The sequence below is a fragment of the Neolamprologus brichardi genome, chromosome 23 (genome assembly GCF_056152115.1).
Source record: "Neolamprologus brichardi isolate AB-2024 chromosome 23, ASM5615211v1, whole genome shotgun sequence".
Lineage (NCBI taxonomy): Eukaryota > Metazoa > Chordata > Actinopteri > Cichliformes > Cichlidae > Neolamprologus > Neolamprologus brichardi.
Genome location: NC_142125.1, coordinates 31,318,418 through 31,390,277, shown reverse-complemented (window position 1 = coordinate 31,390,277; position 71,860 = coordinate 31,318,418). Strand labels below are relative to the sequence as shown.

The following is a 71,860-nucleotide window of genomic DNA, read 5'->3' as shown; positions in this document are numbered from 1 at the left end:
CTTTTGGGAGATCCTATGCTGCAGCCTGATATTGTGATGTAGGCTGACAAGGGATAAAATCTCCACAGGTTTAGCATTGAGGGTTTTTTTTTTCCTTTGCAAATTCTTCCTATCCTTATACAGCTCTGACTAGCCTGTGGTGGTGGCAGACGAGGTATATGTCACCAAGTGTTTGATGATGAGGTGTAGACGCTTGATGCGCTCAATCCGAGGTATGTGTTAGCGTATGTCTTTTCACACTCATGACACAACATATCCTCACCAGATTCTTAGTGACGTCTGTCTGCATTCAAAATATCACATTTTGAATGACTTGTCAGAGGCTGATTTATCCCCTAGCCTGTTATGCCAGTAAACCTCAATCACATGCTTTATGATTCAGGTCACATTTACAATATATATTTTTTAAATAATTTTCTTTTCTTTTTTTCTTTTTACCAAACTGTTGACCTATTGATATTTACTCTGATTACTTATTATGCTTTATTATTTATACTTTATGTATAATTTATTTTTATTTGTTGTTTTAAGTCTTTAACAGATCATTGATGCATTTGACATCTGATGAAAATCATGTATAGCTGCCTTGAAAAACTGCAACCTTATGGCCCCAGTATACATGTAACATTGGTTGCTTTGCTTGAGGAAAGTTACTACAGCTATGTAGCATTTACACCAGTGCTTAGGGTGTGGGTAACTGCAGCAGTATTCTCCTGAATGACAGGTGTCACTTCTCAGACAGCACCTTATCTCAAGTAATTCTTGCTTCTCCATTTTCAACTGGAAAAAAAAATTGACATAAGTGCCAATCTTCCCTCCCTGAGCCTGGTTCTGCCAGAGCTTTCTTCCTGTAAAAAGGGAGTTTTTCCTTCCCACTGTCACCAACTGCTTGTTTAGTAGTCTGGTTGTTGATTGATATCTAACCATAATAAGAGAGACACAGAGAGTTACACAAACAAGTATCTTTTATACAGAAATTTATTTTGTGTGTAAATGTCTGGTTTAAATCCTTCTCCTAAAAAGTGCTGTAAAGAAATAGTGTTATAGTAGAAGGAAAAAAGTAAAATTGCCCGAATTCTGAAAAAAAATCAAAGCTTTCACTGCACTCTTTAAGGCAGTGAGCAGTGTCCTGTGTTTTAGTGAGAAATAAGAGATATTTCAGAGGATCTTGGTAATCTTCATACTCCTTCGGGGGATTAGGGGCAGTCGAAGACAGACTTTATTGTGGGGGAGGGGGTGGGGATGGGTGGGGACTGGCTGTGTTTTGGTGTGTGTTTAGATTTTGTTCAAACAAGGGGAAAAAAATCAAAAGCAGGAAGTTTTTGTTAAAAAGGATTAAAATCGGTTAGATCTTTTTGTATAAGACGGACGAGCCAACATGAAACTGCTAAATTGTTTAGGGACTACACTTCAGATTTAGTCCTTTTTACTTCATTTTAGTATCCTTTTCAAGTGCAGTCTTCCTTTTATCCCTACTCTATGTACATGGACCGAGAGGAAAAGCTGACACCTGACGAATCTGCAAAGATTAAGATGTCAAAGTAAGGTTGAGGCTAAGACACTGTAATGACTAAATCTGCACATGCCAGGTAAGTGTGCTGATGTCCCTGGTGCTATTCTTGACATGGTTGTCTCTAAAAAAGGAAAAAAAAAAGAACCTTATGGAGAATTACATCTGAAAGGCAAACATTTTTATTTTTTTCATAAATGGAGATTTCTGTTGCAAATATAAATTTATATTGAACTGTTGATTACTCAATTCAAATATAAGTGGCCTCCAGCTCTTCAGGTAGTCTATCACCCAGTTTTTAGCAAAACCACACCTTCACACCCGGCTTGCCTGGACACCGCGTCTTTCTCCATCCCCTTGTCTCCACACCACCGTCCCTGAGACATTTTTTATTGCTGAAAATAGCTTTTGATATCTCTGACCAATGAAGATCACAGTGCAGCCCTTGCCCATCTCTTCTCTCCTCAAGCTCTCCCTCTAAATCTATGTTCTGTATCAGTTATCAAGCAGTGGTACCTGCAGATACTCTCCACAACTGGGTAATGTTTCGGAGGGGAGAGTGCACTTCTGAGACACCATTTAGTACTCAAAGAGAAAGTACTGTGTTGTAGTTTCTGTGTGTGCTGTGCTTGGTGGACGGTGAACCCGCTGTGCTGCAGATGGGGACAGGGATCATTTTGCTTGTAATTGGGACACAAAGATTAAATTAGTACAGAAGAGTGAAAATGGATCCTGCTTGACCTCTTGGTCCAGAGCCTGATGAGATGAGATTTCTGTGGTCTCAGTTCATCTGAGCAGCTTCACTCGATCATCCTGATAACATGCCCTTTACCTCTGCCCTCTGCCATTCCTCTTCTAGTTGTCTAACTTGTTCCTGGATTTGCAGATGTCCGCTGTCTGTAGGGTTTTTTTTAAACTCTTCTAACTTTTTCCTTCTGCTCTTCTGTAGCCTTCCATTCACCAAGAGGCAATTTGAGAAAGAATGACAGCTAAATGCAGCGTTAGCTGCTGTAGACATTTATATACAGGCTTATTCTGGCCTCATAAAAAAAATCTAAGGATTTTTTTCCATGGGTGGGACTGGGGAATTTATTTATACAGTTTAACACTTAGATTATCTTCTTCATTGGGGTTGTTTAGGTTTGTTTTGACAAGATTTTCATTATTTGATGAATTAATGAAAGAAAAATATTTTCCACAACCTCTATCTGATGTTATTCTGACTGAACTACAAATACAAATTTACATTAATATATTTGTATTAATAAATCCTAAACTTGGATAGACAGCTGGGTGATCTTCTATGTAGCTGGATTGTGCTATCATACCAGTCTGTGATAGCTAGTAACTGATACCATACGTCAGGGACAGGGTGGTGGATGGAAATAATGCGCACCGATTCATACACCTGCTATGTCATCCAAATAGAAAAAGTAAATGCACAAAGAGGAGTTTATTTACAACTTGTAGCATGAAAAGAAAGGAAGTAGATAATGCAATAATGAACTTACTTACTCAAATTACTTACTGACTAGTAACCACAAGTTACTATAAACACTAATAACTAGGGATGGGTATCGTTTAGGTTTGATCCGATACGGTACCAAACTGGTACTTTTGAAACGGTGCCGGTGCTTAAATGGTGCTCAAACCGGTGCTTAAAGAAGGGAGAACACAAAATTGGTCCAAAAACCTCTCATGTTCAGCTGTTTTTTTTGTAAAAAGATAACAATGTTAGCCTTTTCTGCAGCTATAGGGCATATATGGTATCACTCTTGGCTGGAAGCAGTGCTTAAACAATGGAAAAAACACAAACTTTGTCCAAAAACCTCTCATGTTTAACTGTTTTCCACTTTTTCTTTGGTCATTTTAGCCTTTTTGGCCAGAGTGAAGGGAGTACCTGCCATCAAACAAGAAGACAGCCGCATGCAACTACAACGGTGTTTGCTAGTTCACCTTACATGCATTAATGTAATAACGTGGTTAGCCTACTCAACGTAAATTATACACGAACAACATTAAACTACTCACGCAGAGAAGAACGGCTGCTGCTGCATCATCATCCGTCATCATTTCTGCTACACTGGCAGGGCTAGGGGCCAGGACTCTACTCTTCGGGTTTTTGGGGGATGTTGCTAACTCCGGGTCGATAACAGGCACCACACCCGCAGTAGAGGTGCACGGTGTGAGGTCTCGCAGCAAGCTATCAAATACGGCGCATCTTTCGGCTTTTAAAAAAAACGCTATGTGTCGCCAGGTGTTTCATCAGATTTGAGGTGTTACCTCCTTTGACAGTATCACAGTATCAGCTTAAAGCACTTGTTGCAGGCTGCTGAGTTTGCATATTTTGCTGTGAAGTACAGCCAGACTTTTGACCACTTTGCCTTGAGCATTTTTAATCTGTAGCTCTGCTCTAAAAGAACGTACGTACCTGGACCCGCCTACTATCCTCGGAAACGTAAAATGATTGGCTAGAATTCAAAGTGTATGACATCTCAGGAAAAAAAAAAAGCACCGAAATAAAGCACCGAAATGTGCGCTGCTTTTCGGTCTGGTTACTACCGTTTATGTCAGAACCAGTGCCATCATGGCACCAGATACCAGTACCCATCCCTACTAATAACTAGTTGTTTCTTCTCTATTTACTCAAATCATAATATTGTTGGCAAATCAGTCAATTTTAGCATTTAAAAATGACTTCTGGAAAGATGAAACTGAAATGTGGAGACAGCAGGAGCGTGTGACTAAGGATGGCGGTGGCTGAGGCAATTTGTAATTCCATGTTAGATCCCTTGGGGGCAAAGAAACACCTCTAAAATTGATCTGCTCCAACTGCGTAAGTTATCAAGTCCCGGGCTTCAGGAGCGAAATTGTCCTGCCCTGTGCTTGTTTTAAGAGTCACTTCTTCTCCCATCTTGGCTGATAGAAATACCTCAGAAAGCGATACTTCATTCACAGCGTGTATTGTAACAGTACGAAGCTGAGCCATAGCAAATACGAGGGTCTCAAATACAACATAATCCATTTTCAGGTTTTAAAAGAGAAAATAAACAAGATTGCTGTTGATCCACACAGCTTCTCTATTGGCTGGTTTTTCAGTGGCATAAAAAGCTTCCATCAAGGCTTTTATCATGAGTCTGATGGCGTCCTTGATGGTAGTGAGTGAATTAACAAGGCACATATCGATCTTTTGCTGTGAGTTTCCTCTGTAGCTTTTTGATGATGATTTAGAGAGTAAGAGAGAGACAATCAGGAAGAGAGATGGAAAGAGGGCGATCAATAGTGTTTGCAGGTTTGCTGTGTGGAGAAAGGTGACAGGCAGCAACGAGGACATTGACAAGGTGTCGGATTGATCGCCAGCAAAATACGACAAGCCGATTTAATTCTGCCTTCAGGACCAACATGCATGATCTCACACCCACTGTTGTGTGTTGGCAATGACTGAGCTATTATTTGACCGTAGCTTTGTTCAAACTTCTCTGAGGTTTGAATGAGCATCAGGCTTTGGCTCGATCGATCAAGAACCTGAAAACATTGAAAATGTTCGGGCCTGAAAGATTTGACACATGTGGAATTAACCAGGACTGAAGGCAGACGATATCTGATATAAATGGATGATAAAGAAGAGATCATGCTGGCTAGAACTAACATGCAAAAGCAATGAGCATCACAGGAAAAGGTTGGAAAGCTAGAGTTTCTCAGCTCTGTATTGCAGATTATAGAATGTCAATTACTTGGAAAAAATAATCATTGGCAAGACTATGTCAAGTTTAACTAATGTTAATGTTAAGTAATTGGTGCACCTAATGCTAAATGTTAGGGGGTATCTACAAACATAGAGCCTGTAATCTCAGGTATCAATCAAATAGCCACTAGAACAGTCATATAAAGAAGCTTTAAGGGGTGGCTGTAGCTCAGGTGGCAGAGCAGGTCAGCCACTAATCAGAAGGTCGGTGGTTCGATCCCAGGCTGCCTCCTGGCTGCATGCCAAATATCTTTGGGCAAGATACTAACCCCATGTTTACCTACTGGTGGTGGTCAGAGGGCCCGGTGGCGCCAGTGTCCGGCAGCCTCGCCTCTGTCAGTGCGCCCCAGGGCAGCTGTGGCTACAATAGCTGGTGGATGACTGAATGTAGTGTAAAGCGCTTTGGGGTCCTTAGGGACTGAGTAAAGCGCTATACAAGTACAGGCCATTTACTTTATTAAAAACGGGTTTATAGTTCAATTCAATACAGTTTTATTTATACAGCGCCAAATCACAACAACAAGGTGCTTTATATTGTAAGGTAGACCCACAATAATACATGCAGAGAAAAACCCAACAGTCATACGACCCCCTATGAGCAAGCACTTTGGCAAAAGTGGGGAGGAGGAAGCAATAGTACAGGGTGGGCCATTTATATGGATACACCGTAATAACATGGGAATGGTTGGTGATATTAAAGTCCTGTTTGTGGCACATTAGTATATGTGAGGGGGCAAACTCCTCAAGATGGGTGGTGACCATGGTGGCCATTTAGAAGTCGGCCATCTTGGATACAACTTTTGTTTTTTCAATAGGAAGAGGGCCATGTGACACATCAAACTTATTGGTAATGTCACAAAAAAAAACAATGGTGTGCTTGGTTTCAACGTAGCTTTATTCTGTCATGAGTTATTTACAAGTTTCTGACCACTTATAACATGTGTTCAATGTGCTGCCATTGTGTTGGATTGTCAATGCAACCCTCTTCTCCCACTCTTCACTGATAGCAACACCGCAGGAGAAATGCCAGCACAGGCATCCAATATCCATAGTTTCAGGTGCTGCACATCTCGTATCTTCACACCATAGACAATTGCCTTCAGATGACCCCAAAGATAAAAGTCTAAGGGGGTCAGATCAGGAGACCTTGGGGGCCATTCAACTGGCCCATGACAACCAATCCACTTTCCAGGAAGCTGTTCATCTAGGAATGCTCGGACCTGGCACCCATAATGTGGTGGTGCACCATCTTGCTGGAAAAACTCAGGGAACGTGCCAGCTTCAGTGCATAAAGAGGGAAACACATCATCATGTAGCAATTTCAAATATCCAGTGGCCTTGAGGTTTCCATTGATGAAGAATGGACCCACTATCGTTGTACCCCATATACCACACAAACCATCACTTTTGTTGTTCCAACAGTCTTGGAGGGATCCATCCAATGTGGGTTAGTGTCAGACCAATAGCAGTGGTTTTGTTTGTTAACTTCACCATTCACATAAAAGTTTGCCTCATCACTGAACAAAATCTTCTGCGTGAACTGAGGGTCCTGTTCCAATTTTTGTTTTGCCCATTCTGCAAATTCTGTGCGCCGATCTGGGTCATCCTTGTTGAGATGCTGCAGTAGCTGGAGTTTGTAAGGGTGCCATTTGTGAGTAGCTAATATCCGCCGAAGGGATGTTCGACTAATGCCACTCTCTAGTGACATGCGGCGAGTGCTACGCTGTGGGCTCTTGCTGAATGAAGCTAGGACAGCCACTGATGTTTCTTCATTAGTGACAGTTTTCTTGCGTCCACATTTTGGCAAATCCAACACTGAACCAGTTTCATGAAACTTAGCAAGCAGTTTGCTAACTGTAGCATGGGAGATGGGTGGTCTCGTAGGGTGTCTTGCATTGAAATGACCTGGTTACTGCGTTCACCAGATATCAACACAATTTCGATCCGCTCCTCACGTGTTAAACTCTTCGACATGTCAATGGCTGTGAACAAAGAGAAATCCATATAAATGGCCCACCCTGTATATGGTATCACAATGGTAAAATGACCACATTAATACTATCCTTAAATGACTGTGTGAATTGCCAGTCTTGGTAGCCAGGGATCGGCCCACCAGGAGCTCACAATGCACCCGACCCCTATGGTGCCTCCTGCAGGTGGGGGGCCCATGTCCCTTTTTCGGGCTGTGCCTGGCCGGGCCCCAGTAACCCTATCCCTGCCAGGATGAACTGTTCCCTTGATGGTCTTCTGATAGGGGTCTTCTGAATCGCTCTCTGTCTGGTCCCTCACCCACGACCAATTTACCATGGGAGACCCTACCAGGGGGCAAAAGCCCCCAGACAACATAGGCCCTGGGATTCCTGGGAGACACAAACCCCTTAGGTAGTGATTCGCGGAGGGGTTACTCCGCAATTCATTTCACATTTTCTTTTATGTGAAAAGAAAATGATCCCTTTACTCTGCAGGCCTCCGAACCGCTGCCATTGTTTTCGCCCTTTTCAGCTAATTATCCTGGTCCTCTGTCCTGTTCGCTCTCTGCCCTGTCACAACTAGTGGACAGAAAACGTTAGCTCATGAATGCAGGGAAACATTTATTCTAACAAATGAGTTAATATTCCCAAGTAGCCAAAACAAATTTACTTTACTTCAGCTTTCAACAAATGCTCTTTAACAAGACCTTCCGTTTTAGAGTGAAATGTTTCTACTGAAAGCACTTTAGCCACTTCAGATTCAAAAGAACACTTCCTATGGTTGAGGACATGGTTATTTTCTGCTTTCATAAACGCCATAAAATTCTCGATCAAAGTGAGAGTTTATGTTTGCTGCATGAGAAGACTCCAACCACACACCCAGTGAGGAATCATTCTTGACCTTCTTTGCGTGACCCCCGCCTCTGTCCCTGACACGAGTAAGCAGAGAGCTTTGACATTTACTGCTCTTTGTCAATAGGTCATGATGAAAGCACAGACACACAAAGGCTGCTTTGCATGGACATTTATTGATCTGACTGTCTTGTGGTTAGCTGTACAGATAGATGATAGGCGCAGGAGGAGGAAAAGGCTGAGCTGTTTTCCAGGAAGTACAACAAAGGCTGTTTTTGTGAGGCGCTCTTGTGTGCCCATCCATCTACTGCTGTCTGTTCAACTCGGTAAAGACGGCAGAGTAATTCACTTAGCTTGCACTGTGCATGGCTATTATCTCTGGATGGTGTGTCTGTCTGCGGGTGTTCTGCTGTGATATCATTACACCACTCACTTAAGTATATATCACAACTGATTGATATTGCTGTCTGGCAATAATTGCTAAATTGCTGACCTTTTTGGGCTGTTTGGCTGTGCAGTCTTTACTCTGTAGCACAAATGCTCTCTCAATTAATCACATTTAATTCAGTTTAGCATTGAAGTTTAAGCTATTACAGCTGTACAGATGCTCTTTTTACATCCGGTATACATTAGATCCAACAGTCCAGCGTTCTGCTAATACCACGTCCTGGGACTCATGTGGATGTTACATTTGCAAGAGATTTAGACGTCAGATTATTCCAATCAAAAGAATTCACTACCACCTTTCTGGCGAGATAAACTACAAGATGTCTCCATCTTGTAGTTGGAGACTGGTTCTGCCGGAGATTTCTTCCTGTTAAAAGGGAGTTTTTCTTTCCCACTGTCACCAAAGTGCTCGCTCATAAGGGGTCATATGATTGTTTCTCTGTATGTATTACTGTAGGGTCCAACTTAAAATATAAAGCACCTTGAGGCAACTGTTGTTGTGATTTGGCGCTGTATAAATAAAATTGAATTGAATTGAATCCAGAGGCCCTTTGTCCATACCTCGACGATTCAAAACTGTTTTCACAGCATTCGAGGAACCTAAACGATATTTGGCATCTGGTTTTAATGTTGTGTTGCATCACCCAAAGAAGTATTTAATGCTACAGTCAAACACTTCTGCTTTTCTTTCACTAGCAAAATGAGATGAAATTCATCTCCTTTTTATTAATTTCTTTCATAACATCACTGCAGTCAGCTCTCCTTTCATGATAGGTGTCCTTTTTTGATTTTCATTTTGTCCTTTGTAAAAATGTAATCAAAAGTATTTTTCTTAAAGGACGATGACTAAAAATTAAAAAAAATATTAAAGAGAAATTTACAAAAGCTCAGTAAAACAGGAATGAAATGTATAATGTCTTGAAAAATAGGTGAAACAAAGGCAAAATTAAGCAGAGAAGCTTAGAGCGAGAGGGCTTGAACAGTATAGAAAGCATAGAAGATATTAAGGGCTGTGTAAAATAACAACATAAATAAAAGAAATTTGAGCTGCTAATGATAGAACAGCCACATAAATGATTACACTTTGCTACCCTTCCTAGATGGCAGCAAAAATCCGAGTTCGTTAGGATAATTTTTGCCATTGCAGTATACACTCAGTACTGCAATGGTTTCGTGTCTGTACACTAGTTTCATGTCTGCACGGGGCTCTCTCCACGTACTCTAACTTCCCCCCCAGAGTCCAAAGACGCAACTCTTTTATTTATTAAAAGGGTTTATTAATATTTTTTTATTATTAAGAGTTTATTAATTCTAATTAATTGTCCTTAGGTATGAATCGTCTCTTCCTCTGTGATTTTTAGATCTCAGAAGTTGTCGGCTGTCACTCAGGGAAATTTTCAGTGTTTTGTTTTATAAAGAGGCTTCACAATAACTGTGAAGCATTTCAAGCCTGACTGATAAAAACTGTAACTCAAATTAAAGCACCATGTGAAATGTGTGCGTTCCGGCACTGCTTTTATTAGCACCAGCATACTAAACCCACCTTCAGCTAATCACGCAGTCGCACACTTGCACACTCATATACTACACTGTAGAAAGAAACACACAAACCATAAGGGATTATTACACCTGCAGGGTAACAGTTGGTTCAAGAAAGGTACATCAACAAGTCATAAGACCAGTAGATGAGGAAATTTTTGCGTTATGTGCTAAAACCATTCTTGCAAATAGGTTTAAAAGAGAATTTTCCAGTGCAGTATTGCTGGTAAGTGTCCTTGGAGCTGAAACCTCCCAGAAAGTAAAATTCAGCTGTGCGGAATGAAAGAAAGAAAATCTTCCGCTTTTTATTTTATTTAGGCCTTATGTCAGGCTTCTGCACGACATGGTAAGGTCATGGTGATCTGTGCACACAAGATGAACGTTTTCAATTTCTCCTTTATCTACGCTGTTTTCGTTTAGAAGAAGGAATAAAAAAACTTTTTGAAAATGGCTGAATTTCTCCTGCCGATGACTCCCTCAGTCACCTTGTTGTTATGCTGGTCATCACTGAAATCAATAGATAAGAGCAGAAAGCTGTGTTTGTTCGCTGAAAGGCTTCCATGCAGCTAGGTTACAGCAATTTTTGAAATGCTGTTAGAGGCAGATCAGAGACAGGAAAGGTGCTGGAGATGAAAAAACTCATTACTAGAGGCAGGAAGGAGCAAATTGGTGTGACAAAAACAAAAATAATTCCACATTTGCAGGATATTAAATGCTATGCGTGCTTGGTTTGTGTTTCTTTCAATGTCATTATTCTCTAACACCCTCAGACATACTCAGTGATGTTTTTCATTTAAACCCTAATCAGACTTTCAGTGCACTCCATATACTTCCAACGCTGTGGTATCTTTTTTCCGCTCATATTTCTTTTTTAACTGTGGCAGGATATGAGAAATTTGATGTTTAGTTTCATCCTCCTTCGCTGTGTTGAAAATGTGACTCGCTGACACGTTTCTTCAACCTTAGTATCTTTCTCTGAGTACCGCCTGTACTCAATACCACGTGCTGTTGTAACTCAGTTGAAGTTTGAGGTTTTAAAAGAGAATGATAAAAAATATATCTATGTAGTGGTTGAAAAAACATCATAAACTGTGAGCGGATCAGCTGAAATATGAATTTTTGCCTTTGTAAGTGAAATTATGTCAGTATGCAAATATTGAGTAGTATTGGCAGCAGGTGGTTAGTTTAACATGGCATCAAAACAACAAACAAAAAGCCTGATTTGTGGTATTAGGGGAAGTCATGTTTATGCTGGTAAACCTTCATTATTATTTTTCAGCTATGCTAATGTAAATATTGGCTTACTTTAACTCTTCTTTTTTTGTGCCAGTTAGGCTCTGCCCACACATACACGGTCATTTTTGCCTGTAGTTTGCTAACACTCGATGCCGACTGGAAATGAAGACCTTTGAGACCTTCAAAGTAAAAGCTGGACCTTTTTAAACATGTTTGCTCTACGTTCACTTAGTGAACTTTATGTATATACAGAAATGAGTGTGGGTTCAGATTTTTTATCTACCTCTTGGAAAAAAGGAGCCTGGTTCTGAATGCTGCTGGGTACCTCCTCCTGTCATATGTCCAATATTGTTGGATCTTCACCTTGGAATTCATTTTAAAGCTAGTGCGATGTGCATGTCAAGCACCTCGTCTAACGTGTCTCTTAATCTGTCTCTGCAGGAATTTCTACTACATCACTATGCTACGTGACCCTGTGTCACGCTACCTCAGTGAGTGGAAGCATGTGCAGCGTGGGGCTACCTGGAAAACTGCCCTCCACATGTGTGATGGCCGCCCTCCCACTCAGGATGAGCTTCCTGCCTGTTACAGCGGTGAAGACTGGACAGGGGTGCCCCTTCCTGACTTCATGAACTGCCCTTCGAACCTTGCTAACAACCGGCAAGTCCGCATGCTGGCAGACCTGAGCCTGGTGGGATGCTACAACATGTCGTCCATGAGCGAGCTGGAGAGAGGCCGCGTGCTGCTCGCAAGCGCCAAGTCCAACCTACGCAACATGGCCTTCTTTGGCCTGACGGAGTTTCAACGCAAGACGCAGTATCTGTTTGAACGGACGTTTGGCCTGCATTTCATCCGGCCCTTCACGCAGATCAACAGCACGCGAGCTGCTAGCGTGGGAATCAGCGAGAAGGTGCGGTGGCGCATCGAAGGGCTCAACGCCCTCGACATGGAGCTTTACGAGTATGCCAAGGAGCTGTTCCTGCGGCGCTACCAGTATAACCGCCAGAGGCAACACCAGGAGGAGCGGCTCAGGAGACGGCAGGAGAGGCAGCAGAGACAGCGGCTGCACAGGACCTATTTGGCTGAACTCTGGAGACTGGGAATAGGAGGAGGAGGAGCAGAGGAGGTGGAAGAGGAGGAGGTGAAGGTGAAGGTGCTAGAGGAGGTAGCCACCACAGAGGACTATGGCAGCCAGGTCGTGCGGTGGTGAGGAGAACACGTGAACTGCAAACACTTCATCGGTGACTGACGGCTGGTTGATTCATTGTGCTTTACTCCCCTCCCTCTGTCTTCCTCCATCTCGCCTCTGCTGTGAATCTGCCAAAACCTCCTGCCCTCCCAGTCTCATAGCGCTTTGTCAGACTGCCGAATGGTGTCTTAATATTTATGATGGATGTATTTCTCATGGCGACATTTTGTATTTACATTTTTTTCTTATGGCTATTTTTGGCACTGCAGTTGTGAAATTGATTGATTGATTTATTAGCAAGTGCTCTGAGTGTTCTCAAAGCAGCAAAAATGTTTCTTAAACCATCGTTAGAAGAACTAAGTGAAAAACAAGTGTTCATTAAGGAGGCCCATTTTAGTAAATTTCAAACTGGTGACTGCCTTGTGGTGAAGGATCCTCAGTGTCATGTGTGTGATCTTGCGCTGTGTTGAACAGTGAAATCTTGTAGTTAATCTGTGGTGTTTGGCTTCGTAGGAATATCAAAGCACAAACCTGGCAATAGTCTGCAGTGTGTTTTCTTCTTTCCGACTGATTAAGCTGCAATATAAGAGAAACAGTCGAAGCAATTTCTCGCAGGAAATGTGTTCAATAAAAATATGCAGCAGCCAGTGATGTTAATTTGTACCTGATGGACTCTCTGTTATGCATGTGTACATGCAAGTGTTCTTGCCTTGCTCCTTTTTTTCACAGCATGTTCTCACCATAAAAATCTGAAATCTTCCCTCGGTGTGCCGACTTCTTCCACCACCATGCACGCACAGATACAGTGACGCACGCTGATGAAGCTTTTTCTCAAGGAGAGGAGGAGAGCTGTTGGCCTGACAGACAGGCTGTCAGAGCCAATTTCAGAACTCTTACATCACAGAGACAGAACATTGGTATTTCCACCATTAGGCCATTGATTATGGGGCTCTTTGCTTCCAGATTGATCATTTAAAGTTCAATTGACCATGACTCCGGCTTAGCACAAAGTAACAAAAACAACAAGTAACATTTACACTGCAGTAGCCCACATAGCAAAATTGGTATGGCCCGGATCTGGCCCACACAATTTGCTTACACATGGCCCACATACCGCAAAGAATGACGGCCCTTTGGTGGCCCAGATCTGGCTTTGCCAGAGGTGGCCCACACATGGGCCAGCACAAGGCCATTTGCAGACACACTGGTGGTCCTGTGCTGGCCCATGTGTGGATTACCTCTGGCAAAGCCAGCCACCAAAGGGCCATCATTCTTTGCGGTATGTGGGCAATATGTAAGTTGTGTGCAGCCATGGGTCAGTTGTAGACACACTGCTGGCCCTGTGCTGGCCCAGAACAGTTTCAGCTCTGGCCCCAGATGTCAGCCTAATGTGTACCTTAATCAAGCCATGTAATAACAACATGTGCCAGAACATAATAGTGCAAAAGTAACATGACGAAACTCTGTTCAGACAGTGAATGGACTGATTCTTAGATAATGCTTTACTACTCTCCCATATTACTCAAAGTGCGCCACATTCACCCAATCACACACTCTCTCTAAACTGGGTGCTTCCTAACTACATTCATACACATTCACACTCTTGACATGCAGATTAGAGGAGCCAGGGGCCTAACCACTAACCCTCCAATCAGTAGGGGACCTGAGCTACAGCCACCCACTGGCAAAGATGAGTAAACCCTCACTAGGTTTTGGATAAAGTGTACACTCACAAACCTGTCAAACCTGCATTTGAAACGTTGGCTACCATAGCAGTATAATATTGCAACATGGCATTTGGGTTTTCTAACTAAAATAGGAACATAAATAGTGCCATCATTGCCAGACCTGGCCCCATCTGGTTGACTTACACCCCGCCATGACATCAGTCACTCAGAGGTGCCAGCTTGATGCCGGTTCCAGGGAAGACCTGTTTTCTATGAGCCTGGGCCACATAACCCAAACCAAAATCAAGACAGATATGGCATGCCATGACATAGACAGTGCCATCTATGCCAGGCCTGGTCCATATCTGGATGACATACGCCTTATCGTGCCAGAAGTCAGCCAGCAGTGCCGGCTTGATCCTAGATCCGGGCAAGACCTGTCTGCTATGTGGGAAACCGCTCCATGCAGGTGTTTTGTCTATGAGAAGGCAAATGAGGATGAGGAGAAGATCAGTCAGGAGGCAGAAAATGAAATGCCATAGACAAAAATAGCCTCTTTATTCCCAGCTGTAGCCTCAATTCTACTTGCACAGCTTGTATGAGAGCAAAAGAAAACAAAAAGCATGTTAGTGATGCTGGATTTTCCCCCCCCGTACAAAACCAGAGGACTGATGGCTTCCTTAACATTTACAACAAATAATATCACGAATTTTAGGCTTTCTTTGTAAATGTAATCTCAGATATAAATCAGGAAAGGGAACAACAGCAGAACAACACGCTGTATCCAGGGAGAAGCAGCAATAGACAAATGATGTAAAAGCTTCTGTTGAGGATGTCTTTGGGTTGACAGTATGACTTTGTTCCAGGACTTCTGGGTGATTGTTTGTGTGTTCTCACAAATTTTGTGCTTTGGTTTGACTTAGTATTACTCTTTGAAGGTCCCAAGTCCTTGGCTCTTGCTCTTAGAGCATCTAGGCTTGAGAAATGAGAAAATTGCGCAGCCTGTCTTGCTAGCACATGGGAAAGGTGAACGCATCTGCACGGAGAACTCTGCTAAGTGCTCACATTTCCCAGAGTCTTTCACAGATCATGACTGGAGGAGGTGTTGTCAGGCTATGTAATCGTTTTATAGCACTGTTGGGGAAATGCAACAAAGCAGGATTACTAATGCAGTGTTTTTAGGGCCAGCAATTAAAACATTTCTGACCATTTCCAATGTGACGCGAAGAGAAACCTCAAAGAAAAAAGTGCTAGAGGTAGATGGTGGAGGTGAATTAAAATAAGACTCAATTATATTTGATGACTCCTGTTAGAAAAAGTTCACACACTGAATACATTTATTTATTTTGGTTATTGTTTTTATTTAAATGTTGCTTATCTTGTCAAAAAGCATTATTGCTCACACTATTCATACTGAGACCTTCAACAGCCACATCAAGCACTGTACATGAAATTTATATTTCCTGTTACTTTCACCAGATTTGGATATAAAGATTGCTGTCTTTTAATGTGCTTTAAATAACAAAGTAGCATGTTGTTAATCACAGGTTTAACAAAATGGTAATCCATCCAACTTTAAATAGGTTCGTTCCTTTATCAAAGTTTGTCAAATGAGCCAAAGCCTTTGGTGCTTATGGAGAAAAATCTGATTCAGCATTCCAGTATAAGTGTAACTCAATAAAATAAAATATGCTTAATGCAATATGATACGTTTGACAGCATAATATTTTACGATTATTTAACCAGACAATGCCAGGCTAAAATGACTCAGCTAGCTACAACTCCTTTTTGAATTTTAGCGTGTTGTTATAGTAGATGTTTTAAAATGTATAAAATAGCTGTAACAGCAATAATGCCTGTAAAAGTTGCACATATCTATCTATTATGTTGCCCATGAATTTTTGATATACTCTGAAACTTTAAGGTGAGATCTAGCAGTTCTCTATATTCAGGCACCATTGTGGCATCTCGTTGGGGAGAGCAAGGCAGGCAGTGCTTGCCTTATGAAATCTAAAAATAGACACTAATGGAAAACAATGTGAGCAAGTCTCCTAGTATCTCAATGTTCTGTCCTAGAAGCTGCCCTCATTGTATCTTGTGGCTTTATTTTTCAACCTGATTGCTCATAGGGGGTTGTCTTACTAGCTGAAAGAATCTGAATAAAATTAGCATGTCAGAGGCTCAGGCATTCTGTTAGGAAATCTGAATCACAAACAAAAGAGTTTAGAAATACAAACTCTCTTCCAAGGTCCATAGCTACACAGTAAATATTTTTGGGGCTTCAAACAAAGGAATCCATTGTAAGTCCGGTAAATATGCTCAGGGGACTTCCAGTCAGAGAAAGAAAAACTGTAGACAAAGGTTTTAACTACTGAGTCATTAATACATTGAGCCCTTATTATTTTCACTTCTGGGTTGCTGCACACTTTCCCAAGACGAACCTACGGTAAAGACGACACAATGAGTGCATATTGTTACAGCATGCCTACAGTACGAGTCACAGAGCTACTGAAGAAAGAAAGTTAGGTGTTGTCAGTCATGTAGCAGACTTGTCCCTGCTTGTCTTGCTAATGACGGCCAGGTGGACCAGTGACCTTGTTTTGGTCAGGCAGCGTTCCCAGTGGAAAGCGTTGAGAAAGGCCCTCCTAAATGTATCACCTGAAAGAGTGTAGAGCACCAGGTTGAAAAAAGTGTTGAATCCAGCCAGAGGCCTGGAGATGATATACGCTGCATGCACGATGTTCTCTGCCGGACAAGTCGTGTTATGATATCTTGATTCTATCCGCAACACACGCAGGACGTGATATGGCATAAAACATACAACAAACACCACCAGGATCAGTACAGTCACACGCCGTGCTCGCATCCGACAGAGACTTGTTGTGTGTGGTCCGTTTGCCAGCTGTTTTGCTATCCCAGTGTAACACATAAACACCACCACAAGGGGAAGTAGAAATCCAAACGCAGTAAGTAGCCAGCCGTACAACCGCACAGTAGTGACGGGTTCGGTACTTGCAAAGTCTATGCACTTCTTGTTATCATTCACTGATATCATGGTCAACATGGGTGTTATTTCAGCGGCAGAGATGATCCAAACAGCTGAGCAGGCAATTATACCCCAGCGCTTCTGCTGTACCTGTGCTGCACTCAGTGGTTTAATCACCACTACATAACGAAAAACTGCCAGACATGTTAGAAAGAGGATGCTCCCATAAAGGTTCAAATGAAACCCAACGCGCACGACACGGCACATGAATTCGCAGAGAGGCCACTTATCCCATCTGCTGTAGTAGTAGACCAGGAACGGCAGGCTGAGGACGTAGAGGAGATCGGTCACCGCCAGGTTGACCAAGATGATGCTGCTGCTCTTCCAGGGACGCAGCTTTGCCAAGTAAATGCTGATCGATGTTACATTTCCAACCAAGCCCACAATGAAGATGAGACTATAAGCCACAGGCAGGTAGTAGCGTTTCATCACTTCATCCAAATCAGTACAGTTGGAATTGTTGGAATGGTTGACGGCCATAGTTCAGTCCTATTGAGAATGAGAAATGATTTTAATAACCACACTGAAAAATAAAAAAATCCCCCCAAAATAGAGTGTCCCTGCATTTATGAAAATGTAACTGAAGTGATTTAAAAGGAATTGGGGAGACACAATGTAGCAAAATTAGCAGTCCTATAAATTAATTAATTTTTAATTATTCAAAATTATTAATATTACAAGAAGGGCTGGTTAGAGTTTTCAAACAGACTTCAAATATTCACATTTAATGTTAGTGATGTTTTTGGTATAGCTGCTATTTCTGATCACTAAAATTTGGAAATCACACCGTGAGAAACATGGGAATGAACACAACATGAGTAGTGCAGGCCTTAACACAAAAACAAACAGAAATATTAATATATTAAATATAATTGGCACAGATGTGCTGAACAAATGCCTTTTCTTTAACAACACCTCTATTCTTGTGTATTCTATTCATGACATATATGTTTTCTGAGCAATACAATAGGCAATACGCAAATCATTTCATTTTCCCCCAGCTGTCAGATCACAGCAAGCAGCAATTACTGCTCATGGAAGGAAGGCGAGAGCAGGACAAGCAAAGAAACAAACAATCAAGGAAACTCCGTGGGAAAGAAGCAAGCAAAATCCTTCTTTGTCAACAGTCTGATTTCTGAAAGCCTCTCAGTATATGACAGTGCCTATGGCATCCTGTAATGCTGTCAGTACGATCTGTTCTCATTATGGATGTCAGGGGATGTGTGAGGTGTCACTTACACATCATAAACACTTGGTTTTCATGAGGCTGGAACTTGCACTCATTAAAATGATTACATTTTGAAAAAAACTTCAAACTGTAAATGATTATTTCAGTGTTACATCTCAGCATAAAGGTAACATTCGATTATATAAAAGGTTTTTACTCACTTCTACTGCCAGTATCCTCACCAGTATGCACTTCAGTCCTTTAGCATCTCGTCTCTATTTTCACTTCCATCCCACAGTCAAACCCTCTTTTATTCTTTCCTTTCACTGTTACACACCACAAGTGGGAAAGTCCAGAATATTTTTACTTGAAGTCCTGTGTTGTGTGCTTCAGCTTCAGCTTTGTGAAGTGCATACTTCCTGGTATCACACTTAAGCTGATAAAGCTCAAGCGTCAATTTGTCTATGTAGCTTAGGTTTCAGGTGGTGAGGTGAGGGAATGGAATGTCGGGGATCTAGCAACACAGGAAACAGTCCAGTGCTCATTTACAAGAATGAACTCAAGACTTTCTAATGAGGTCTTTATCATTTCTTGAAACGAGCATGTGAATACCTCAGCATGGCACTACAGAGCTAAATTTAGCACACGGTTTCTGATTAAAGGAACAAGAAGGTTTAGAAGCAGGAAATGAACACTTAATTATAATAGTGTGTTACCATTTTACTTTAACTTTCTACAAATTCGACCGTAAGTTTCAATCAAAAGTGTCACACTAAAACTTATATGATGTGAACTGTGCTTCAGTTGTGCACATCTGTGATCAACAAACTGCTGCTCACATAGTAAAATGCAGCATTTTCTAGAAGTCAGATATCAGTAACTAGTAATATAATTAGTTCTGTCCAGCAAATGTAATGTCCAGCAAAAAACTAATATTATATTTTACAGTGGTTCTGAGACTATTTTACTTTTCTAACATGTGTTTTTATTTTTTTTTGACTACTTGGCTTCTTGTGTTCCTTCTTCCTGATGTTGCTACCACTACTTACCTGAGGATAAAAACAGGAGAAAGGAGCAGCAAAGTGTGAATAAGGACAATTTCCAAAAGCACAACAGCTGAGTTTTCTGCACTTCTATCTTGAGGCAATTAAAGCATTTTGTTCCTAATCATCTCAAAGAGCTCACAAGTGCTGCTAGAAATAGACAAGATTTAAAACCAAGTGCATTTGACCTATGCAGCTCCTTTGCTGCCTCACGACAGGACCTGGACACGTTCCATCTGTCCATCCATCCATTTTTTTCCACTTATAAAATTCATGGACTCTACTTCACTAGAAAATCCTGAAGGAGCCTTCAATTCATACCCAGAAGCTCAATCACACTTGTGTTATGCAGTAGTAAGACAACCTCTGAATGGCTCAAAAAAGGAACTAAATTTAATTGTTCAGAGTGGCCTAGTCAAATTCAGGGCTCAAATCAATTTAAGGTACTTTGGCATGATCTTAAATAGGCTTATAATGCATGAAAACCCTCCAATGTGGTTGAATTAAAACAATTGTGCATAAAGGAATGGGCCAAAAGTCCTCTACAGCAATGTGAAAGACTCATTAGCAGTCATTACAAATACTTGGGTGCAGTTTTCGTTGCTAAAGGTAGTACCAAACCAGCAATTACTTTTTCACATATGATTAGGTAGGTCTGGCTACCTGTTTTCTCTTTAATAAATACAATGTCTTTTTAAAAACTGCATTTTGCATTTACTCAGGTTGTGTGTGGGTGATCTCAAACATGTAAGTCTGAAAAACAAGCAAAATGTTTTAAAAAGGAGAGAAATCAGGTAGTGGGAGGGGGGTACTTTTTCATAGCGTTGTAGTTCAGTACTTATAAATAGGTTGCTTGTCTTTGTTAATGATTCACTTCAAGCATTAATGATTGCAGCCGCCTTAACACATCTTCCCACCTCATGTAGTCATCAGCTACAGACCACACTGAAATATTGATTTAAACCTTGTGCAATCTCCTCTTTCTTTTGTGTCATTCTTTATAATGTAAACATAAAAACATGCACGCTGTTATTTTTCAGTGTGAATATATTTCACTCATTGTCGGGGTAAGCTGCAAAAACACGCCTACAATTCTCACATTATGTTTGACTGCTGCTATCGCTAGAGCATGCAGTGTTGACCGCTGTCATGCTTAATATTTGTCCCGTGTTTAAAGGTCATTACGCTGAGTGTCAAGTCTACCTGACATTACCTCAAAGCATAACGCATCTGCATCTACAAATATATGTCTTTTTTCCCTTGGCTGCCCTGGACATGCTGATGTCCTCTGTAATGTCCCTCACGCACACACTTAAAAGCAGTAAAAGAAGCTGAAGTTTACAAATGTTTATTTTACAAAAGGGAAGCTAGAAAAGTGAATAGAAATCACTCTAAATTGTGACTTCTATTCACTGTCGGGATGGCGCAGTCCAGAAGCAAGTGTTTTATTGTAGAGATAAAAATTATCTTAGTTCAGAAAAAAATGAATGTCAAAGATCAACTCGACGCACAGAAATCTGAGTAGAGAGGATTAGGTGGCCAGGGGGTAGCTCGCCTAAGGAGGAGAGGGTGACAGAAGATGTTGATGGTGGGGATGTGTAAGAAAGAAAAGAAACTGCTTCTGTCTACAGTTTAGGCATCTTTGCAGCATTGAGGCGCATAGAAACACAGGAGGATCCAGCAGCATAGCGCATCTCCCTCAGCATGCCGCTCCACTGCTTCTTGTCTTCCTCATACCTAACAAGAGCGAGAATTGAGTCATTTTTCCCAAACGAGCAAAGTAGCAATATAAAAAATAAAAGCCTGTAAATCTGGGTCCCTTAACTTAATAAGACTTACTGCCAGACATCAGTGACCTCTGTGGGAGTCACCTCCTTGTTCTCCATCTGAACCATAGCAAAGCCACCCACAGCGTAAAGCGAGCCACCATTGCTCACTAGGTTGACCGAGCTTCTCTCCTGAGGAAACTCTGTGAAGGGCTCCCACCTGAGGAGACACAACATTAGGAGAAGGTAGGAAATAAGTCTAAGCTATCCCTGTTGCTGTAGTTTGTACCGCAGTCATTTTTTCCAGTTTCAGTATTTCTCTTTTCTTTTGGCCGATAACTGAAATGTAGTTTATCAAAGCCAAATGAGTGCAACATTTTTTTTAAACAAAAAAATTCTGTTGGTTATAAACAAGTAAATTAACCAGTCCTGTAACTTAAATGTATTTGTAATTTGCACTTAATTGCAGAAATTTTAATGTCAGAGTTTAAACTAGCTAGCTTAAATACTGTTAATCTGAGCCAATAGGCTCCAGTTAGCTATAGCAACTACAGCGCCAAAGCAAATCTAAATCAACCCGATAGAGGTTGCTGCTGCAAATAAATAAACCACACTATGATAAATCTATAAATGTTTTATTAGTATTGATGCTCCTTTTAATCCTATCTAGATACTGCACTAGCTAGGGCAGATAAATCGCACTGAGAAGCCAGCTAGCTAAAATTATTAGAGAAAGGTTTGACTCAATGAGCATGAAGAACCAGTGAGCGCTGTGATCGTTCTAGCCATCTTGGGGGATGTGGGATGATTTTAAATGTGACATGTGATAAAACATCCTGTTCTACCACATCCCAAAGGTGCTCTACTGGCAGGGCTGGACTGGTCATCTGGCATTTTGGGCCAATGGATTGAAAGGCCGCTGCCGTGCAAGCACTGGGGGGGCCCATTGGTTCATTTTTATTACTTACACTGTATTGCCCAATTAAATCTCTTAAATGCGATCAGCCCCTCCTCTCTCCCCCCTTCTCTATTCACTGGTGCAGCTTGTGGAAGAAGTTTAGTGTAGAAGAAGTGAGTAAAAGGTGGAGCTGAAAAGCTAAAAGAAAATAATAAAAAGAAACTTAAAAATAGATGCAGCAAAATGGGTCAAATTAACAACATATTTGTTGTTGGCGCTGCTGCACCGTGAACAGCAACTAGTAACCAGGCATCACAGTTACAGGAGGCTGCTGCTGAACCAGCTGTGTAGAAGTGAGTAAGAGATGGAGGAAGATGAAACTTAGATGAAAAGAAGATAGATGGAGGGACATAATTAGGAAGGGAGAAAATGGCTACTTTCATCATGAGCCACTGCTTATATCTAAAATGTAGCAACTAAGAAACAACTCAAAAACAACTGTACCTGATGAGAACCTGTTTCAATATCTATAATCAAACAAAAACATAAACAATGCATAATATGTGTATGCCTGACAGATATACATATTCTTAAAAAAAATAATAATAAGGAAATGATGGTTGGCCCGCCTTGACCAAAAATGCCAGGGCTGTCCCAGTCCAGCCCTGTCCACTGGAGTAAGACCTTGTGACTGGTGACTTGAGCAGTCTGTCTATCTCTGACCTCTAACATGAACAAGAGGGCTCCTGCTTACTGGATACTTTTTCAGAACATTCCCGGGAAACCCTAGAGATGATAGTGTGGGAAAACTTCAGTAGAAAATTTCAGTCGTTTCTAAAATCCTTAGACCATAACTTGCTCCCTTAAATGACCCTTCTTACCCATTCCGATGCTCAGTTTGAACTTGAGCAGACTTCCTTGACCAGGCCTACATGATGCACTGAGTTGCTGCCATGCGATTGGCTCATTAGATATATGCATTAACAAACTGCTGAATAGGTGTACCTAATAAAGTGACTAATGAGTGTTCTCATTTAAAAGGAAAGTTGCAAACATATTCATACTTGTTCGTTGCAAAGTCATAGGCTTCACACGAGGCAGTGAGGCCTTCCTCGTTGACTCCACCAACCACTATGATCTTGCCATTGTGGACAACTGCTCCAAACATGGCTCTGGGTGTCTTCATGGCTGCCTGCTCCCTCCACTCTGACTGTTTGTGGTTATACACAAACATCTTGTTAAGGGCTTTGCTGTGAAGATGAAGGAAAGATGTGGGACTTTCAGCATCAAAAGCTGTCAAACTTTTTTGTTCATTTTTGGTGTTGACTTGGTGATGTCACCTACACAAATAGATGCAATTAATGGGTGCTTTAAGCATCTTTTTTGTACAAATACACAGCTCTAAAATGAAAATGATGATAATTTAAATCAATTGCTTTTAAATAAGGAAAGATACATGTTTGTTTACCGACAAAGAAATTTAATCTTAAAGCCAACGTTTAAATGATTGATTATAAAAATGTATCCTCATGTCTTCATTATTATTATTTTTTTTTTACTAATTGGACTAATGGACTCGCAGTGTGTTTCAACATGAAGCCTTCATTAAAAAAAAAATCATGATTTCTCTATTGGAAAGGGCACAGCCTCTAAACACCAATCAACAGGAACACATTTGAAGAAAGAAAAGATTCACGTGGATAAAGAGCAGAACAGGAGTCAGTAAATGGACCAAAAAAGGTTCTACAAGAAAAGAAAAGAGAAATGACACAACAAGCAGTTAGTAAACGTAATCTATATAACAAACGAAGGTGTCCTGAGGAGGAGCGCTTAAAGACATAGGGACAAAATTAGTAAAGGTTCACAAACCTTTACTAATTGCAGTCAGTGTTAGGTTGACATTCATTGTTACTTAATCAAAAGACTGAAAGTCTGAACAGTGATTCCATTTTCCTCCTAATTAAACATTTGCTGTGTCGGTTTGGGAAACAGTTAAATGTTGTTAAATGGGCAAACGGAGCAGCTAGACCAAAAAGTATTCTTATGCGGTTACAAAACTAACCGATCTTTTTTTAAAGATCTGAATTTAAAGTTTAAAGTTGTAACTTAAAACTGTAACTTTAGTTACGACAAGCTGTTGGGTGTAGAGAAAAGTGCTGGAGTGAATGGGCTAATGTAGTATGCTGTAGAAAAGTGCCATTTACCCTTACCTCTTGCTCTTATTTTCCTCTTGGTTGAGACATTCTGGTGATAGTCCTAGCTAAATTAAGCCAGGTCGAGCACATCTGTTTACATTTGGTAATTAGCAGCCTGTTTTACTGACAGCTGAAATCAAGAGCTGACTGCATGTCTTATTACAGTTTTAAAGCCTAAGGTTCATTTTGCTGTAGAAAGTGTGTCCCTTCCCAGCTCTGGCTTCTATCTCAGGCATAGAGAGAGAGGAAAAATAGCATATGCTGGCTGTAACAAGAGATGCACAGGGCTGGTATTTTCCATGATTGCAGCATATATTAGATTACACACTCACATTTGTTCAACTATCTCTGTGGGGACACCCATCTCACATTCTTCACCCGGCATTTCAACGGCTCCCCTCTGGGCGACGCCTCCACTGCATTTCCTGCAGGACTGAGAGGAGGAGAGCCACCTTTGTCCCCACAGCCACTCTGCTTTTTAACTCCAGCCGGTAAGACCATTTCCCACACCCATAAACATAAACTACACTCTTCTTATACTACCGACACTTTATTCACTTTTAGTCACTTACAGTTATTTATTCACCTTTCAGTCACTTTAATTTTAAAACCGTGTAATTTTAAAACCGTATATATTGTATATTCTGTGTATTTATTAAATTCACTCTTATTGCCTGTTTTTATTGTCCTTATCTTCAACGTAATGCTGCTCTGTTGTTTGTTAATTGCTCCTTGGGGATAAATAAAGTCTTCTGATTTTGATTCTGATTGACTTAAAGCATTCACAATAAACACCCTTGTCTTAAATATCACGACAGAATACAAAACCCATACTAATCTTTATCCTAAGACTAGGATAATCAGTGAGTGTGGTGGAGGTGCGATCCCTGGCCCAGCTACAGGGGAGGGGTGGTGGCAGGGAGGTTGGAGGGACAGGTGGATGTCATTGTGCTGACAAGGATTTCCCTTTTTCAGTGATGTTGGAGACCAGAGGGGGAGGGGTGTGCAGCTGACTGGAAGTTGGCTGCCATGTGTGCCGAGCCGGGAAAAGTATTACTGTGTGCTTGAGGAAAAGCTCAAACCGAATGGAAACACAGTGTGTTGGGTCGGAATTCTTTACAGTGAGCATTCAGATTAAAGTTTCCACTCTAAAGTATAAGAACAAGAAACATACAAACATACAAAAGGTCCTTTACTCACTTGTCATCCGTCTTTCCTCCAATGCTATAGACCAGCCCTTTGTGGGAGACAACTGCATGGCCGTGGATCTTCAGGGGAAGCTTTTTGGTCTCGCTCCACCTCATCTTCCTGAAGAATGTGACAATTGTAAGCAACTGAACTCATTAAGTGTTATTCTCTTCCCTTGAATTCATTGCTTCTAATTTGTTTGGGATTTTTTTTAAAAAGTTATATATATGAGTAATGTCAATAACTTAAATGGCCCACAAATGAATGCAAGAAATAAAAAACTACTATTCAATTGTTAAAAAAAACAAAAAAAACAGCCTGAGCCGATCAACAACTTCAGATTTTAATTAATTAATTAAATTCAATACCAGAAAATCCTTAGTTAAAACAAAGAAATGCAATTAAATCTCCTTGGTTAATTATCACCTAAAAAATGATCAAACGTGAGATGTTTAATGAGAAATGGGGGAAGTAGGGATCAAAACAAAGAAATACCACTGACTCAGTATCATAGCACATCACGCTATCCAATGATTCATTGGACTGGAGGTCTTTTCCAGCCACAGCAAACAGCAGGTTCTCGCTCTCTCCGATGTTAAAGAGACATCTTGGAGAAGGCATTGGGGGCAGCGCGATCCAGTCTGAGCTGAACGGATCCAACTGTGGAGGAGGTAAAAAAAACAAAACTATAACTCACAAGAGTGGAGAAAGCATACTTTTAGCACCCATTAGCTCTTTGTCTTTTTCACCTCATGAATCTGCTTGTTATGCTCCATGATATCCGCATATTGATTATGCTGCAAGATACAGCAGTTCAAGGCCTCTATCACATTCTTAATTGTGTATTTTGCGTAGACCTGATGGAGAACTTGGGGAATGTAATTCATCTTTTATTGGAAAGAGAATTCAGATAGAACTATGTTGCAGCTTTTTTTGTTATCACATGCTAAAAAAAATAACTTTCACTTCTATTTTCCCTCTAGTTTATTTATAGTTTGAATAAGGAATTAAAATAAAATCCCACAAGATGGTTTAGGTTAACTGATACTACTGTTTCTTTTATCCACTAAACTTGAAAACTAGTGCTAGACCAGCTATCATTTAACTTTTAAAAGTTTCACAACCACCATAATATCTAAAGCTAACTATGTAACACAATATAACCCAGTGATACTGAATCAGATTTATACTGTATTTCTGTACTGTTGATATAAACATTTAATTTTAAAAAACAGACGTTTTCCCTGCCTTTAAGCTTCTTGCTTCTTGCAAAAAATGAGACTGTTTGCTGTTTTCAAAGTGTCTTAGTTTCAGGATGAGGAACACATTTTACTTCAAATAGGGAATATCCTCAGTTTCTGGTTCATGTCACATGTCACTCAAGCTTTTTGAGTGATTTCACCCAGCAGCAGCCAGCGACCTCCTGCAACGACTCATGATCAGTCAGGAAATATACATTTTTCCTTACCAAATAGGAGATCGCCTACTAGAGAGAAATGATAATGTCAAATGAAAAGAAAAACTCCTCACCAAATATGCATAACATTGCAGAGGAACATCCTTGTTTTCCTCGTCGACAAAGAGTCCTCCAATGATGTATAGCTGGTTCTTCTTTGTCACCAGGCTAACGTGGTTACGTGGCACCTGCTCGGACATGGCTGCCAGGAAGCACTCGTTCTCACTGACGTCATATCCCACTGCTGCCGTGTCATTGATCATCAGGATGAAGTCACGAGCATACATGCCTTGTCTGCGATTATCATTCAGGAATCCAGGGAATGGACTGTCCTCCTCTTCACCTCCTTCCTTGCTGGCCCCCTCCTCGCCCTCATTCTTCTTGGGTTTCTCTGGCAGTTTGCCCTTGAAAGCATCCCTGATGACCTGAATCATCTTCTGAAGCTCTGGGTCAGCTTTGATCATCTCTTCAGTCTCCACTCTCTCTTTGAAGTATTTCTCAGGCAGGAGGCGGAACCGGATACAGTTAAAAGCATCCTTCAAGACCTTGAGGCGTTTCTCCCTGTCATGGCGGACCCAGGCCATGACGGCTTCAAAAACCAGTTCCTCTCTCTCAACATTCAACGAGTCTCCACCAATAATGGCAAACAGTTCATGGGCTGCGAGTTTTAGGAATTCCTCTTCCTTATAAAGGAGTTCAAAGCGTTCAGCAATGTAGTTGCGTGCTGCGATGGCGAGCCTGGGACAGCTGAGCACCAGGCCCATCCTAAAGATGGCCAAGCAGTTACCCAAGGACAGCTTCTTCTGAAGGTAGTTGACACACACAGTGAAGACAGAAGGGATCTGGAACCTGTTTGCCACAGCAATTATATCCTGAACATTGTCATCGGTGAGATCAATTTCAGCTGAGTAGAGGTACTGAATAATCATGTCCAGGATGGAAGGGTTAACATCCTCAAGGACCACCTCTTTGGTGTTCTCCACCTCCTTCCCATCTTCAGTAAAGAAAATTTCCCTGAAGTAAGGGCTGCAGGCAGCCATGATCAGCCGATGGCAGGGAAAGCTACGATCGCCTACCTTCAGGTGACAGTCCACAAACTTGTTCTCATTCAAAAGCTCTTTCAGGCCGTCCTGGAGCAGGGTGCTCTGAAACAGGCGCAGCTCCTCCTTGATGGCGTTGGGGTCCATGGTGTCAGGAGGTAAACAGTAGGAGAACAAAGGAGTTGGTGGAGAGAGGAAAGAGACAGTGGCCACAGGTCCTCTTGGCAGTCAGTGCTGGCTGGAAAAGGCAGAGCAAAGAAAAGGTTCCCTGTGTGAAGACCCTGCAATTTAATCCTGTCCCACTCTAAATATAGTTCCCTCTGCCCCCCTGAATGGTTCAGCTTCTATGGAATTTAACTGGGCCAAATCACAGTGCACCACAGGCCAGGGTTGAGCAGCTGCTGCCATAGACTGAAAGAAGCAACTGGCTGGGGATATGCCACCATGATTCAGCTCCCAGAGTGTCACAGGGTAGGTAACAGTGGAGACAATGTGGTCACATCCTACAAATAGCTTTCCTTAAGTTGGAGTCTTAGGAGATATTTACAGCAATCGCTGTCATATTCAAAATAAGTGCACCCTCTTGAAGTTGGACATATTGTTCACTGGCTTATTGAGTTTTTTTGCATTTACATTTTCAGATAATTATAGCCACTTATGTGCTTTTGTACTGAAACATACTCCAATTTCCATTGCTTCGCATTATATTATTGATATCAGATTTTGCAGATAATATAAAGTCAGTTTTAAATTGTGGCACATCTGAACCTAGGACCAAAAGATTCCCCCAACGTTATGATACCATCCTTCTCAAGTTCTTGTTTTATCATAGTAAAAAAGTAGCCTAAATCAGTAAACCTATGATAATAAAAGAAAAAAAATAATCCATCATCAAAGCTGAACTCAGAAACCAACAAATTATCAGTGTTTATGAAATGAGATAGTGAAGAGTGCATACAAATAGAAAATACTCACACAAGAACTTTCAGGTGGTCTTCGTTCCAAATGAACACCACCTGTGTGTAACTGTGAGTAGGTTTTTCTGTTTGATGTATTTTAACATTATAGTATTGCATCAAGTCTTGGTAGCTGGGGATCGGACCTCCAGGGCCTCCACTCCCGGCCCCTACGGTGCCTCCTGTGGGTGGTAGGCCTGCAGGAAGATGGGCCCATGTCCAGGGGTGCACATAAGTGGTCTGCAGGTGTGCATGCGCTGTCAAAATAAAAGACGCACACCAGATAAGAAGTTGCAACGCATGTTTGCGTACATTAAATTTTGTGGAGGACAGACATTTGTTTAGAACACTTAAAGATGTCAAAGAAGCAAGCTCTTTTAAGCAATTACCTTGATGTTCCTCCATCTCCAAAGAAATGTCAGAAGCGCTCCTTTTGCGGTTTGGACTCCTTCTGACATTGCAACTTCTTATCTGGTGCGCGTTTTTTATTTTGAAAACTTGTGCGCACCCCTGCCCATGTCCCTTTTTCGGGCTATGCCTGGCAAGCAGCACAAATGGGCTTCCTCTGAAGAGTGGCCGGGAAGTTCAGCCATCTGGGAGGGGCTCAGAGTAGAGTCACTACTCCTCCACATCAAAGTTGAGGTGGTTTGGGCATCTGACGAGGATGCCTCCTGGACACCTCCTGGGTGAGGTGTCATGTCCCACCGGGAAGAGGCCCCGGGGCAGAACCAGGACATGCTGGAGAGATTATATACCTCTTGGTGTTCCCCCAGACAACCTGGAGCAGGTAGCTGGGGAGAGGGAGGTCTGGGCTTCTCTACTTAGGCTGCTGCCCCCGCGACCCGGCCCTGGATAAGCAGAAGAAGATGGATGGAGATAGCATTAACAATTCACTTTATTATTGTTAATGCCTGCAGGAAGGCAGGCATTAACAATATTAACATTTATATTTATGCTAATATCTGAGCTCGAAGTCAAACAGAAAAATATTGACGAGAAATGAAAAGAAATGAAATTCAAAATCAATTCATGGAAATCAAATGCTAATGGATTACAGCAGACTGATACTCCACCACAAATGGGTCATTTGTAACGTGTGTTTGTGCACTTTACAGAGAACACAAAAAATTCAGGATAATAATAAGATAATGTGGCAAGTTCTTGTAAATTACTCACATGAGCAGGAGTCTATTGATATGAGTGAATTTTGCATGATGACAGCAAAAATTGTCTCTAGAAGAACTTCTTTCCACCAATCAGCATTATTCAGCACTTTCCTTGTTGGCTGTTGGTTTGTGTCAGCATGTGTGTGTGGCACTCCGCTATTGAACCTTTTAAAACACTCTTCCATTCACCAAGATGATTTTAAAATGAAAACATTTATTTGATTTCCTTGGTCTTGAATGGATGGATGGTCACACCGCAGAAGTTACTACAAGATGTTAAAATGCCAATAAAAAAGGTAATTACTGGTGCGTCTGAATCAATATGAGTCTTATTCCTGTTGCCTGATAAAGTGAGGAGTGTGTAGAGTTAGGTAACATTTCTCCCGTGGGCAGCGCTAAAGATAGATCACACTATGGCACTTGTCGAGGAGTGTCTAATGTAATTTAAGGAGAAGGATAGAGCTGACTCTGCCACTTCCCTAAAGCCACAGGAGGTTAATTATGCACACTTACACCATATTGAAATCACATTTAAGTAGCCATTTGTCCAGGGTATTAAGGGACTGTATAAAAATTACTGTTGGGGTAAGTGGATCAAAATTAAATTATATTTTACTCTGACTGGCCCCTTATTCTCGTTGGGTGCTTACTTGTTTTATAAAAGATGGAGGAGTTTTGGTCGGTCACCTACGGTGGCCCCTAGAGACAAAGCACGTACAAACTCCAAAACACTTGCAAACTCCAAAACATATGCAAACTCCAAAACACATGCAAATTCCTAAACACAACGGAAGTGCTCCAGGACGCTAGGGGCAGTGTTGAGCTTTTGTTACCTAGTAACTACACAAGCCAGGAAGTACCAATGACTGGATTTGGGGTCTGCAGCCTTAAAGGCCGTATTTTAAGGTTTACGTCACAGCGACATGACGAAGGCTGTCCCAATTCAAAGGCTGCTCGAAATGCGGCCCTCAAATGCGTCCTTAATTTCCCTGAATTTTAAGGATGGGTCGGTGTAGCCTTCATGGCCCAACATATCCCAGATTTCATAGCGCAGTTGTGGTGTGGATAATTTTGCCGAAAAAAACGGCTGAAGCGGAGCCGCCAAAGAGTAAACTTTCAGAAGTAAGTACTGAATATTATGTCACTTATTTATGCGCAAATGTTTTTTATAATGAAGAACATTAAAACATTACTGTTGGCCACATGTTGGGAAAGTTATATGACATTAGTGATGTTTGTACTAACTTGGTTTTAAAGCCTTACTTCAAAATATACGCTGTTCAATAGTTGACTGTAATCTTACAGATAATGTGATGATTTGATGGATAATTAAAGTCAGTCATATATCCACAAACACAACAAGCTGAAAGTCAGTGATGCTGCTCGGTTTGCAGTCCTGAATATCACGGCACAAGCAGGATTCACTGCACTGTTAATGTTAACTCTGTTATATTGCTGCCTCTGTTCGGTGGTGTCGAGCCAAACGGACTTTAACATGTATTTGAACGAGCTGACGGTCACTCGTTAAGCTGAAAGAAAGATGCTTTAATCACAGCAGTCATACATGTGTCCACTGTACCATCTGGGAACTCTTCTTGTTTCGTAATAACACAATCCTCCTTCTTTTGTGCTGTTTTGTAGCAGTGTATACACCTGAGACTGTCACCTGTCTGTCTGTCCGGCACTCTCTCTCTTTTTCTTTCTCTCTGATTGTGGAATAAAAGTATGAACATGTATTTATAAGTTACACTTGTGTTTGAATCCTGCAGCTTATCACACATTTGATTTCCATGTGTGACGACTGCAAGTGTCCAGAGTGAGGACAGACTGAGGGACTCACTGCTGCACATCATCTGTGAGGCTTTGCACCCCTGATGATCCACCAGGACAAACTCAGCAGTGTGTGAGGAAGAGGAGGAGGAAGAGCCAGCAGCAGCTGACAGATGGAGAGAATAGACAGACTGTTCCCTGTTTGTGAAGGACTGCTAGGAAAGTTTAACATAACTAATTGTCTGTCCTGAATCAGTCTTATTAGGTAATGTTCAAATAATTTGATCATTCCAGTGTTTGCAGTGTGAGAGAAAGTACTCAGGGCCTTCAAGTTACACACTATGAAAGGCAGCAACAAGTTTAATATTCAGAAACCTAAAGTATGTATCAGCAGCAGAATGGAGCTAAAAATAAATGTTTGTTTCATTTCTATGAAGCTTTGAGTATTTTGGATTAGTAGCACTGCTGTGTTTGTTGCATCATATTGTTGTAATTGTTTATATGCTTTATATATTCTGAGGTAAGTTGATCTATAGTGTTACATCATATTCTATAAGGATGTTATGTGTTTGTATACTTTCTGCCCAGTTTGACCCATTTAGCAGAAGTCAGCCTGTTTAAGGCTCTGATATCTATTCTGTATGACTTAAAGCAGTTATGACATGGTCTGATTTTCTCACCCAATAAAGGAATATTTAATATATTATATATCTACTCTTCATTTTATCAGAAACAGTTATCACAGCTCATACAATTTCTTTTTACACATGTATGTAAGCAATGAGCCAAATTTAGTAATGCCAACATACTGAAGGAACAACATTTCTCTCTTATATATGATACACCTATATATGCACTGTCAAAGATACTTGTCTTTGAGTGAAGATTTAAGGTGATAAGACATATAAATAACTGCAACTTGAATCTGTACTGAGGCTCAGTATTTGACACAGAGTTCATGTTCACTGCTGTAATAGCTAATAATGATTAATATAATAACTATAATATTGGCCATATTATATTTACATTACCAAAGTGATATGACTTTAGTCTCATGAACAACATTAGCTAATTGTTATTTACTAACTAATCTTAAATGACTGTTCAGTACAGAAATGAAGCCCAACAATCATGTTTTACTGTCCTGTGGTCTCAGCCTCAGATACTTATCAAATCACTCAAAGCTCTTGTAGAAACAAACAAACAAATGAACAAAATATGTTTTCCTTCATTTCTGTCAAACAAAGTTGTATGACACGTTTCCAGCGGTTAGTATCATGGTTGCTAGGCAACCTGGGAAGCGCGACAGAGACTAGACCGTCCCATACAGACAAACTTGCCGTTTATTTTGCAAATCGAGCTCAACACTGCCCCTAGCGTCCTGGAGCACTTCCGTTGTGTTTTGGAATTTGCATGTGTTTTGGAGTTTGCAAGTGTTTTGGAGTTTGCATGCGTTTTGGAGTTTGCAAGTGTTTTGGAGTTTGTACGTGCTTTGTCTCTAGGGGCCACCGTAGTCACCCACCACCCAGCCTTTGTAACCTGGCACACAAAGCATGCCCAGGTTGAAGACATGAGTGTACTGGCATTTCAATATACAACCGATTACAGAGAGGAGAATGTTGCAACAGCTTGGAAAGATGAAAAACCCTTAGCAATCACTTAGAAGAAGTTTAAACAGGAAGCTATTTATATTCTGTACCAGCGCCAATGCAGAGGTTTTTTCCCTACGATCGCGTATTGTCAGAAGAATATTGCCCAGATTCTGGCGTTTTTCAACACAAATATAAATGGTTACATGGCTGCGGTAATAATAGAGCCAGCAGTGATCACAAACAAAGTTTTACCCTTTTCAAATGAGGCATCCCAACTGTGGAGATGATTTGACTGTGAAACCAATGGACATCACCCACTCTTGGTACATTACCTGATTTACTCTCCTTTCTGACCAATGCTGACCACTATTTACAAAAATAATTTCATGTTGTATTTAATGTGACTTAACATAATTGATGGAGCTCATGAAGTCATCATGAAAATAGTCACAGAGCATTCCATCTTTTATATTCAGTCTATGAAAGCCTATGTTAATGTTCATATCTGAACCATTAACCATCAAGAACCATGAACTGCTACGCTAAAAGCAATTTGGTTTTATTATGAGCCTTGATGAACCGTTGAATCGACGCACTGATAACATGAAACATGTTCCAAACTTTAAACATCCTCAGTCAAAATGTTTCTCCTAATAATGTTAATAAATACTACAAATGCCGATGTTAGGACACTTTTTATATGATCGATTTTGGGATTTTTAGGAAGGCTGAAATAAAATATAGACATTGGAAAAGAATAAAAGTCAGCTTTATTTTAGAAAAAATACCCCCATACTCCAAATCATGTTCATACAATAACGTTGGTGCATTTTACACATATTACTTTAGAACTGATTTATCAAAAATGTTTGATATTAAATGATGACCATGTAGCACTTAGTACAGTATGTATGAATGCAGTCAGTATAGCCTAGCAACAAAGACGGGGTGTTCAACAGTAGGTTTTCTGCTCATACAGCAGACGTCAGTTATGACATTAACACTTGTTACCCAGTAGAGGGCAGTGTGTGTGAGTACACATGTATGCATGTATTTCTATTATTGTTACAGCTTGTGAAGTGAAACAGTGTAAACATTTTTCATTCAGTAAATCTAAGAAAAAACACATTCAAATGCTCAGAAAGATTCCATAAAGTTAGGAATCATATATATGAAAAGAAGAAAAAACTATATTTGATCGATACAAGGGATGAGAAACTTCATCTCTACTGTGTGTTTTTAGTTTTTTGTGAATATGCACTAATAGACTTCAGAGTGATTGAGTAAGGAAATTAAATCTATATGGCAAGTCATGAAGCACTGGAGTTATTAGTTATAGTCCATCTTTTCAACACGTTTGCAGCACTCAGGCTTTGTATGAAAAAAATGATCTGTGGGTATGTCAAGTCCTCTGGAACTCCTAACACGCTACGAGCCAGCCCTCATCTGTATTCCTGAGAGAAGACGGATGATCTCCTGCCCTATCTATCCATGCTACGTTCCTTTTTTTCACTGTAATTACAAGAGATCCTGGAGGAAGAGGCAAAAATGTGGAGATGATACAGAACATCAGTGTACATGTATATGCCTGAGAATTATGCTAAAACTTCACATAACCCTGTGAAAAATGGCTGGTCATAGCTGCCCCTCCTCGAAATGTAGGCAGATGTGTGACGGATGCCCTCACTCAGCCACCTGGAAAAAATATATTTGAGAAAGTCAATACTCCCAAACATTTGGATCGAAGCAGAGTGTCGAAGCCTCAATAATTCAGTCATGAAAAAGGCAAATAAAGCATCAAGGTGTGAAAGACATAAAAGACAAAAATATGGCTGACATAAATCATGAGAGCATACCAGTTGATCTGACTTCCACACATGTCCTCTTGCACTCGTCCTCTGTGTCAAATCGATTTTTGTTGCCATTGCAGCCTCCGTACCAGAACTGGGCGCATGCGTTTGCTTGTTTGTCATAGTACCAGCGGATGCTGTAGTCCCTGCACGTGCCTTGGTCCAGAACCAAGCCACAGCGGGGGTCCAAGGGGACAGTCTCTGCAGGAGAAGATGTCATATGAATGAGAGAACTCGTTTCCACCTAATCTAACCTCAGAGTGGCCCTTTCTGCTCTGTTTCTTCACCATGCTGTCAGAAAAGAGCAGATTCCACAAAATCAGCCACACTGCATCAAAAATAATTGGCTTCCCTGTTCTTCACCTTGCTGCGCACACAGCAGAAAGGCCACATCAACGAAAGCTGCTCCCTTTCTGCTGCCTGTACTCAATGCACACTGGACTGGAACTCCAATGGAGCTTCATCTACTCCATCAGGTGTCATCACACCACATTTGCAGCCATCTCAAATCTGAGATTGCTGACGATTCGTTTAATGCCCCAGTGTCACTATCCCTTATCAGCACTATACTATACTGCTATCAGCACTATACAGACAAAAATATAACAGGGTGCAAAACACAGAAAACATTTAAACATGAACAGATTATTATGTACCACCCCCACACTGACGGCAGAGGTTTGGATTTCAGTAATTATCTGATATCATAACTAATTTTCTGTGCCATTATTCATTTCGGTTGTTGACATTAACATTTGTTTGCAAGTTGTTACAAAAAATATTCATGTCACAAAAAAATACTGTGGCCATGAGGTGGCGTATCATTTTAGGTCCATTGGCTAATTTTAAGTAACTCTGAAAGCTGCCATTAGTCCAAAGTTATTAAAAGATAAAGAATTTTCCTATTATGTGATAAATAAAGTATTATCCTCCTCTCGTGTCCTTAATTAAGGATATTATACATTTAGAAAAAAAATAGTTTAGTTATAGTGTGACATATCATTTTAACATGTCAACTAGCTAGCTAACTTATTGCTAACCTTTAGCTCTATTTAACCTTGTAAATATACTGCATTGATTGTAACACCCTGGGCCACAGTCACACTGAGAGTCACACTTTATTGGACTTTTCCAGAAGAGTTGAAACAGCTGCAAAGGTTTGGCCAATGTCTTTTATCCTGTCTTCCTTCTCTCACCCCAGTCGGGCGCAGCAGATGGCCCCGCCCCTCCCTGAGCCTGTTTCTGCTGGAGGTTTCTTCCTGTTAAAAGGGAGTTTTTCCTTCCCACTGTCGCCAAATCACTTGCTCATAGGGGATCATATGATTGTTGGGTTTTTCTCTGCATGTATTATTGTAGGGTCTACCTTGAGGCGACTGTTGTTGTGATTTGGCGTTGTATAAATAAAACTGAATTAAATGTCATATTAAACCCTATTGTTTATGGATGGGATATCAATCGAGTTCATATGTATGTGAGGTCTTTGCAGTGAGGGAATTTATTTATTTTGGATCTCTGTAATAAAAATAATTTTGCTCATAAGAAAGGTAGAAAAGTAGAGCAGAGTATTGGACTTCATATACCTTTGGGAAGAACTGGCCTTGGTACAGGTACATACTGTACAGAAACACCGGAGGATGTTGTACTTATGCTTGTGGATGAAGATGATGATGATGAAGAGTGTTCCCTGGATGGAGAGAGATGTTTGTCTGAGGTGCTGTGGGTAAATGTGTCCCCACGCTGCACCCCTCCTTCCTATTGAGGAAAAAAAACAGAAACCAGTTGTTAGAATAATAAATGTGTGTAATGTACATATAAAGATGTATTCTTGTTTTCATACATGTACTCTGTTGGATCCTTTAATCTCATGCTGGGTGGTCTCTATCATTCCTCCATGGCTGTGTGTGCTGGTACCAGTGTTTATACCAGTCTGACGTCCATTCTCTACTTCCGGTTGGGTCACAGGCCTGTACCCATAGCCACCAGTAGCATACTTTCCATTGATTAAATTTTTGTTCCCATTATAACCATTGTTTCCATAGCCGTTGTAGCCATTAGTTATTCTGTTATATATTAGGGCTCCATTCTCATCTTCACAGAACTGGCTGACCAGCTTGGATTCGAGGGCTGTGACACAAAGACACAGAAGTTAGGGACTAGGAAAAAGGATTTAATTAATTAATGTTTTGTCACTATTCGCTCCCCAGACATAGCCTAAAAGATTTTTTTAGGAATTATTTTCTGTTAAATTTCTCAAAAACTATCAGATGGCTTTGCATTAATTTGGTACACAAACAAACATACAGGTCATATGCACAGGTGGAATACTAATATACTTCATTTAGTGCCAGTAACAGATAAAACTTGAAAAATAAACATTCCTATCGCCCATGCCTTTATAAAGCTTTGCCTTCTGCTAATTAGCAGATTCCGGGTCGTGAACACACTACATTCATTATAATAATGCCTACTTTTGCTCCAGTAACGTGCAAAGCTACAGTGAAACCGAACTGCCTAAGTGTGCAAAAGTAGCTCTTCAGAAGTGTTATTGAAGATGCATAATCCATTGTTTCTTCAAATTGTCACTCACATCAACATAGAAGATCAGAACACTAATGAGATTTGAAACCACTATGAAGTTATTCTGCCTAGATTAAATAATAATGAGTATATGTGACTTGTAACTATAGGGCACATAAACGTGAGCTAAATAGGTGTCTAAAATAGCTTGTATAAGATATAAGTTAAGATATGATTTTTTTTAATAATATAACACAAAATTGTAGATTTCAAGTCACACAAGCACTTCACTCTTAAAATATAAATGGATCCATATAAAAATGGAAAAATCTATTTTTAAAAAATTGGTTCACTAGAGGCGGGAATCACCAGGCAACTCACAATACGACATCCCTAAGGTAATCCTGGGGACATTTTGTGCCATTACGGGTTTTTTTTCATGCTATTTTGGCTGTGCTGAATGAATACAACTAATTTGCCAGAGGATATTATTTTATTTTAATTTTAGGATTCTTGTCTCAGTTCCTTAGGGATATTATCACAATACTTCAGTCGATTCTCCACATTTTGTGAAGAATGCTTTATTACAGTTAGCTGTAATAAATCACCGAAAATCACATTTATGTTGCTTTTTACAAAGACATCATTCCTGTTCTATAGGAATATAATCAGAATACAATCAGCAAGCAGCTCAACTCATTAACAAAGACTCATATTAAGTGTAAGTAAAGAAAATGCCTCTTACCTGGCAGGGTGTTGAAGTCATCAATGAGGAACATGTGCTCCGTGTCTGGATCAGATGCGATTAGATTCAGTTCTTTCAGGAATTCGGCCTGCGTTGGGTCTGAGGTGTTAACGATCCCCAGGGCAAACATCTCAATATTGGCAGCGTGTGCTTCTCGCACAGCTATATCCAGCTTCACTGGTTCTCGCTTGTCGGTTTGCCCATCAGTAATCACGATGGCCACTTTGCTTACTCCCAAACGTGAACTATGGAAGACCTCCTGCGTAGCCTTGCGGATAGCTGTACCAGTGTAGGTGCCCTCTCCCATATATGGGATGTTTCTGATTGCATTCTTGACATCCTGTTTGGTGATATAGCGGGCCAAGTTGAATACAGTTCTCACCTCCAGGCTGTACAGGACCAGGCCAATCCTGGTGGCGTTTCGGCCCACTGTTACCCGGTCCACTAATGCATTCACAAAGTCCTTGATGATTTCAAAGTTCTCAGGCCCCACACTCTCTGAGCTGTCAATGACAAACACCAGCTCCATAGGCCTCTCCTTACACTTGATCCCACATCCTAGAATCACATCACATCAACATATGAGATCATGGCGGAAATGTCACATTGATGAGTTCCAGTCTGTGGAACTGGATCCAGCACTTTACAGATCAGATGACACAGTGGCTTTCATTGAGAAATTAAATCTACTACAGTATTTATGCTATCAAAAGATATTTTACCACAGATCTCTTTGATCAATCGAATGACGTCTTCTCTCTGCAATGAATACACAATATAAGCATATGGATAATCACAAAAAATAAAACGATACAGATATGAACACATGACACTCACAGTGAGGCCAGCTTCACCTTTGGCACCGACTCGGCCCTAGGACCAAAAATATTAAAAAAACGTTTATTCACAAGGTGTCAGTGTTTCTGCAAATCTTCCAGTTTCGTGTGGCAGACAAATGTCAGCAGCGATAACAAGCAGCATAGGAGCAGGTTCAGGGGTTGGAGCCCTCTCCCCAGCCATCACAAAACAGAACACAACAAACTGAGACATGAAGGAATCATTAGCGTCACTCACAGGTTGCCCTGGGGTTCCAGGGTCTCCTACATTTCCTTTGATCCCCTTCAGCCCCCTCTCCCCTGTCAAACCTCGATCACCCTGTTGCACACCACATTGCAAAACATCAGCACTCAAAGAATTTCAAATGCTCCGCACATTCAGTCCCGGGCAACACAGTAACTGACTTTAGCTCCAGGAAAGCCTTCTCCAGGTATTCCTCTTGGTCCTACCACACCTTGGGCCCCCTGTTCACCCTGAATCAAACACACAAGGCAGTTGTGTTACAGCTTGTGATAGATACTTACAGATTTAGGTAGTACACAGAGCCCTGGATGTCTGGATATTTTATAGATATGTGAATGTCTATCAAGGACAATAAATCACAGCCTACCTTTGGCCCTTGAACTCCTTGCCCTTGAGGACCTGTTGGCCCAGGTGGACCAGGTCTCCCAGGGTTACCCTGCAAGTCAAAACATGTTGCTTGTATAACTACAGCTCAAGGTCAGTTACAAAAAATGGCTACAATGTGACAAAAAAGCAGATTTGTAATTTATGAAAGAAATATTTGTTGCAGCCATACAAATGGCACAGTTACTGGGGTCAAGGCAGCAGACCTGCTGACCTGCTGTTCACATAATTACACAGGCTCCACCTGTGGGGAGGTGTAGGCAGGGAGACACCTGTCAGGTGTTGGCTATTAAAAAAGCCAGGAACAATACTCTATTACTTAAGCCTTTTGCTGTAGTCATGACTGAATGTCAACTAGTCATGACTACAGCAAATTCAAGTCACGTGCAGCTACCAGTTATCATCAAACTCCAAAGTGAATGCAGTAATGTGTTTTCTCTTGTCTCTGTGTTCAGTATTAAAGCTTCAAAGTTGGCAAAATATCCTCATTTTTTCTTGAATGGCTTAAAAAAAAAGAAAATTAGTAAAATAAGATTACTGATTTTGATTAGAAAACAGCCACAACTCAACCTTGCACATGCATGTGTGACATCTGTGCACTCCTCTACTTTGAATGCTTTGTTGTCTGCATGCTGCTATGACAACTCAATTTCTGGGCTGCAGTGCATCTGTGAAAACAGCTGAATCCAAGAAATTATCTGATGTCATGACCTACTAAAAATTTTGACTGTAATACGTTTCCTGTTTGGGTTGACTTCATAATGTGAGAAAAGGCAATAGCAGCTATATATATCACATGTGCAATTAATAACTCAACCCAACAAAAAAATTACTTTATCTATAAGAGTATGAAACACACTTTGTATTCTTGTAATAAAGAGCAGCAACTTCAAGGTTACCAGTGTTGTTGTGAATGTTTCACATCACTATTTTCTCAGCACGGACAAGAGCTGACAAGTGTCAGTGTGCTCTGCTTTCCCATTTTTTCCTATTATTTACATCTTCAATTAAAACCTGCCTACTGCTGCATGACTTTGACAGAGCTCGGACCTGCACAGACACTGACCTGAAGCCTGTGGGGAATCTGGATATGATATGTGAGGACGTGCGGGGTGCCGGGTGTTCTTTTAGTAAGGCCTGTTAGGCCAAGTGTTTCTCATCAGACACATATGTCTGTGGAGATTCACACCCTGCACCCATGTGTCACAGTGCTGTTGGAAAAATCACGATAAATGCCACCAAAAATGAACAAGCAGCCCAGTTGTGGGCATGTTTGCACAGAAGATAATGCACTGTGGTTTTTTTTTTTTTCAATCTGTTATTCTTCAGAGAATGTAACTCAGTCACAACCATCTGGCAGTACTTAGGAGAAATTTGAAAAAGGCTCCTCTCAAGTAAACACCTTAGAATGTTGTCCTCGACTCATGTTCCCATAAAACAAATAAAAAACCAAATAAAAATGAATAATATAATAATATTTCTGATTACAAAACAGGTAAAAGGGAGTTGCTTAAAACAGAAGAGGTTAAAGATTTGAAAAATGTAAAGGTTTTAAATTTACCAGAGGTCCTGGGAGGCCTTCACCTGGAGGTCCTGGTAAACCAGGCAACCCTCGAAATCCAATATCGCCCTGCAAAGATGGATGCACAGCAAAGATAGATGAACACTGACAGCACAGCAATTTACAATCTGTCAAACAAACTTGTGCACTGACTAAAATCTTGTTTCCCTTAATTAGCTTCCCTAAACAAATGACCGAATCTTTCAATGGTGAGATAATCTCACTTATCTTCAGTGCGGATTCAAACACAACTTGGAAATTCATCTTACCAGGTCTTGACAATGGCTTTGGCTCAATATTTAAATTCTGACCTCACAGAAAGAACCATCTGTGTCATATAAGGTTTACATCCTACAAGATTTTTGAAACATGGGACATTTTTGATTGAATTTTGCATTCAAACAAATAATGAATTCCATAATGTTTATAAACAGTGACTAACTATCATCACAATACTGTATGACAGATCCAGGAGCTTTTCAGACCGCATGTCTACATGTTATAATTGTTTACTGAACCTGCGGGAAGCGTCACAAACAGCAACAACTGTTAATGTGGGCTTCTCTTATTCATGTTTGTGCTGTTGCTGGTCCTTTAGCATAGTTCCTATGTTTTTCCTTCCCAGTGTTGCCAAGTGTGTGCTGATAGGGTATTGTCTTAATGTTGGGGTTTTTCTGCAGTACTGTTTCGTCATTACCTTACACTTTTAAGCACATCAACTGTTGTTGTAATTTGGTGCTATATAAATAAAATTGATTTGAAAATGGAACTGAATTGATTTCATATAGCTTTAGTGTGTAGACATATTTTTAAAATGACTATGTAGACCTGCAAATTACCAACACATCACTATACTGGGACCTTTGTACAAACCACAAAGTCTGCTGGAAAGTGTGGAAACCTACTGTAACCTTACTATAATTCTCAACGTTTTTTAAACAAAGACCCAACCTTACACTGACATTTGAAAGAAATGCACGCTAGAAAGTTCCATCTTATGGATCCACATTCTCACCTTCGGTCCAGGAACGCCCACTCCCTCCGGCCCAGGTTCTCCTGGAAGTCCAGGCAGCCCAGGAGGACCCTGAAAATGCAAAAAGCTGACTTAAGTATGGATTTCCAGAAAGAAGTGTAAGTTAATATTGTACTCTGAGTATAATACTTGAAATTGAATAAGAAATTGTCTGACTTTTATAAAATAATGCAATAAAACAGGATTTAATGTGTAAAAATTGGAACAATCCCCACAGGGGGATTTTGTTACCTTTGGACAGCACCAGGTTAGCTGCTTCTCATTGTTCCTGGACTTTATGCTAAGCTAAGCAAAGCTAAGCATCTGGTTTACAGACCAAACAGTTGGTATCAGTCTTCATATCCAACCCTCAATGAGAAAGTAAAATATAGTAAGTGATTTTTTTCTTATTTTTTTTAAGGCACCACCTTTATTCTTAATGCCCTTAATGCAAATCATGTTCATTTCATCTCCCTCTGGTTTAAGTTAAAGGAAACATACTCAGGATATATGAAAGGGCCACCTACTGTAAAGTTGGGTAATAAATGTCTCACTGATTGATAGAGGGTTGGAACTGAGCGGCAGTATAAGAGAGGCAAATGCTAGATGGATGGAGGACTAGATATAGTATGCAGATGAAAGGTATGGCTGTACAGATTTATGAGGAGACATATGTCATTGTCTAAATCAGCTTCTCACCATGGGGCCAGGATAGCCGTCTCCTTTGGGACCAAATGGGCCTGGAGGGCCTCGATCTCCTCGGTCACCCTACAGGAGGCAGATACATAGGTATCAATAATTCATTCATACAAGGGATACAAAGAGATTTATAGACTTGCAAAACAAACTAAAGTGGAATATGCACATAAATGGACACATATGCTCCTTTGCTTGGTCCCTTATATTAACCCTCTCAAGGCAGGCGTTGCAGATTTGCAACAAGTAAAAGCTAACAACCTGATTACGACACATACATATTTTATGAGGTTTTTTTTGTTTTTTTTTTTACCACTGCAGGGATTCTTTTGTGCATTAGCAACAAAAACTTAATTTGAGCCTGAGAGGGTTAAGTATTGAGCAAAACATAAAAACAGGTTGTAGCATTTTATTAGCTGAGATTTTCAGCAAATGTTAGCATATGGAAAGCATGACAGGATGTACAGTTGTGCTTCCCATCCTAATTTTTGACATATTCTCTGTTCTTTCTAGATGGACTGTAAATGGCCTTGATGATGAAAGCACAAACATATGTTTCCTGATCTGCCTCTCGTTACTTGTTTGATTATTGATTCTTTTCCAGATTTGGACGCACTCAGCACATGTTTAAATGTGTTTGTTCGAAAATCTGACTCATGCTTGTTTCTACAGGCAGACACCCAATAGAAATGCAATACATATTTATATGTGTATTTCTTTTTCAACCAGAGAATAATAATATCAGTTTTACCTTAGGACCAGGAAGTCCATAGCCAGTCTCCCCAACTGGACCAGGAGGGCCATTTGGACCAGGATCACCCTACAACACATTTTTAGTAACAAAGCTGCCCTTAGTACAGAAGGTTGTACATAGATGTGCAACATGGATGTTGTACATCTAATATAAAAAGGTTAACTTTAATAGACACTATATATACAATATAAAATGTAGAACATTTTAGGACTGTGCTGTTGCTACTTAGAAGCAAATTAAAGACTTCTACCACTGATAATATTGTTTAATAATGGGTTAATGCTACGAACTAAACATACTAATTCAATTCAATAATGTAGTATGTATGTAGTACAATAACGATAATGCCAAAAACAAGTTTACGTGCATCAGGAGAATCAATGTTTCTTTCTACAAAGAGTCTTGGAACAACCTAAAATAACTACCACATATTTTGTGAAAATGTGAAGAAAACATGACGAATCTCTGAGTCTTACACTGATGGCTCAGTAAAACTGAATCTGTTACCTTGGGTCCAGTGATGAAGCGTCCTGGAGGACCAGGCAAACCCAGCCTGCCTTGCGCTCCTGGTTCTCCCTGACAAAGTTTATTGTATGCAAACTGGTTAAGACCAAAAACGTACAGAGGATATTTTCTCATTATCTCTTTACAGGTAAATGTTAATGATGGCCTAATGATTGCTCACCTTTGGTCCTGAGGGTCCAGCAATGCCTGGCGGCCCAGTCAAGCCTCTGATTCCTCTTTGGCCTTGGTCACCCTTGAAGGTCACATCAGGAATATACTCACTGGTCTGACTTACTTACTGACTCTCAGGAAAATGAAATATGGAATATTACTTTTTTACCTTTTCACCTTGGATACCAATTCCAGGAGCGCCATCTGGCCCTCTTAGGCCAATAGCTCCGGGCTCGCCCTAAAGACACAGATGCATCTAAGTATTTGGCCCCCTTCCTGTTTTTTTTAAATGTTATACCTATTTGTCATACTTACATGTTTTACATCATCAAACAAAATGTAATAATAGATTTTGCTAATCTGGTTGTAACACCCTTGTTAGTAAGAACTGCAATTCAGCAACTGGCAATTGCTGAATTGCAGTTCTTCAGAGTCTTTCATATCAATGCAGAAGAATCTTGGCTCACTCTTTGGACAAACGTTTTAAGTGGAGACTTTTCAAAAACCCAAAACCTTTATTTGGTTGTTTTTGAGTGATTCAGAGTAAGCCAAGTGGGCTTGAGCTTCAGGATATGAACTGATGGCTGGACATTCTCTTCAGGATTTTCTCACAGATAGCAGGCAAGTTGTCCAGGTCCTTAAACAGCAAAGCCCCAGACAATCATACTACCATTGTTCATAATGGAGCTCAATGTGGTTTGCTTGAGTCCTAAAGCCTTAGAAATGGATATATAATCCTTCTGCTGCATTGGTTCTTGAGACCTTTTAGCCTACTTCACTTGATCAGGCACGTTTTACTTAAGTGATTTTTTGATACAACAGAAAGTTGAATTACCATGTACAGCGAGATAGATTTGGATAGCTTTTTCCCTTAATAAATAAAATGATCATTTAAAAACTCCATTTTGCGTTTGCTCAGGCTAAAAAAATCTTCAAACTACCTTCTGTCCAGGGGCCCCATCCTCCCCTGGAAGCCCAGGCAAACCTGGCATTCCTGATGATCCTGGTTCACCCTGAGGACAGATTGGAGGCTCTGTATGAGTTTATGGAGGGAATGTTTAATACTTTAAATAATGTATACTGATAACTGCTGCTGATGTGGGTTTTTACCAAATGGTTTCAACTCACCTTAGCTCCAGGGTCTCCAGCCCCTCTCTCCCCTGGAGCACCAATTTCACCTGGAAACCCTTGGTCTCCCTGTGTTAGGCAATAACATCTTCACATCTTGTCATAATTACTAAAACACTTACACCAGTATTGTTAATATTTGCTAAGTGGACTATTACCAGAGAGCCACGTATTTTTTAAGAAAATATACTTGCTGGCATTATTTTGTACAGGCCTGGTCACACCAGCGTTTATGCTGAGACACCAGGAAGACTTGCAATGAAAGTTTACATAACAGCTTAAAATACAGGACGGACTGAGTACCTGGTCAGTTTAGCATTCAATTTACTTTTATTTAACATCCTCACCCAGTTGTCCACTTGATAATCTGTGTGGATATATCGCTCCAATTGCAGGTTAACCTTTAATTTCTGTTTTCAATGCTGAGAGCAGAACACGTATAATAGAGATAAATGTGACTAAAAGCATCAGCCTTGCTTGGTTGGCTATCAAATCATTAATCAGTTTGCCAGATCCTGCAGTTTAAGTCATCATTGCTAAGCATTATACCACTTAACTATGTAACGTTTCAGGGTCATATGATCCCGTTCCAACTATAAGCTCTGTGGCTTCCACATAGAGATCCTGACCCCTTGTTATTACCACTAAGATTTTGAGCATATGTACAAACCTTGGGCCCAGGCATGCCTTCTCCTGGTGGACCTCTGCTTCCCGGTGGCCCCCTTGGACCCTCTATGCCCTGCAGGTATGAATAAATGCAGTAATTAAAAGAAGCCTGAATGGAATCTGTAAACAGGGAGTGTTTTTGCTGAAGGCAGAGTAATTAGAATTTTTTCTGGGACATCAGAAGGAGGCGAACTTTTCATCTAACACAAAATTTAAATGATTTCATTGGTTCAGTGCAATATATGTTTCTGGTTTAAACACATATTAAAATTAAAAACAGTTTAGCATGAAAAGTTTTTCTTCTTCCAGTAGGCTGGTTTATTATTTTCTATAATCGGGTGATTAATGGAGACTTTTTCAGTCCTATTTTGAATCCTTTTCTTTAAATAAATTCAGCTGTACAGAAAGCCCTGTGTGAGAGCACACCTGTCTCCCTCTCTTCCACAAGTGAGTGAATGGTGAACTAGAACCAGACCTGTTCTGATAGCAAAGAGCTGATGTTTTGATGACAGTGAAAAGCGCTTTGGCTAAGCTGTCAGCAGCCAACAGTTTCCACTAGTCTCCACTAGCTGTTGTTATTGTGTCAGAGCGTGAATTTTTATGGCCTTCTGCATCATGTTGTTTAAATTATGATTGTTGATCAAAAGCTTGTATTAATAAAGCAACACCTGATCTCATGTAATCATAATTTCGGTCATTTGTTATCAAAGAATAGGGAAAAAGTAGCTCAAAGCAGATGCTTCTTTACTAAAATATCTTAAGTGGCAGCAATAACTTTTTATTTATTAGTAGGTCTGCAAAAAAAAAAATACTGATGCTAGCAGCTTGAAGGTGTTTTATTTTGGCACGGGCATGATTTAAGCTAAATGCTAATGTCAGATTGACCTGTTCTCAACGAACGTGCTACAATGAATTTCTTGGCAGAATTATTGTTTACTGTGGTCAGTATTGGGGAGTTACAGAATACATGTACAGTCGTTACATATTTAAAATACAAAATATGAGTAACTGTATTCTGTTACAGTTACCGCTTAAATAGATGATAATTAGAATACAGTTACTTTGGTGGAATAAATGGATTACAAAGCAGTTTTTTCCTGTTTCATATGTTAGGTTATCCCCTCTCTAATTTTGGTAATTCTGTCCTATCAAGCTCTCCTACTTGTTGTTACTGACAGTTTATTACAGTTTATTCTTGTTTTCCTCAAGCTGTTGTCAATTTGTTAACTTTTCAAGCTAACATGCGTTTTTTTTGTGTGTGTGTGCAAAAATACTCCAATTTGGAGTCTCAATTGAAGTCATATTCCAAGTCTTGATTTAGTACTTCTAAACTTCTGTAAACTGGCATACAGTGTAAACCATGTCAATTAATTTTAGTCCTCCTGCAGTTAGTGGACACCACGCTCCGTTGTTATGTCGAAGAAAGTAATATTGCACTACATACTTGTTAACTGAGTGATAATATTGTTTAATTTCTAAGAACCTTGACATTGGTCATTTTATTTACTGTATAAATCCAAGCAGGAAGCACGTTTTGATAAGTGTGATTTGGCCATCAAAACGTCCTACCTATAGATATGTACGATGGAGGCATAAACCACGTAAGGTAGTATATTCTGATAAGGTAGCACAGATTGATTGACATGACTATAAATTTACGCTACGGTAAGATGTTTTGACAAAGTAGGACGTTTTGTCAGAACACCGGAAACCCAGACAAACACGCAATAAGAGGCTGTACTGTAAGCGTCCTGTTAATGTTGGTAGCATCAGTTACACATTGGACCCGGAGCCAGCACAACAGAGCCAGTAGTGCACAGGCAGGAATGCATTTCTTACTTGGAAATTCCAACGTAGTTCAGCATGTTTGCACGCTCCTTAGCACTAACAAAGGGCTTCGCTTGGATTGAGAATCATTGATGAACTACAAACGTCTGTCGTATTGCATATAGTATCTTACTTAAACAATACATTTGCCTCATTATGTTATTGATAATTGTCAGTTCATCACTATTACCTTACATTAACAAGTAAAAAAAATGTAATAAATAAAAAAAACTATAAAAAAATTCAATATAAACCCACTGTGATTATAAAAACATGAAAAAAATAATGTATTAGAGCCACTGTGGGAATCATATTATGAGTCCAACACTTGCCTTCTCACCCTGTATGCCTAGTCCTGGGAGACCGACAAGCCCTGGAAGACCCGGTGGCCCAAAATCCCCCTACAAGTTCAGATAACAACATGTAAATGTTAATAGGTTGACAGTACCCCACACTGAAATGTGATTTATTATATGTGGAAAACACCCATCTGTATACAATTCTATAGCGCTGCATTATAATGAATTAATAATATAGGCCACACATGATGACATCTGCTCCTTTTGCCTCACTTCGTTTTATCTGCCACATGCTATAATCACATCTCAAATATATGATGGTAATGCAGAGAACCCTGCAGGCGGTGTTTGTCATTACTGCATGAAAACATTGTGATTACCTCCAATAAACTTCACTACAAAGCCCACGGTAAAACTGTCAGCAACATCGGTGTCGAGAACACCCGTGTAAATCACAACGAAACGTTTTTTTTGGGGGGAAATGATTTTTCATGTAGCAGAAAGAATTACAAAGCTAAAAATCAACTCAGCCTTTCTTTGTCTGTAAGTCTGTGAGCTAAAATGCTGCCAGATGGCTGTGAAGCTCTACAAACACATCCTGAAAGACAAACCTTTACCTTTATGTCTATGTCTGACTGTACCTGACTGCAGGCTAACTTTTCCACATTCATCAGCACAAGCAGTGAAACTGCGCTCCTCCTACACTATCCATGCTTTGACCTTGATTCATCATCTGTGGACTGTGACCTCCTACATAACACTGCACTGAATGCATTCATCCGTGGCTCTGCCAACTTATGGCCTTCTTCACAACAGGACTCCGGCTTTCTCTTCATGGCTGTGTGAAGGCTTTTCAGCAGGCGCCTTAGTTAAGGCCTCTTTAAACTCCACCTTGTCTCCTTTGATTCCAGCACCCAGCTGTCCTCTGGGTCCCCGTGGCCCCTCCAAGCCTCGCTCTCCCTGCCAAGACGGACAAAAAAGTTACTGCAAATTGACTCTTGAAATATTAGTAAGATGTATGGAAATAATGCCAAAATAAGAGCAGAAAAATAAGTATAAAAGTTAGAATAATATGATATTAGTCAAAATACAGATGTTATTTTCCAAAAGTCCTCACACGGTGTAAAACATTACACGACTTTGAAGCCAAACAGGAGTTTTAGTTTAACCAATGTATCATCTTTCAGCTGCTTCCTCATTCCCCGAGGTTTCACCACAGCAGATGGATCCACATACTTGATTTGGCACAGTTTCTGTACCAGATGCCCTCCCTGACACAACATACAGGCCTGGGCCCTGCACTAAGAATACACTGGTTTATAACCCCTCCCACTCACCCACCCAAGGCTGGATTTATGTCTCCTCAGTGTCAGACTGGGGATGTCTTATATGTAAAGCAAAAGTGTTAACCACTACAGAATGTCTTGCTTTTCCTTCACAATGAATTATTTCAACTTTTTAATCTGACTTTAAAGAGAATGATGGCTTTGTAACTGAAAAGCTGCCATTGGAGTAATGTGCATTACGAGCTGTTTCTCAGTTAGCTTCATGGCTTCTTGTGATGTCTGGCTTAGCAAAAACAAAATGCTTATTGTTATTATAAATGTTCAGTTGGATTTATGTCAGTTATTGATAGAAGAGTGTAACTTGCTCACCAGAAGTGGCCTGAAAGATCCAAACTTACACACAGTTTCTGTTTCTTCTACGGAAAGCAGAAGTAGCCGTACTATATACTATATAGGAATATTGTGGTATTTCATGTATTTCAAAACGTGCCTAGAGGAGATATAACGATTACACAAAGAGAAAAAGCAGGAGGAGAAATTCACTGAGGGATTAGAAAGATAATACAGGATGACAGTCAGTAAAATGGAAAAAAAAATGCTGCATAATGTCCTGCACTTTATAGACTGCAGAAAAATCCGATTTCCCTTAAGGAAATATTTCTGCGTCTTCCAAGGACATCCAAGGACAACAGAAACAATGTCGCATAGAGGAGTACACTGGTTAACATGCCGCTCTTGCATGTTAGCCTCAAGAGGTAAAGATTTACTGTCGTAACTCTATGATCCCTCACAAGCTGAGGTGCTAATGATGTGGAAAAAGCTGCAGAGCTCCTGTGAATCTGGAGCCTGTCGAGGCTTGTCATGTGAAGAATGCGGCTTTGGAACAAGAACGCCATTAAAAAAAGTGGGGAAAAAGCACCCTTGAGGCCAATCTTCAGCAGTGGGGGGGCTGGCTGATACCATCACCAAGGCAAGTCGCCAAGTGATAAATCAAATAGTAGTCTGAAGCAGTCTAAAGTTGAAAAATTCACCTGAATTCCACTTCCTGTGATACAAAACTGCTCTGTTAGTCTTATAACAAAGCCAGAAAGTTTTTACAGTAACTACGTTTAATTTAGCTGTGTGCATTTATCAAAACAACAGAAGTGTGACAACTGCACAGATCTGACACCTGTAATTTGAAAGAAACCACAAACATTTTACAAAGGAACGCTTCCAACAGTAATAATACATTTTTGCAATTACACTGATGTTGAGCTATGTTGTTTTTAATTGCTTGGGGAATCAATACAACTTTTGTGGGAGATAATTAAAATGATCTAAGGGCGGAGTCTGATAAATATTTTAATATTTTTCAACACTAAAAAGAATAAAATAACTCTGCTGGATGTTTCAAATTGTCTTAAATTTTCCACTTTCATTTCAAAAATGTCTCTGTCTGCATGAAAACACAAAAAAACACGTCACTCAAAATCATGCCAAAAGAACAGGTGGAGGCATAAATCTAAACATACAGAAATGTTGGCCAATCAGAAGCCCATAAACAAAAACACGCTGTGCAATCTGAAAAAGGACGGGAAAACTAAGAATAACAACAGGAAACATTAAAGCATCACAAAAACATGCTGTGTATGTCTTCTGCACAGTATAAGGAGTACATTTCTCACACTCAAATACTGAATGAAATATTTCTTGGGCCCAAAAATGTCAAAGATATCTCTCATGTGGAAATTGCTTTGGAAAACGAAAACAACATGAGAGAAAGTATATATCCACATGTGCACTTGTGCTTAAAAGACACTGAGTGTGCATATATGAATGTGTGTGCCTGATGGCCTTGAGAAAACACAGACATAGGAAAAGACTCTCTCTATGAGTCACTGACATGATACCCTGGCTTTTTTCTTGAGTCATGTCTGAAACTTCTGCTTTATGTGGAGATGTTCTCATGTCCTGTGCTGGATACAATCAACGGACTAGATCACAGCACGAGTTAATGAGAGCCATACCACACTGTTAATTTATGGAACTTTTGTGTTGAGTTATCATGTCTTGTAATCCTACACATCATCAATTTCCTGTCATTACATTCTGGAATCTGGAGCCCAGATGGATCTTTGTGTAGGTCAGTTTGTAGATATGAAAGGTATGAATGCCACCAGGGTCAAAGGGGTTAAAAGAGTTTCCCTGGCTGTTTTTTTACACAAAAAAGATCAGACTTAAAAAGCATGAACGCTAACTCACCTTTGGTCCAGGCAGACCTTCTCCTATCAGTCCTCTCTCTCCTTGGACTCCCTGTGGTCCTTGAGGTCCCTGAGTAAAACAAAGGAAAATGAAAAGATGTCTCACATGCAAACTAGGTTGTCTCTGAAGATAAAATGTAATGTCCCTGCTTGAATGTCAACATTTCCTTCTGTTGCTTCTTTACTTGTCTCTTGTCTAAGGTGTGGTGACAAACTGGATCTAACCCCCGCCAAATGTTTCCATCTGGCCAAGGTATTAGCAATAGATCCTTAAACAGTGAGGGGGGATCACAGAGGGGAAGGTTTGCCTTCAGGGACTTTTGCCAGAAAGCTTTTTTTAAAGTCAGGTGTAGTAGTTTATAGAGCAGCAAGGTTCACATATATTTGAGGTTTTATTGGATGTCTGAGAGACAAGAGACAGGAGACTGAGGTTGGTGTTCCATGTGTTTCCAAATGTCAAAATTCTGATTTTTATTGTTATTCTTTCATATTTTCATATTTTAAATTACTTTTAAGTTGTACTTTGGTTAGATTTAGACAGTACATTAATTTGGTTACATGTATCCAAAAAATATTATGTTGGTCAAAATAGACTTTTTAGAAAATACCAAACAAGTTATAAACAAAAATATTTCATAATCCATTTTAAGACAGTCCAAACACAGGATGACAATGACCAAATATTTCTCAGCATGAGCCATCATTTACCTGCAACAGAAGTTTAAAACTTGAATTAGATATTATGTGTAGCTAGCCCTCCTGAGTATTTGTTACATTTAATAAAAACTGTTGATGATATATAACTGTTGATATATATATATATATATATATATATATATATATATATATATATATATATATATTTACAAAGGCATAATATATATAATATATATTTCAGGGCTTTCGATATATATATATATATATATATATATATATATATATATATATATATATATATATATATATATATATATATATATATATATATCGAAAGCCCTGAAATATAGGACTTTTAGAACCAGCTCACAATGTTAGCCTTAGTTTTCTATAAAGAGAAATTCTCCAAGCAGTTGTTGTTGTTTTAGGTTAAGCTAGGGCCGCAAAATTAATAACATTTGAATCTTAATCATGATTTTGGGTTCCCGTAATTAAATTAACAGGACAGATTGATATTACCAGATCAAGTATTCCTCAAATCAGCGCCTGACCACATGCCCACATTCTGTATGGCTGAAGACATTTGTCCACAAACACAGTGTGTAACAAAATCTATAAGAAAATGGTCAACGTATTGTACAGAAGATACATTATTCCCTCAGCAATTATTGTTCTAAAGTTGCAATGCTTATGCAGGGTGCAAAACATTGCAAGGGAAAAAGAGAGGCATATCCCAGCTGTCAAGCACTTTGCTTTGAGTTGTAGTCACACTGATCTCAATGGTACAATTAATGTAAGTTAGATTGTCTCTCCAGGTAAAATATAATGTCTCTGCATGGCTGTCCATATTTTCTTCTGTCGCTTCTTTACATGTCAAACGATTCTATCATTCACATTTATACAGAAATAGGTCAATTTTTAAACTATTTGATACACTGCTGAAGCAAAGCTGTATGTGTCTAAGAGGTATTTTTCTTCCTAAACATGGTCATAATGGTCTTTATTTCAAATTTTCAAATTTTCACACCTTTAAAGGTTTACTCTTGTTTCTGCCTCCTTTGCCTTGTCCAAAAACAGCGCTCCTCCAGTTTAGCGAGCTAGTTGCCATAGTTACTCAGGTTGTTTCACCATTCACTATTTCAGCTGCTTGGGGGAAGGTACCAAGAGTATAATGTTATAATAATAATAATAATAGTTTGTTTATAAAATCGAAATTATTAAAACTAGAAGACGTAGTGAAATTACAGACTTTAACTATTATGTTTAGGGCAAAAAATAAAACACTACCTCTTAAGTTACAAAGTTTATTTGTATTGTGTTCAGAAAATGGGGACGGCAGAAGGAAGTTTTATTTTAAGCACCGGTTTGCTCGAACCACACAAAGGCAAATGTGTCCAAAAGTCATAGGCATAAGAAACTGGAATTCTCTCAGTGATCATCTTAAGTGTTGTATAAATGTTTCTCAATTTAAAATCTGCTATAAGAATAAAATGATAAACCAATATGAAGAAGTTGAAAAGAATAGAATTTAATTGTAGAAAAATGATCCTTTTAGTTTGATATTTAGTGGTATTGCTCATTGTTGAGTATATTGTTCTGTTTGCTTTGTTTTGTTTTGTTATGTGCAGAAAATTGTAAGAGTGTAATTTTGGTTGGCTACTTGTATTGTCACAGATAGGGGGCAGGTATCAATAAGAATTTATTCTTCTTCCTTTTCATGCATAGAAACGGTGTTACTTTAATTGAAAGGAAGGTTGTGTATGGGAATGAATTACTGCTGTACCATGTGTGAAACAAAACAAAAATAAATAAAAAATAAAAGTTTAAGTACCCCCTAGACATCATTACTCCATACCCATTACATTGTACATTTGGCATTTTGACATTACATTGCCATCATGCTAATGTGAAGTGTGAGTTGCTAGTTTATCTCACCGGTGGTCCAGGCTCACCAATTCCTAGAGGACCTGGAGGCCCTGGTTGCCCCTGGAAACCAATATCACCCTGCAAGAAAGTGAGAGGAGTGCTCATACAGGGTGAGAGTCAGGTGGATTATTATGCCTTTGTAACTTCATTTTCCAAAAGAATAGGGTAGCAGACTTTACCTTGGGTCCCGGAAGGCCAATCCCTTGTTCCCCTTGGATTCCAGGTGGCCCAGGAAGTCCCCTTTCCCCCTATAAAAAGACAAGCAGGGACAGACTTGTGGATACAAAGGCGCATAAACAGTTGCACGTACAGTTGTAAACAACAGCAAAAACTAGCAAAAAAAATCCGAAATGACTGACTTTCTTTCCCACACCCACATAAACATACATTTTTCTGCTTCCTCTCCTTCTCAGCTGTTTTTAAAGGGGACTTAGTACTACAGGGTTCCTTCATTCATTTAGCTTTATTGTTAAAGAATGCAATTATTCACGCAGAGGTCATAAATCACAGCTTTGCTGTGCAACAGGAGGGCGAGCAAGAGGCGTGAAGAGGCTGTAGAAATGTTAGCAGGCGCATACCAGTAGATTTTTTTTCTTCTGTTGCCCTTTCAAGCAAGTTGGGACAATGTTTAATGCCAGACATTAGTCTGCCATTCAGGTGATATAGGATGACAGCCAGACTATCAACACGAACATTCTTCCAAAATAATTAAGGAGGGAACACTTGGTGGGGGAGTGTGTGCTTATGGCAGAATTGGCAGGTATAACACGGGACTGGGGGCTTAAAAAGTGGAAACAGACAAATAAGCTGACAAGGTAATAAGAGATGAGCTACTTCAGAGGGCTTTCCAATGTTCCAGAAGGGATGGATCATAACTCACAATAAAAGCGTTCAAATGTATAGTCATTGAATCAGTGTTATCAGTTAGTAGAGCTACTTGACATTTGTGATGTTATTTATGCCGGCGCTGGATGAAGTTAATCAAATTGCATTTTAAATGTCAATGTTGTGCGTGTGATATTTTGCATCTGACGATCAAACACTTTATTTATGTCACATTCTTCCATATGCAGCAAAGTGTTTCATGTTTCACCACTACTACTCCACAGGTACCAGAATTATTGGAGGCTCCTTTGATACAGCTATGTAAGACTTAACCCAAAGCAGACTTCAGAGGACTTTATGTGTCCAGCTTAAAAAAAAAGTGTATCCTTTAGATAGACATCTGGTTTTTAAGATTTTGGGTCACCTTTGATGAATGATTTTGGCTGGAGAAGGGGAAAGGCCAGTCTCTGGCTCAGAGAGAATTCCATCACATATAAAGGAATGTCTGATTTATGTCTCCTTTAGTTCACTTTTGTACTCTCGGAACAAGTTCTAAAGACATGTAGTGCAGCCTTGTTGAAAATCAAATGAACTTATAGCCCTTCCACGGGGGCCACAGTGGAAGGTGGAGTGAAAAGGCTGCCACAATCAGTTGCATCTATCTTAAATGTAAAAAATGCTTTATTCTCTACACAACAATCAAACAAAAGTAGGGACTGGCTTGATTGCTTAAAAATAAAGTTCCTCTAAAGCCACTTAACGTGGCTTTGAAAGTGAGTGAGTCCTGATAGACTCACCAGTTAAAATGTCCAACGTTACAACATTAAAAACCTTATTTAGAGTCCATCCGTTTGCTTCTGCTTATCCTTCTCAGGGTCGCTGGAGCCTTTCCCAGCTGTCATAGGGCAAGAGGCAGGGTACACCCTGGACAGGTTGCCAGTCTGTTGCAGACAGCCATTCAGAACTACAGGCAATTTAGATTTTTCAATTAACCTATCCCCACAAACTACATGTTTTTGGACTGTGGGAGGAAGCCAGAGTACCCACGCAAACACAGGATAAACATGCAAACCCCACACAGAAAGACTGATAGTGGATCGAACTCAGGACCTTTTTGCTGTGAGGCAACAGTGCTAACCACCGTGCCACCGTGCTGCCCCTTATTTAGAGTATGGCACAAAAACTATTTTGGCTTCAACTGTACTACTGCTTTAATTAAGTATTTGGATACAGGCTTAAAGTGAAATTGTAGGTGTATCTATGGTTGCTTTAATTGACAGGTACACCTGCATGGGTATAGGTGTACCTACACAGGTGACTTAAGCTTCAACTCAACCAGTGATGCTGGTGCTCTTTGGAGAATTTTTACTCTCATCAGTGTTTTCATTGGGACATCTAACGATTTTATTTCATTTCTTTTTCTTAAGTAATTTCCCCATTTTTTTAACATAACTTTTAATTTCCCTGTGCCATGTTTTTCAAACATTTGTTTTCTGCTCTTACTTATAAACTGTTTTTCTTTTAGTCAATTTTCTGTCTTCACATTAATTATTGCCTTCTGGCTAAACCTGTCAGTTAGTGGTTAACTTATTGCACACCTGGAAGAGTAAGAAAATCAACACATTTTTTGCGTGTAACAAGAAAATATTTTTTTTAAAGAAAAGCAATAAATAAAACACATTAACCTTTTATTTCACATGAATTGTGTGACTTTAAATCCAGCCACCTTAAAATGACTTAAATCTACTGTATCCATTTGGAGATGTATTAACCAAAGTGGGGTTGCATCAACACTAACCAGATACTTACTCTGAATAGCCAATCACTGAAAAACAGGTTAATACATTGAATGTAGGCTGGACTATCAGAATATCCTAACAATTCATTGAAAAGCCCTCAGTTGAACCTAAATGCTGCAGTAAGAGTACTTACAGGGACTAGAAAGAGAGAGCCTATTTCTCCCACATTGGTTTCCCTTCATTGGCTCCCTGTTAAGTCCAGCATCTCTCTTCTGTGGGCCAAACTCCCATGAGACAGCCTGTTTACCTTTAGAATAAGGCTTAAAATTTTCCTTTGTAATCAAGCTTAGTTAGGGCTGGATAAGGTGAGGTAAATGGTAAATGGACTGATTCTTACATAGCGCTTTTCTACTCTGTCTGAGAACTCAAAGCATTTTATACAACTTACCCACCCATTCAAACTTCTTCATTCAAGTACTCTCATCTACGCTTTTGATAAAGCTTATAGTCATGGCTGGATCAGATTACACTGAATCCTCCTTTAGTTATGGTGCAATGGTCCTAGACTGCTGGAGGCTTTCTCTGATGCAATGATTGTTTCTCCTTTACTCACCTCTTTTAACCCTCTATATGTTCATACACCACTTTGTATTTAATAATTAGTTATTATTAAAGTCGGGCTCTCTTCAACAATATGTCTTTTGTCCTATCCCCTTCTCCCCACTTCCAGCTGGACACGGCAGATGGCTCCCCTTCCCTGAGCCTGGCTCTGCCGGAGGTTTCTTCCTGTTAAAAGGGAGTTCTTCCTTCCCACTTTTGCCAAATGGTTGCTCATAGGGGTAGTTTTCTCAGTATTATTGTAGGGTGTTTACCTTACAATATAAAGCACTTTGCATAAATGTTGTTGAGATTTGGTGAAATATAAATAAAATACAATTAAATTGTTTAAAACTGATGATGTTGGCAAAAAATTGCAAATAATATTGCAAACAGGTAGTGGGTAAAAAAGATGAAAAGAAAGTAAAAGCAAACAAATCTCTACCCATTATGTGAACCGAGGCTACACTACACTACATACTATCAGTATTTTAGATGGAAGCTTCAGACATGTCAACCACTGCAATTGGCTTCATTGAGACAGAGGAGTACTTACTTTTTTGCCCATCACACCTTCAGGTCCAGTATCACCAGGTGGGCCGGATAAGCCCTAAAAGTTAAATGAGTGTGTAAGTGACACACTTATATATAAGTAAGTAGTAGACTGATGTAGTACATTAAGTTAATGTAAATTAATTATGGATAACATAGACCGAAATCTTTGAAATAAAAATACTGTCCTGATGTCCTACTGACCTGAACAACAACATGCTAAGGCTGTATGGATAGGCTACACCTGTTGATGTGTACCTACCACTAACAGTCACTATTAAAAAAAAATATTATACAATTTAATGATACAAATTTGTCCACTTTTTTATCATTCTTAAGTGCATTGTGGGATGTTTTGACAGTTGATTTGATACCAAGAGAAATAAAATTCAAATTTACCTGAAGTCCACGATTTCCTCCTGGTCCAACTGGTCCTTCAGGACCCTGTAATAAATGACATTTGTTAAGCTTCATATTCACAAGCAATGCTTTATCAACTTTGTAATATTTGAACACATATAAGATTTGTTTCACAACATTCAAATTGCAACATACTCTGTCTCCTTTAACTCCAGGTGTGCCACACTCCCCCCTCTCTCCCTGTGATAGAATAAAAAGTGTTAGGTGAGTTCTTTAGTATAGCATCATTATGCGTAATTTAGGACTTTTATCCCATGGTTTTTCTATGACACATTTATGACACAGAGTGTAATTCCCAAGAATAACTGTATTATTGTACAATGGGAAATATGTAAACACAAGATTGACATCAAACATAGTTGAACAAAGTTGTAAAACTCAAACAAAACTGAACTGCATCACATTTCCAGTATTACTGTATTATATCATGTACGAAGGATATAATTCTGTAGTTTCCCACAAGCATGGGGAAGTTTGCATAACCATGAAGACAGAGAGAGAGACATAAAGAGAGACTAGAATCTATACATTACCTTCTCCCCTTTGTATCCTGGTTTTCCCTGTGTGTACAAAACATAACGTCAGGAGGAGAAAGACAAAGAGAAAAGCGCTGCCATAAAGTTAACAAAAAAATACTTCATTCTTCTCATTCTACAACAATGATTTATGCAAGAGCAATGCTAAGGCTTTCACACTGATCTCCAAAAGTTGATTCTGTTCATCTGGACGTAGCGTTTTGCAGGAGAAACGTTTCGTCACTCATCCAAGTGACTTCTTCAGTCTCAGCTGACTGCAGGTTTCCCCAATCTTATAAAGAGCTTTTGGAGTTTTTCCAAACAATTTTGGAGATTCTCCAAACAACTTTTGGAGATTTACTTACCTGGATGATTGAGCATCCATCAAGATGCTTTCACACTGAATTTGTCAGTCTTGACTTATCCTTGACCTTACCAACTTGATTTAAGCTCACCTCTGCTCCAATTCGACCTGGAAGTCCACCGAGCCCACTCTCACCCTGTGAAAAGGGAATTTTTGTTTAAAAAGGAAATGCAGCCCACGTTGTTTGCATGTGCTTTAACTGTGTAAAATAAATACAAGTCTGCACCTTTTGTCCTTTTGGGCCAGGGCTTCCATCCTCTCCAGGACGACCCTTCTTACCCTGTAGAGAAAAACATTGTAGCAAGGTTAAAGATACATAATCATCCATAGAGTAACATTTCTGTTTCTTAATACTTTGTATAAAATAAATATATTAAATCTTATTTAATTAACTTTATTCCCAGTAAAGATAGTGAATAACTATATTTTACTGTAACTACCTAGCAATACACCTTTAAGTCTGGCCCATGCCATCTCTTGCAGGAGACCCTTCAGCATGTTGAACAGCTGTCAGTGGAAGCAAAGGCCAATAAAATAGCCTTCCTTCTTTCTATTGCTGTTCTGCAATGCACAGTATAACAGCTCTTTTTGTTTAACAGAAACATGTTTCCAGTTCATCACAGCTGCTGAGTCTGGGAGCAGATGAGACAAAAGAGACGTGCTCTGCATGCGAGTGTAAATCCATAGCCGAACAACCGTCTGGTTGTTTTTGCTGTTTTTGTGTTGTGAACTATGCATGATCTTACATTGTAAGTATACGCCTTCTTGTGTGTGCCTGTCTTCATACAGTGTTTCCGTCAGTGTGTGCAGATAGACACAGCTTTGGTTTTGGAGCATTAGGTTTGAGAGGGTAATTACGCTGTTCTCATCCTGTGAAAATACATCAAAGCAAAACTGCAGTGTCTAATTGAAGCTGACCTTCTCGCCGCAATAAAAGATATCCTCTTGTCACGACATGGCTTTGGCAGGCAAAGGAGGTCTTTCATTGTAACATTGTATCTACTGAGATGTGTCCTCACACAATCCGAAGTTCACGGGTTGCTTTAACAGACGTGATTCTACAGATTTCTCATGTACATTTAGATCATTTCTGAAAAAATCGCTAGAGGAATTTACTCTTATGTTTAAAACCATAAGATTTACTAAACTCCCTCCAAAAATGTGCTAGTCTTTTGGCATAGACACTGAGTTGTTATCTGTGCTGTGCTTGTTATCAAACAAGCCAGTTTTGTGGTCACTGTCTTTTCAGCACAGTAGAAAAGTATGGATTATGACTGTAAAATAAATGATAACAAATGAAAATTGATAAATGAAGTGATTTTTTATAACATTATTTAGGAGCAATCATTACAGTTTAGCTCCTTTTTATTAAATATAATTTCATAACTTTATACTACAGAAATTCTTACATAGTGGCGTTTTTTAAATGTCATTCTAATTTATTATTTTTTGATCTGGAAAAGCAGAAAATACAATTTTCTAATGACTAAAGCTAAAAATGTAACTGAAGAAAGGCTGTTTAGCAGTGTACTCGAGCTGTTTAACTTCTTCTAAATTGTATTTCTCTGAGGAAGATATTTAGAATTCAAATGCTGCAGTTATTTGCTTCTGTTAAACAGAGCTCTATAGTGAGTGACAACCCCGACCCTGGTATGTTTGGAGGCTTTCTGTGAGTGAGGCTCAAAACTTAGAACACTGTACCAACTGTCTAGTAGCCTCTAGCCTCTGGGGCTTTTCTGTTGCCAGCGATACTGGTACATTACAAAAAGTAAATAATGAAGAGGACCAACTCCAAATTCTTTAACTTCATCTAAAATCATCAGGTAAACAGTTGAAACGTGGACATATTTGGGTGTTCCAACATGATAATGATCCCAAACCCACATCAAAACTGGTTTTTGAATAGATAACACAAGCAAGATAAAGCAAACTATTAACTTTTTGGAGAGGGCATCCCAAAACTCTGACCTCAGCCTTATTGAAACTATGAGTAAAAACAGGGTCTCTATCAGGAAACCAACCAATTTAAATGAACTATAAAAACAAGTTTGGTCAAATATCCATCGGAATGATACAGGAAGCATCTGGTTCAGATTTGACTTACTAAAGGACATCCAGCCAAATATATATATATATATACGAGCCAGTATATGTAATTTTGATAACTCAGTCAATTTGTTAACTCTACTGGCAACAACTTTAAATTAAACATGCTAACTGAGGTCTGTAAAGTCTGAAAAGTAGCTCTTGGGCTTTTTTTTTAGTAATTTCTTTGAGCACTGCAATATTTGACATTTGGGTGAAGTTTGGGAATATTTTCTGCTCTCAATGATCTTGCTCACTGTACAATGATGGACTACAAGTTATTTGAAAATGGCCATATAACTCTTTCCAGATTGATGCAGAACAATGATTGCTTTTTTAAGGTTACTGATGATGAGTCTCCTGCTTTGTGTTAACAAATATCTGAATGCTACAGACTAGTGAACATTCAAGATCCTTTTTTTATAGAGGTCACACCTCTCACACCTGGTTTTGAGCAACTCTGTAAAATTAAATTCAATATTTATCTTTTATTTATATGTAAAATGCAGTTCTTTTCCTTGTGTTGTTATATAAGAAAAAAGCAATGCTACCCAATTTTATTTATCTAATTACATATTACATACTTTATTTTGTAATTATTGAATATTGGACACTTTTTTGCTCCATAGACATTGGCATACTCACAGCAGGTCCACTGGGTCCCCTCTCACCCTTCTCGCATGCACATTTGCTCTGCACGGGGCACTTCAAAAAACAAGAGAAGAAGAGTGAGATGGACCCTACAGGGGCATATATAACAAAATATGTCTGGAAAAACATGAGGCTCAAGACTTACCCCTTCATCAGCCACAGCTGTCTGTGATGGAAGAAACAGAACAATATCAAGATGTTGTAACCTTTTTTTTTTTTTTTTTTAACATATATACAATTCAACAGAGTAGCTCAAAATTGAAGGTAAGATAATATTCTCAGTATTCTGGCTTCAAAAGACACATCTAAAGACACGTCTGTTATTAGAGGACCTGAGTGTTGCTGTTCAATGAGAACTAAAGATAAAAGACAAGTTCTCAGCTGGAACAGGACTACATGATCATGACATACAGATGCTGACTGTACAAGGCAATGAGATGAAAGTCGTGAGTGTAGATGCTGCTGGGCTGTTGCATGCCATGAGAATTCAGTCTGTCAGATCCAGTGTTCTGGGAACCTCGGCGCAGGTTTTCCATAAAGATTTTCCTTTGTCATATTTGGATGTGTACCACCTGTGTCAACAGTAAAGCTTAAGTTTGAAGCCTGAGTGGCATTTCAGGGGCTTGTTGAATGATGAAGCATGCTTGCATGAGTTTGCTGTGTTGCTGTACTTACTGCACCCAATTTTCCCACAAAGCATTATAATGTGAAGCACATGTTGCTGCCAGTAGCCTGGAAGCCTGTCTGGAGAATGTTTCAGAGCAACACATGCTGCAATTGTCTTGGCAGAAATACTTGTAAAAGTTAACTTACCTAACTTAAGTCAACATAAAATGTTTCTTAGTTTCATCACGTTTCTCTACAGAGTTTTATTGCTAATGACAGCAGATCTATTACCATGGCAGCCGGTAGCAGGTGTACATAGGGGATGCAATAAGGCAAGAAATCAAAGCAGTGGGTGGTAACAATGGCAGCAGCAGTGGAAGTGCTTATTCAGTGCCTTGAGATACTAAAGACATTTGATTTGGAAAGCATCTGTCTGCATAATGGCTTTTTGAAGATTTTATCTGTCAGAATTCTTTTCCCCTCTGGAAACAGGCAAATATCAAACATACATGCAATTTCACAAGCAGTGTAAGAGCTGTAGATATATGCTTTCTAGCCAGTTCAGAATGATAACGTGTAAGTCTAAACATGCATGAGTGTAGGCTTTTCTTCCAAGGTGCTTAAATGAAAATGTATTTAGAAAACTATAATTGGGCAATTTATATTTTTGTGCCATGAAAAATTAATTGCACCCTGCATGATTTCTTTTTGAATTTTTGTATTTGTCAAACCCCCAAAAAGCAACAAATGAAATGTTGCATCAGGTTAAACACATTTTAGTATGAGAAAAAGCAAAATGAATAAATACAAAATGTCCTTCTTTAATGATTATTTAAGGGGGGGGGGGGGGGGGGGATTCCAAAGCTTAGTTCATTTTCACTAGGCACGCCCAGGCTTGATTAACGCCATACTCGATAAATCCTGAAATCACTTAAAAAGAACCTGTTTGACAAAATGAACTATGCTAAATGATCTCAGAAACTAACACATCATGACTCTTTCTTTTAAAAAAAAAAAAAACAGTTGAAAAACAATGTCAGGAACAGAGTCTGGAAAAAACACTTCAAGGTTTTGGACTCTACTGATCCACATGAAGAGCCATTATTCACAAATGGAGAAAACTAGAAACAGTGGTCCAAAGGTGCCTCAATAACTAATACAACAGGTCACAAAAGAACCCAGAACAACATCTAAATGTCTGTGAAGGTTCTCAGTCATCAAGGTCATTGAAGTCTAAGGAGGGTCATGGACCCCTTATTGATCCTCTACCTAATCACACGAGCCAATGTGTGAAAATGGTGCGCGTCACAATCCAAGCCAAGGTTTCGGGGGAACCCACTGACCCAAACCCGTTTTCACACCTTGGCTCGTGAGATTAGGTAGACGATCAGCAGGGGGTGCATGACCCTCTTGGGGGACACTTCCACAGGGCTTAAAATCTGGGACTCTCCACCAATTGCTCTACAAACTCAAGAAGCTTCTCAGATGAGAGGTGAAACGTCTTCAAGAAACTTAAACAAGTCCAGACGCTTTTCTTTCCAAGCTCCTTAAACAACAACATCTAAATAAATGCAAGCTTCACTTTCCTCAGTTAAGGTCAGGGTTCAACAGGAAGAAAGAGCCTGGACAAAAATGGCACCCGTGGGAAAAGTCCAAGTCAGAAAAACACATAAAGGCTTGTCTCATAGGAAGGCTTGGGTAGCATTACAGCTTAATAACTTAAATCACTATTTTGTGTTTACTCTGGTTATCTTTTTTAATATTAAAATTTGTTTGATTATCTGAAATATGTAAGTGTGACAAATGCCAAAGACTAAAAAATCAAGAAGGGGGCAATTTTTTTTTTTTATTGCGGTGTACCATAAAAAGCTAATAAGCCAGTCTGGAATCTACTTTGTTTGCTATAGTGTAGCATACAATCCAAAAAAAGCAAAAACTAAATGTTGTTTTTACTCACAATTTCTTTAATAACTTTTTCCACAACGTTTCTGTCCTGCAGGTTGTGAAGGTAGCGGGAAGCTGGAGAGTTAGCAATTAGCTGCAGCTGTGCTTTATTAGCCAGCTCGTTGGCTTCAGGCGTGATTCCTATGGCAAAGAAACGGACACCCTGGTTCTTGGCATCAGCCACAGCTGAGAATATGTCTGGGTTCCTTGGATGAGAGATGCCATCAAAGAGCAGAATGGCCACCTTTACACTGCTGGTATCTGACTCTTCTGAGTAGATGCGGGTCAAGTTAGTGATGGCATAGGTGGTGTAGGTGCCGTGGCCAATGTACACAATTGGAGAAATTCGGGCCTTAAAGTCTTCTGTGCCTCGCCACTGTTTGAAAGTCTTCTCTATGATGACGTGACTGCTGTACTGAAGGAGGGCTGCACGGGAACTCAACCCCCGTCCAGTCTGCAGCCGCAGGCCCTGCAGCCGGTCCATCAAGTCTAAGGCAAAGCGCTTTTCCTGGGCATGGTTGTCCTTAGCGCTCTCTGAGCTATCGATAAGAAAAGCTATCTCCAAACTGCAGTCCTCATCAACAAGCGCTGCAAAGAGAGGAGTTAGGCTTTATGAAACATGCAATAGCAAAAATATCAGCTGCCTTAAACTGAAATCTCTCAGCTTTTAAATATTAATGAAGCTATTAGTGAAGAGGCAGGAGAAGACAAGACAAGAGAGCAGAGACGACACGTAGCAAAGGGCCTCAGGTCAGAATCAAATCGCATTAGATTATATTTTGTCTAACATATTACATTATGTTATATATATATATATATATATATATATATATATATATATATATAACAACAGTTGAGCATTAAATTATAAAATACATCTACACTTAGAGTAATTGTTAAAACTGACAAAAAGGTGATAACACTGTTTTTCACAGTAGGTAATGGTGGTGTCCTGGATAGTAAGATATGCTATAAAGCATGGATATCATGTGACTGACAGGTTAATGACCATGAGCATCTCTCAGTTTCTCAGTCGGATTCTCCCCTCAATCCTCACAATTGCATTTTCAAACAGCACGACAGCGATGGCCAAAATTCTAAGTTGAATGAGACTCCGAACCAATGAGTGACATCAACTAATGTTTAACATTTAAAATGCAGAGGGTAAAGGACCAAGCAAGTATTTAGCAAACGAAGCACATGTTGCATTTCACTGTTAGAAGACAGCTGTTAAGCTTCACAGCAAACCTCTGGATACAATGAATTTTACTTTATTTGTTGGCTGGAAATTTTCATTTTAATGATTTCATACCCAGCCAAATGCAAAGACCCCACTGATCACAGTCAAACAAATTTCATTACTAGGGGTGACATTTTTATCAGACTGTCCTCGAGAGGGGGGAAAGGTGATTTATTGACTGTTATAGGCTGATCGCTTTTCCAGAAAAGTGTGATGACTTTGTGAATGTGACATGTCATTTTAAAAAGAAAATAAAAGTAACTCAACTTGCTGCGCCAACCTTGGTGGAAGGAGGTCACAGATCTAATACAGGCTGAGGATAAATCACATTAATCTTCACGGGAATATGTCACAGAGAGAATGTGCCTGGGGAAACAGGACTCTGAGCGAATAAAACATTTGGGTAACAGAGCACTGAATGGTCACGAGGGAGATGGATGATTCTGAGAAGCCTCAGAGATACGATCAATCCAAGTGGATTGCATCCTGCAGCGATGTCCTTGTTGAATATCATGTTCTACTTTTTACACCTGTAGCTGTACTGTTTCCTTACCTGAAGAAATTCCACACCACTTCCTCCAAATTAGAGTATTAGTGGAAAAGAAAAAAAGTAGACTCTGGTTTTCTTAGAAATGCTTGAAACAAAAAACTTACATTTGCCATTTGGAGGTATGAAGTTTGAAGAATATACTTTGTTCTTCTTCTTGGGGGTTACCGCTGGTTCTTCATCGCCTTCTTCATAGTCCTGTGCCAACAGACCCTGAAGTCCCCACAGCAGCAGGAGCCAGTGCATGGAGGGGACCATGACTTCTCTAACAGGGGTAAAGGGAAAACGATTAAAAAAGAGATGCATTTGAATACTGCGCACAAAACCCTGTACACACTCACAGAACAAGCTTTAACAAGCATAAATGTTTAAGACTCAGCCATCAAGCATGCATACCTTGCAGTGTTGCTGACTCCTTAAGAACTTGTGCCCTGTACTCCGTAGCTCTCCTGGCAGTGAAATTCAGGAGAAAAAGGTTTAAAATAGGACAAATAAGAATTTCTTCAGTCAGAGTAATTTTGATTCCATGTCCTGTGCGTCATGTTTATTGGTCTGTTGCAGAAGTTGTTGCAGTCTCCAGATGCAGCAGGCAGCATATAGTCACACCAGAAGCTGAAGCAGCAGTGAAAAGCCCCAAACCTTTATTCTGGCTCTCATGGGACTCCCATAAATTCAAGCCATCCCCAAGCTTGCATTAAATGAAGAGAAGTCCGGCCCTTTTTCTGATGATCGCTCCCTTTGGGTGAGAGTGTGGGTGGGGTAGATAGGCAGTTACAGACATTCTAGAAAGACATGACCGAGCAACCAGTAACCTTTCCCTCTAAGCTCATTTTTTTGTAATTGCTGGTTGGGTTCCAAGTGAGTATTTATCCATGTTTTCAGTGTGTTTTGTGGCAGTAGGGCAATTTAGGACATAAAGATAACGATATTATAATATGTCTGGTGAGAAAATGGGCAATCTATCTAGTTTTTCAATATACAAGATGCCTCACTCATCCAAGCACTTTTTATACACCTAAGTGCTTTTTTTGTGTTACATTCTTGCCCAAGGATACTTAGTCATCCAGATTCGAGTACCCAGAGCTTAAACCACCACCCTTCTGATTGGTAGTTGACCTGCTCTACCTCCTTAGCTGTAGCCTCTCCACTGGTGTTACTGTATTATCTAACTGTCAATATGACTGGACCATTGAAGGTAAAGCCCTTTTTTCAGGTTAGCTATTTCAGGTAACTATTTTGCCTCTTGGAGCCACTGTGAACACATTACAGTTTATAGATGGATGACAGAAGCTTATCTAAAAATGTCCCATTGACCCCCTGCTGTATATGTTATTAGCCTTCCATCTAAGCCAGTAGTACTTATTTAGGCTACAGTTTGAGCATTTTGATATTTATTCATATTTGTGTTTACCTGATAATTGTAAGTCCAGCCTTTTAGCTCAGATTTTGGACCCCACCATTAACAGAGGTAAACATCTAATCAGAATCAGAATACTTTATTAATCCCGAAGGAAATTTAGCTCGTTGTTTTTCCTGTCTGAATATACCACTAATGTATATTGGATTTTTAGAATCTATTTGTGGCTAAAAGGAATAGTAAGAGTAAAAGAAAATATAGCTGGAAGTCCCCGTCAAGCCAAGGGAACAATCACTCCATGGTCATTTTCTGTAGGTTAACCAGTGCAAGCAGCCCCGTTCAAATGACCAAAGTCATTTGATGCAGTGTTATTGCAATCAGTATAGCTGTTTTTAAATTAGTGTGTTCTCATGGGCTCAACTTCACAATAATCCAAAAAACTGGAAAAATTAAGGAAGGGAATTGTCTCTCTTAAGGTAACACACCGTGCAAAAGAAGTTACCAGAATCCACCTATGAAAACACCCAGAGCAGTTATCTGTTTTTCCTTTGACTTGATTTCCTGACATTTACAATACTCCAAACTAAGTAAACTAATAAGAATATTTACAGACCAATTTAGTCTCTACAGGTAAATACTAGTGTAATATATTTCTGAGAGTACATCTGGATGGAATTTGCAATATTCATTTATTTATATTGTTCAGGTCTAATTTGGACCCACATGAATCCTTTTCAGTTCCAAAGAAAAGTTTCATAGCTCCTGAAATATATTATAATATCTGTGCAGTACTGGATCAGAGGAGTTTTGTATTCCCAGGCTTTAACCATATAACTTGAACCAGACTCCCATAACTCAGAAACTGGAATAACACTTGGACTAAATGAAGAAATGGATAGGCTCAATACAGCAGGAACTCAGCGTAATTGGCAGTCCAAATATAATCAAACAGTATATGAGCGACTTTGGCCTTTGCGATGCATGGCGCTCCCTTCACCCCAACAGTAAGGAATATACTTTTTTCTCACATGTTCATCACTCCTACTCTCGTCTGGATTATTTTTTGGTCAGCAGCTCACTGTTGAGTGACATTTCAGACACTGAGATTCACCCTATAGCTGTCAGCGATCACGCTCCTGTATCTTTAACACTAATACACAAGAATAACACTACGCCAAGTAAAAACTGGAGATTTAATACATCACTGCGTAAAGATGAAGACTTTATTAAATATTTTTAAAAAGAAAGGACTCTATATTTAGACTATAATGACAAACATATCATAAAATGATAACAAATAAACCCATCCAAAAAAGAAATTGATCAGTTTTTGGAGAACATAACTCTTCCAAAGTTATTAGACACTCAAGCAATGGCACTGGATTCACCACTGACGCCAGGTGAACTCCAGGAAGCCCTGATAAGTGTGCCCAATAATAAGGCTCCGGGTCCAGACGGCTTTCCTGCAGAATTCTACAAAGAATTCTGGACGATTCTAGCACCAGTTTTTTACAGAACGTTGTTGGAAATCAAAAGGGCAGACTTCCATCAAATATGAATTCTGCAAACATTAATTTCCTGCTAAAACCAGACAAAGACCCTGTATATCCCTCAAGCTATCGTCCAATATCCCTTATAAATGTAAACCTTAAAATAATCTGCAAAGCTCTCTCAAAGAGACTAGAGAAAATAACCCCCCTCTTAATTCATCCTGATCAAACTGGTTTTATAAAAGGTAGGCACTCATCAACAAATACAAGTAGATTACTTAATTTGATAGACTACTCATACAGTAAAAACATCAAAACTACAATATTTTCTTTAGATGCAGAAAAAGCATTTGACAGAGTTAACTGGAAATTTCTATTTGTAACTTTATACAAATTTGGTTTTGGAACCTCTTTCATTAACTGGATAAAAATATTATACAATTCCCCAACAGCTTGTGTCAGAACAAATGACCAAACATCCTCCAGCTTCTGTCTCCTGAGGGGCACCAGGCAGGGATGCCCACTCTCCCCTTCACTGTTTGCAATTTTTATTGAACCACTAGCATCAGCAATTAGACAGAATTCAGTAATTGAGGGCATAAAATGCAAGATCGTGGAACATAAAATCAGCCTTTATGCGGATGATGTGTTACTTTTTCTCCAAAACTCACAAACCAATATCTCTGGGGTGATTGAATTGATAAACTCTTTTGCAAGAATATCAGACTACTCAATTAACTGGTCAAAATCTACAGTCCTTCCGATTAATTGCTCCTTCCATAAATTTTCTTCTACACCACTGCAATCAGGAAATATAAAATATTTAGGTATTAATGTTTCTCCCAAGCTTGCAGATCTAACTAAATTAAACCATATCCCACTTTTAAAGAAGGTAGAAGGCAATCTGGCTAGATGCAAATGTCTACCCATATCACTCATGGGAAGGGTTGCCGCTATAAAAATGATGGTCTTACCAAAATTAAATTATTTATTCTCAATGATCCCAACTAAACCGCCACAAGATTGGTTCAGATCTCTAGATTCATACATGTCCAAATTCCTTTGGAAAGATAAACCCCCATGTATAAGCTTAAAAACACTACAAAACACCAAGGATAAAGGAGGATTAGAACTACCTAACTTTCAGCACTACTTCTTAGCCAACAGACTTCAATTTATCTCAGGATGGCTAAAACATACCCTCTTAGATGAACCTTGGCTAGATGTAGAACAAGCACTTTGCAATAATCTAGAGATTTCAGACTAGTGCTGTGCAATATGACCAAATGTAACATTTTCTGTAAATTCTGTGACTCTCGGGCAGCTCGACTTGCGGGAAGTGTTTCTGGAGTTGAGTGTTTTAACCGATGCATGAAACGATACATTTTTAGACATAAGTTGTAACAGCTGCCGTTTTCTTTGTGAGTATTTATTACATGGCGTGCTGCGGGGAAAAGCCTGTTCTAATGTTTGAGTCTAAGGTTTATTTTTTAGCACCTGGCGGCTCTTTTTTACGGAGCCCCGCAGGGGACATGGGAGATGGGAGACGTTTACACAACTACATTCCCGCCTCAAAATATCTTAAAAGTGTATTTTGTGGGGGTACTTTTTTACTTCTCATCCGTAAATAATCTGCTCTTTCACGTGATTCTGTTTATTTTTGAAAAGTCTCAACAGGATCTTGACCTTTATTGTGAAAGGTTTATGTGGAACATAAACAAGCGAACACGCAATGGTGTTACCGACATGAATGCTTCAAAAGCGTCAGCATCAGCTCTTCTCTGACAGCATGGGAGGAGTTTCAAAAATTGACGGAAATTCATTAATCTCATGCAAACATACACCTATCTGGAACAACCCTGACATATTACAAAACAATAATATGATAAACTTTTCAGATTGGAGTGGTAAAGGAATCAAATACTTAGAACATATATTAGAAGGAACAGAATTTATTTCATTTGACAGACTAGTTACACAATATGGGATCAACAAGAAAAGATTTTTAGAATATCAACAAATTAAATCCATAGTAAAAAAGAAATTTAAACCAGGTCAAGTTGAACTACAAACACCACCAAGTGTGGTTCAATTTCTTACTCTTAAAACCCCCAAATTACTTTCCAAAATACACAGAATGCTTTCTGTGGGTGGGTGTATGGGGGCCCAGCCCTGGGGCAGGG

The 71,860-nt window shown here is 39.7% G+C and overlaps 4 protein-coding genes across 5 annotated transcripts in view; 1 reads left to right on the top strand and 3 right to left on the bottom strand.

The window, feature by feature from the left end:
* Nucleotides 1–13,234, top strand: part of LOC102786162 (heparan-sulfate 6-O-sulfotransferase 3-B-like) — a 24,039-nt gene extending 10,805 nt beyond the window's left edge. Inside the window, exon 2 of the mRNA XM_087835948.1 lies at nucleotides 11,741–13,234. Within this exon, the coding sequence (XP_087692074.1) occupies nucleotides 11,741–12,509 (769 nt within the window). The 3' untranslated portion in view covers nucleotides 12,510–13,234. The remainder of the gene's footprint in view (nucleotides 1–11,740) is intronic.
* Nucleotides 13,235–15,899: 2,665 nt separating this feature from the next.
* LOC102776630 (2-oxoglutarate receptor 1) lies at nucleotides 15,900–17,729 on the bottom strand. The gene has a single exon (XM_006804117.3). It carries the CDS (start codon nucleotides 17,679–17,681, stop codon nucleotides 16,692–16,694), a length of 990 nt encoding a protein of 329 aa, XP_006804180.2. The 5' UTR covers nucleotides 17,682–17,729; the 3' UTR covers nucleotides 15,900–16,691.
* A 3,015-nt stretch (nucleotides 17,730–20,744) lies between these two features.
* On the bottom strand, nucleotides 20,745–28,220 carry LOC102776917 (kelch-like protein 41b). Its single transcript, XM_087836104.1, has 6 exons — nucleotides 26,990–28,220; nucleotides 25,962–26,119; nucleotides 25,472–25,579; nucleotides 23,141–23,326; nucleotides 21,252–21,398; nucleotides 20,745–21,149 (listed from the first exon to the last, which is right to left on the bottom strand). Exons 1-6 carry the CDS (start codon nucleotides 28,100–28,102, stop codon nucleotides 21,038–21,040), a joined length of 1,824 nt encoding a protein of 607 aa, XP_087692230.1. The 5' UTR covers nucleotides 28,103–28,220; the 3' UTR covers nucleotides 20,745–21,037.
* A 5,988-nt stretch (nucleotides 28,221–34,208) lies between these two features.
* LOC102791834 (uncharacterized) lies at nucleotides 34,209–67,517 on the bottom strand. Of its 2 annotated transcripts, XM_035913544.2 has the most exons (36): nucleotides 67,227–67,517; nucleotides 66,938–67,095; nucleotides 65,057–65,631; nucleotides 62,639–62,659; nucleotides 62,488–62,547; nucleotides 59,984–60,037; nucleotides 59,849–59,893; nucleotides 59,412–59,438; nucleotides 59,014–59,058; nucleotides 58,858–58,902; nucleotides 58,463–58,516; nucleotides 54,925–54,993; nucleotides 54,755–54,823; nucleotides 52,164–52,232; nucleotides 49,525–49,593; nucleotides 48,667–48,735; nucleotides 46,512–46,580; nucleotides 45,842–45,910; nucleotides 45,655–45,726; nucleotides 44,883–44,951; nucleotides 44,724–44,795; nucleotides 44,546–44,614; nucleotides 44,036–44,104; nucleotides 43,288–43,356; nucleotides 42,592–42,660; nucleotides 41,577–41,645; nucleotides 39,999–40,067; nucleotides 39,793–39,861; nucleotides 39,626–39,706; nucleotides 39,389–39,424; nucleotides 39,274–39,310; nucleotides 38,552–39,109; nucleotides 37,127–37,413; nucleotides 36,870–37,041; nucleotides 35,296–35,490; nucleotides 34,209–35,134 (listed from the first exon to the last, which is right to left on the bottom strand). In XM_035913544.2, exons 2-36 carry the CDS (start codon nucleotides 67,086–67,088, stop codon nucleotides 35,127–35,129), a joined length of 3,630 nt encoding a protein of 1,209 aa, XP_035769437.2. In that variant the 5' UTR covers nucleotides 67,089–67,095; nucleotides 67,227–67,517; the 3' UTR covers nucleotides 34,209–35,126. The 2 variants fall into 2 exon arrangements, with proteins under 2 accessions (XP_035769437.2, XP_087692298.1); XM_087836172.1 differs by lacking the exon at nucleotides 34,209–35,134 and having other exon boundaries at nucleotides 35,282–35,490.
* Nucleotides 67,518–71,860: the final 4,343 nt, after the last annotated feature.

Excerpts from the sequence above, each read along its gene's own strand:
- LOC102776630 (XM_006804117.3), bottom strand. The coding sequence starts at position 17,681 with ATGGCCGTCAACCATTCCAACAATTCCAACTGTACTGATTTGGATGAA.
- LOC102776917 (XM_087836104.1), bottom strand. The coding sequence starts at position 28,102 with ATGGACCCCAACGCCATCAAGGAGGAGCTGCGCCTGTTTCAGAGCACC. Across the intron at positions 26,120-26,989 it reads TGCAATGTTATGCATATTTG|TTGGATCCGTTCAGCTCAGA; the intron begins GTGAGGAGTTTT and ends CCTCCTCCACAG. Across the intron at positions 25,580-25,961 it reads GTGATGTGCTATGATACTGA|GAAGATGAGGTGGAGCGAGA; the intron begins GTCAGTGGTATT and ends CACATTCTTCAG.
- LOC102791834 (XM_087836172.1), bottom strand. The coding sequence starts at position 67,088 with ATGGTCCCCTCCATGCACTGGCTCCTGCTGCTGTGGGGACTTCAGGGT. Across the intron at positions 59,439-59,848 it reads CAGGTCGAATTGGAGCAGAG|GGAAAACCAGGATACAAAGG; the intron begins GTGAGCTTAAAT and ends TTGTACACACAG. Across the intron at positions 45,727-45,841 it reads CTGGAGACCCTGGAGCTAAG|GGTGAACCAGGATCATCAGG; the intron begins GTGAGTTGAAAC and ends ATCTGTCCTCAG.